Genomic DNA, 60969 nt, shown 5'->3' with positions numbered 1-60969 from the left:
TTGGGACCCAAATAGTCCTGTAGCATTCTCTGTATGCTTTATTTAAGTCTAATGAAACAGTGGAAGGAGTAAGAACATGACACTAATAGACCTGGCATTTTAACCACTGTGTGACTTAAGACTATGTCTACATTAGCAAGTAGTGGGATGCAACAGGAATAGCGCTGTAGAGGAATTGTTTGTGCTGAGGACCTAACCTTTACACCATGCGTATTCTGGGGGGTTTATTTTAGACTGACTTTAGTGTGGTCCACCAATGAATGTCCATTAGTCGCTGCAGGGCAGCTTTTGGTTTACTTTCAGGTGGAAGATTCCTGCCTGTGTGTTCTGGGGCTGCTACACAAAATGAACTAAGGAGCAGGAACCGAGGTCAACAAGATTTGCTTCAAAAGTACATTCCTGATCTGAACTAAAATGCTAACATAGATGCACCCTTAGAGTCTGTATTTTTGAGCAAACATGCTGCCATAGTTGTGGCAGATTTATTCTGAAATGACTTGAACTGGCCTCCTGATAGCAGAATAGTTATTTATTTCAGTGGAATTTTTTTCATGACAGTGATTCTGGAATAAAGTTCTTTTTTTTTTTTTTTTTTTGGCCTGAAACAGGGACAATACATGTGCTAGGACAAAAAATATTTTATTCTTCAATAATTACTCTGAGAAGAGCAATTACTTTATTACAGCAACGTGAGGCAAGTTCTAGGTATAGACAAAGAAACCCCCTCAGATCAGTGGGTTAGATAATGCCAGCAGCAGGCCTCCACATTCATACCACTGCTGCAGCTGCACCCCTGAGAAAATGTCACAAAAAGCTTAAGTGCTTTCTTGGACATCAGGTCAACACAGAATACCACTAGTGTGGAAGAAGTTGGACAAAAATAGCATCAACTTTACAGAAAATGTACAGGCAGTTCCTCCATGCGATTTCTACACCAGCAACTGAACTAGGCTAATTCATCACCTTCCCTTGTTTACAATAGTTAAATATACTTCCCCTTATCTCTCATTTCTATCCTTTTCCTTAGTATGTTAGTTCTCAGTTTTTCCAGTCCTTTGGTCTCATCCCCTCCCTATTTTCCTCTCCTACTTTCTCAACCCTTACTATTGTTTTCCCAGGTATACTGCTAGATTCTGTTCTAAAGTGGCTTTTTATTTAGCAGCTGCAATAATTCTGAATTTTGCTGTTGAGCTGATAGCCATTTCTCTTACAGCAGCTTAATGTTTGATGCTCTGAGCGACTCCTACAGTTCCCTCTGGATTAGCAGCACTAGACAGCATGATATAGCTCCAGGCAAACAAAGAGCCTGTTTTGCTGGCAAGAGCTTCCTCTTGGAAAAGGAAAGGAAATGAGTTAGAGCATACAGCCCCAGTCATCCACGAATAAATGGAGAGTAGAACATAAAATAGGAACCATCAAAGAAAAAGCTGAGGTTTTGGAAAATCCTGCCTATGCTGGTAAATACTGGGTGCATTCACCAAATCTGGCTATGGTAGAAGCTGTTCTGTTGCGTAAAAACCACTCTTTTCCCCTTCCGAGGAAATGTATCATGGAGGTATTGGACAAATCTTCCACTTCCAAACCATGAAAGGTACGTTTTGATGATAAGCATCCCAGGTCCTTTTATAGCAAGCTTTCCTATTGAACTTTTGTTCCTTCATACTCATATATGAACAAAAGTTCTATAGGAAAACTTGCATCATTCATATGTACATTCTGCTGCTCACTGCATGCAGTCGTCTTGAAAAGTTCTGATGTTTTCCAATCTCCATTCTTTCTGGAAAATATCTGCATGCCACATCCTTACGGAAAGAGGTACTTCAGTATGACACTGGAGTGGGACAGAACATAAAAGCCTGAAAGAGGAACTAAGGATTCAAATCCTATAAATAAGCAGTTTGGAAGTTTGGATAAAATTCTCCAAATGAAAAATGTGTTCCATACCACAATTTTCTTTCCTTTCTCATGAAGAACACTTGCTTGCACGCCTCTGCTAGATGTAACTACATCTAATTATGATTTTCTGCTGGCAAAAGTGTGTGGTTTAGAGTTAGCATTATTTCACATTCATGCAGAGAAAACTAAGAGAAATGTATAGATCTCATTGATAATCATTGTTTATTAAGCTAGAGTAAAAAACTGATCTCTGAAAACTAGTTTATGCTAGCCACACTGCAGATAGCTGTTTAACTGTTAGCCTCATTTTTCTTCTTTCACTCGTCTTTTCTATGCTAGCCTTTCTTTGCAAATTTTTTCTCACCACTGTTCAGAAAAGTGCCTGACAATAAACAACAGAAAAAAAGGTGATGACAAACCTTGGTGTTTTCACCATCCTACCGCATAAATTGGCTCTAAACTCTAAACTTTGCAGAACAGATGCCAGCAGCCACCAGCATCCCTCTCTGCACTTACACTAATTACCCACCGCCATCAGTATTGAACCATTATTACCAAAAGTGGAAAATGTTTTGGAAAAATAGACTGATGTAGACACCTTTATGTAACACTCCCTGCCTTCTCTGTACTTTCTTACTATGAATTCACTGTTGTTCATATTGATGCCTGTGTGTTTCTGTAGTGTTTTCTGCACAAGAGATCTTATCCAGTGAAAACTTAGGGGTACTCATCTGTAAGACAAATTAATAATTGTCACTTTTGTTTTGCTGTGTGAGGTCACACAGCATAATTTTTATCTCAGAACTTGCTCCAAATTTTAATATCTTATGGGCAAAATCAGCCCATAGTTTACATAAAAACAGTAGGAAAAGAAAGGCTTCTAGGCTTTCCAGTATTTAGAGATGAAGTAAATATATAAAAATATTCAAATTATTTCTCCTTTTTAAAATAGGAGAAGTTGTTCAGATTCTTTGGTGATACTTTATCAGTACATAGGTAAGAAAAGAGTATTTAAGCACTTTAGAAGCCAAAACCTTTACTACTTCTTGTTTTAACAGGAAATTAACACCTTTTCTCCCACAGTCAAATTAGTGTATATTTCTTAAGATGCTTTTATTTATTCCTCTGAAAACACTTTCAGCACATGCAAAAAGCCTTAGCTTTGTCCTCCTAGTCCACTCATCCAGAGAAATCCTGACCACCTTCTGCTGTTTTGAGTAATTCAGTTCACTTAAGAGCAGGATATAAATGACTGCCACATATATGCATACAGTCTGAACAAACGTCAGCAAAAAATTAAGAGAACACCTTTACCACAGATGTGTTTCAGTGCAATCACCTCAGAGTCAATATAGTTTGCTAAGTCCTCATACATGAAGCTAGACTGCAAGTCAGCTCTGCAGTAACACCGCCTCAAAGGCCGTCTTTGTACTTTCTTTGTCCTCTTCTCCATGGTTACTTCCTTAATAGCAAACTGTATGTGACCAGGACTGCTCTCTGGTACTGCGGTCAACTGCTCCTGCCCACGTTAGTAGTCTCGCTTCTCCTCTGAAACAGAGCAGCCCAAACAAACTATCTATTGGGATTGGTCCCTGATCCATGCTAAATCCCCAAACGTCCCTGGAAATTGTTGGGTAAGTGCTATTGGCACAGGTCAGAAGTGGGCAGAACTGTTCCAACGCCCAGGAACATTTTTTTAGGACTGTTAATGCACAAGTAAGATGTAGCCGATGGATCCATTTTCCCTGTTCTCGGCCCTGCTGATTCCCACAGTCACAACGGAGCACATCTCTGAAAACACATCGAGAACTCCAGTGGCCCTGAGGCGCTCTGGCTTTCCCTGTGTTAGCAGGTGAAGGAACAGGGGAAAAAAAATGCAACGTTTTGTTAGCAGCAAGAGACAAACATTCTCTTCAAACAGAACTGATTTCTCTGGGCTGATTAAGCTAATTTTATGCGCCAGATCCCAATACCAGCACTTGGATATTCCAGGGATGGGGCATAAAGCTGCTGTACTGTTTCCAGCTGTTGTGTGTTTGTGGCACACAGTATTAATCATGTATTTCAATAACTTCTTTAAAACTTTAATATCTAACGATCAAACATGTGATTTAGGTAAAATACACGAAGACAGTGAAGACCAAAATTCTTGATATTTTGATATCCTCAGGAAATAGACCTTCAAAAGAAATGTCTTTCTCCTCAAAGAATTATTTTAATTAAAAACTGAAATGGGTTTATCAGTCTTAATTTCTTTTTTTCCTTAACTGAAAAGCTCCTAAACCCACTTTTTTCTGGAGAAAAGTCACTGTTTCTACCTCTGGGTTTCTAGAGTACCCACTGAGAATACCAGGCTCCAGGAATCCAGCGTCTCCGTCCTCCATGCTTTCTCCGTCGCCTCAGCAGAAGAATACCATAACCTCAATTATACAACTCTTAAAACATTTGAATTACAGCCTCTGAAAAATAACCAGCTCCTGGGAAACATGCTCATCACGCCTGATCGCAACACTCAGCCCTGCGCCAGCTGCTGGGGCGCGTCCAGGCTGCACGGAGGCCCTGCTGCTTTGTGGCCTCCCTCCTCGTCCTCACTGGCTATACATCTCCTCGTACCGCTCACCTCCTCCTGCTGCTCCGGCAGAAGGGTGGGCAGCCCTGTCCACTTGGGCTTCTACATGTCACTGGCTATTCCCCAAATGTACGTCATTCTTAAAAAGCACATCAGGTGGTAATGAATTAATAACAATGCTTCCTTGCTGTCTCTGTAACTAAGAGGCGAAACTGCTCGGGCCAACTGTCCCTGGTGCGGCCCAAGCCAAGGCGCCTTTCGGCTTTGCCGCGCCAAGGCGCCTCTCAGGGACCTGCCCTCCAGCCTCCAGCAGCCTCCAGCAGCCTCCAGCAGCCTCGGCGGCACCCGCGCGGCGCCGAGGCAGAGCCCCCCCCACTTCCCCCACTCCCCGCCGCCCTCCCCGGCGCCTCAGGTGATGGCGGCGGGGCGGGCGGGGGAGGGGGGAGCACGGCCCCGCCCGCGGCCGGTCACGTGGGCGTTGCCTGTCGGCCTATGGGCAGCGGCGGCTCCTCTGTGGGGCAGTGCGCGCCGCGGCGGCCGGCGCTGCTGAGGAGCGGCGGCGACGGTGGTGAGTGTGGACCGGGCGGGCGCTGTGAGAGGGAGAGGGAGACAATCAGTCAGTTAGCCAGCCAGCCAGCCCGCCCGCCCGCCCTCCTGCGCGCGGCAGGGCACGGCGCGCGCTCGCAGCCGTTACCCCGCTCCCGCGGCAGCCATCTGGCGGCCGGGTGCGCCGCCGCGCCGCGCCTCGCGGGTGCCGCGGGGTAGGCGGCCGCTGTGGCGGTGGGGCGGGAGGGCGCCGGCTGCGCGATTACGCGGAGGCGCTCGGCCGGCCTGGCTGGCCTGAGTGTCGGCGTTGAGGAGCCTCCGCGCTCGGAGTAAAGGTCTCGCCGTGCTCGTCTTGGATGTATGTAGCGCTTCCCTTGGCAGAACGGGCCCGAACGCGCCTGTTTTCTCTCAGGTACCGCTCTGAGCTGCTGAAAGTCTCTATGTAGCGATACATTCAGGCCGCTTTAGCAGAATAGCCGTATGCTACATGGTAAAGTCATCATAGCACGGCTGCCGGCGCACCAGCAAAGCGGCAGGTTTTGCCGGTCTTGCAGCACGACCACAGTGGGGTTATGCTGGTTTGGTGGATGTATTTGCGCCTACGAGTGCTGGCACAGCTGTGTTGGTCACGAGCCGTCTCTCCTCGCAGCTCTGGATGACTGGTGTGTTGGCAGAGCTCGTTAAAATGATCGGTAGCTTAGGGGGTGTCCTGAAGAAGGTAATCCCAAATCACAAGTGCTGTAGAACTGCTAGCCTTAATAGGACTTGATTCCCTAGTGTATTTTAAATGCACTTTAACTATTCTAACTGTGTTTTAACAGGATAAATATTTATTTCCCAGATAACTGGTATAAAACTCCACAGTGTTTCAAAGCTGTTTAAATGATTAATCTTAATAATGATTAATATTAGGTAGTAAGGAACTTTTGTTTAACTATCTTGCCTTGAATCAGTGCTTTTTATTTTCCTGAAGCAAGTCTCTCATCTTTGGCAGCTGTGATCTTTATACTGTTGTACAAAAAACTCATATATAGTGTGTATACATAATACATGTTGTAGACTATATATATAATGTGTACAATATGTATTTTATTGTGTGTGTGTGTGTATATATAAAGACCATTATATCTGGTGCATCTTTCTATTAGCCAGGCATCTACCCTGTTGCTTTTCTTCCTAATTCTGGATTTGTGTGTTAGTTAAATAAAACAATTTGGACTTTGAATACATCTGAAGAAAGCTTATGAAAACAGAGATTGTATTTAAAACTAACTAATTTGTAAAACAAAGGAAACTTTAACGGTAGTAATTGAACTCCTGGATTTTGCCCTGGGTGAGATATTCAAATTAGCTACAGAAACACGTGGATAGCTGCCTCCTTTCTTCTCTTAAATGCCCAAGGTTTTTTAATATCCCCCACCCATTGAAATCACCCGGTAGAGAGACACAGTCATAATTGGATCAGTGCGGTGGTCTGTGTGTTCTCGTAATTCCTTAAACTGTGTGGCAATTTCAGGTAAATATTACCTAATTCTTCTAGCAGTGGTGAAAAAACAAGTGTAGATTGAAGCATAGAGTAAAACCGCTGAAGATTAGGGACCTAGCCTGTTCAGATGCATTTGAAACCTCCACTTGAAACATTATTTACTTAAATAGCTTGTTCCACATCCTTCAAGGTTTTAAAATTAGTATTATGTTCTTTGACTTGTTCAGTAGTTGCACGAGGAAAACAGAAGCTTGAGTGTTCATTTCCCAGTGTCTTTCTCAAATGAAATGAACGAGTCAAGTGAGGAGATCATTTGCTCTATACCTGTGCAGGCAGGTGAAACCGAAACTAAAAGTAAGGTAAGGGAAGGCTTTCCTGAGCAACCGAAAGTGCAAATACCTTCCTTTAGAAAAATGGGAATACCCACATTTTCTGTCCGGTAAAAGGTGAAAATAATGTTTATACCTGCTTCAGTCTGTGATATTATGGTATACTTACAATGCTTGACTTGATCTGGAGAAGTGAAGAAGTCTGTTTACCATGTATATTTTATGTTGGACCTAAGAAGTATTTCTCTGTAATGAATTTCAATTTGAAGAACACAGATTGGTGCACCATACTTGTATTCAGTAAGTACTTTTAAGGACTTGTAACAAATGAGCTTTATTACAGGTTATAATAATTTTAAACTTCACTTGCAAAATAAAAATTATATTCAAGTGAAAACACTTCAGACATCTAATTTTTTTTTTACTAAATATAAGCAACATAATCTCTCCAGTGTCGTACAGTAACTAGAAGACAATAGCTCCTGGAAGCCCCATTCAGTTACTTGTGCCCTGCAATATAACCTGCACAAATACAGTCAAAAAGGCAGTTGTTGTCCCCAAAGCATTTATGAAATAAAATAAGAGACAATTAATGGATACAGACAGAAATATTTATTAAATAAAACACACCCCAAATGTTCATATGAGTGGAAATTCCATTATAAATTATGTTGGTGTCTATATTTAAGTTGTGTGTTTATGTTCTGAAAACACCATTTTTCTTTATTTTTTGCTGTAATGTGATTGTTGTTAGCTGTTATCCGCTGAGCTACTGGAACTAGAGATTAATGCTTCTATATTATGGAAAAGCAGCAGTTGCCAGCTTGCAGATATTATTTCATAAATTTAGTTGTTTTTTGATGGTCTCCTGCAATAATTTTTATACATGAGTAAGATAGGAATTTTTTTGAATGATGGGTTTTTTAGATACATTTATGCTACAGTCAATCAGGGATAGCTCAGTAGAAAACTGTAGTAGTATCACCTTGCTGGGTTACTGTGTTTCACTAAATATTGCCTGTATCCTATCTCAACAGACCCTTCAATTTTCTGATTCTTCCTTGTTACCTGCCTTGTAGGCAGAGCTGGGTGAACGTTGCCTCTACTCTTCAAGGTCTCTATTTGATCTTTTATACACTTAGAAGTTGTTTTTGATTTTGTTTTTCTACATTAACTAATCAAGAACAGCTATTCTCAAGGCAGCCTCTATGAACAGCTCTGATCTAATCTACTTAAGCTACTTCTGTGATCATTGCATTCTCACAGCACTGTATTGCTCTTACGTCCGACCTGGACACTGCTCTTATGCTGATGATACAGTTCTGTGGTACAGCCTCCAAGTATTCTGGGGTTTTCTTCCTACGCACAATGAGATACAGAGCAAAAAACACTGGGAATTTGGATCAAACTGAGTAATTATCAGGCATGGAGGGAGATGGAGAATTAAATCGAGCCATCACTTGATAAGCATTTTGTGATGTGACTTCCCTTGGTGACCTGTCACCATCTAGCAGGGACCAATGATATGTAAGGAAACAGCACTGAATAGATGAGGAGCAGCAGCAGAATGTAATAAGGGCAAAGGCCATGAAAAGGCTAGAAATGTTTACAGAGCTCATACTGATGCTGCTGTACATAAATCTCTTATGAAATAGCTTTTATCACCCAGAGGAGAGAGTGGTCATTGTTATTTTGAAGCTTCCTGTTTCCTGCTCTTACCAATTCCCAGTCAAGCACCTCTCCTTGATGCTTGCCACCTTTCCATGGCTGTTTTCCCCCCCTGCTTTAGAGCAGTATTCCTTTCTGCCTGGGAGGCTCAGCCTGCGGGTATCAAATACATTTACTTTAATTGGATGTTCCCATTCTCTTGTCCACTCTGCTGTTCCACTGATCCTGTGTGTTAAAAGATCTCTGTCAAGAATGTTGATACAGAAGTCAGGCGCATCTGACTGTAAAGAGCTGAATCTGTCTTGCAGCCCCACTTTAGTGGAACTTTTGCTTGATCCTTTTCCTGATTACTGTTATTTGAGACAAGTGTAACCTTCTCTGTTTTTGTCATACAACTTTAATTTTTCCATATGGAGGAAGGAAACATTTCTCTGGCAGGTTGATTTAAAACAAAACAAAAAAACAAAGCAAAAAGGTTGCGAGCATTTGCTCAGCAGCATGGAATGCTAGAGCCATTTCTGGCTTCCTGGATGTAGGTAGGATAGAACAGGTGACAAATTCAATGTATCATGTCTCTGCAATGCATCACATGGACCTTATTTCCAAGCATGTGGTATGTAGTATGCATATGCTCTTGGTTTTGTAAACAGTGAAATATGAGGGATCTGGTTAATTTAGGATGTTACAGTTTTTTTCTCTTTTTAAAAGAAAAGATAAACACTTATCCTAAGAAAATAACTTGGCAGCTTGTTTTGTTTTTCTGGTATTAAAAATACTAAGACGAAAACACTGCTGTGTGTCCTGCAGGAATTTCCTGACTTCTTGCAGAATAACTCTTGGGATAGAAAACAAAATCACACTATATTTACTTTTTAGTTAATTTTTTTTTTTAACTAATACTGTCCACGTGCAGAAATGTAATGCATGGTGTTTGGCTCTAGATTTGTGTATTTATAACATTCCTTGCTAAACACAATATTTAAAAATATAATGTTTAATAAACATTCTTCTTCCTCAACTTAAAAAGGAAAAAAAAAAACCCTCAATTAATTTATATGCCTTTGAAACATTTGTTTTGCATCTGTACAGACACTGAAGAACAGAGAGGGCAAAAAATAAGCTTGTCATTTCACTCTGGTAGTGGCCGTATGAGTACTCATCATTCTCAGAGAGAAGTTTATCATCATGATTTCCTCTTTAGCAGAAGCTCTAGCTTATTCACACCCTTGATCAACAGTTCTTTGTTCTTTTGAAATCAAGTGTCTGTGGGAGGGAGAGAATGAGAAGAGAAACTGCAAAGGGATCTCGGAGCCTAAAACCCTTGCAACAGTCCAAGCACAGGGACTGACCCTGTTGGTGGGAGGCACTGCAGATGGAGCAGGGTCTCTGGAGCTCTCTTCACGCTGCACGTAGCACTGAGGTGCTGCCTGTGCAGCATCAGTCAGCTTGGGTGTGGGTCAGTTGCCTAGGCACAGGTGACTGGTGCCATTCGAGAGGGATATCCAAGGGTATCCAATATGTCCATATGAGGCTGGCATCATGACATATCACCCTACTGTGGTGCAGCAGCTGAAGTGTAGGTAAACTACATTGTGAGCATCCACAAAGACACTAAACATTGATGTTTAGGTAGCTGAATCCTACTTGTCCAGACTTCTGTAGGACTGGCAGATCACTGGGAGATGTAACACAACATAATACAAAAGAGTGATTCTGGACAGTCCTGTGTTTCCTGCTCTGTTACTCCAGTGATTCTCTTTCAGCTTAGAGAACTTCAAAACAATACATCTCTTCTTGAGGTCTAATTAGTGGTAAGTCTTTACAGAATCTTTAATCCTTAGCATTTCTGGCCCCAGTTCTCTTCCTTTCTGACTTTTGCAGTCAGACACATTCCCCATGGAGTGTGGACTACTGATTTCTTTAGCCTGTGCTCTGTCTGCCAGCCTCTCTGGCTCTGCACTCACTTCCTGCTACACTCACTTCCTCAGTACTTAGGAGGCAGCCACCTAAATAACATATACCCAATGTTTTTGCTTGTTTCCTTCTAATCTACTGAAAGCCTGTCCTTAAAGAGGTTATGTCTCTGGATTGGTGTTGTGCAGCTGTTTCTCAGGGTGTTTGTATCTCACTGGCATGTCAGCATAAATTATTTCAGAACATCTTGCAGTACTTCAAAGGAATCCATCAATAGAACTGAACCTTGCAAAAGCCTTTAGGACTCGACACAACCATGTGGATGTGGTCCAAAAAGAAGAACTTGATCAATTTGAAAGGAGTTTCTCTTTGCTCCAGCATTTAGTGGTATGTGTGACTGACATTATGGGTTGCCACAAAGTGGTTCAGCAGATGGATACCACTGAGTTTCATGTGTATAAGAGCAAATGAACCAACAATGAGTTTGTCGTGGATCTTCTTTGCGGGAACTCTGTGCATAAAAAGAAAATGCAGTTTACTTTCTGCGTTGGCTTTTTGTGCCAGGCGGTATGAAGAAATTCTTGTTTTCTAGTATTAGCGGATTTGTGGTTTAAGAAAATTGTCTTCTTCTCCTTTTCTTCTCTACCAAAGTTGTCTGGGAATGTAGAACACCCACGAGTGAATGTACACTTGAAAGCAAAAGAGATATTTTATAACAAAGCATCCATTTTACTACAGTATGGGCAGTGAGTAATACTGTGACCTGTGTGTGTATTTGTGTGTGCAGCCAACACGTTCTTCAAGTCCAGCATCATGTACCTCCTTTCCCTCAGAGCCTGAACTTTTAGCCTACTTTGCTGCATTTGTGCAATAACAATTGGTAGGTTTTAACTGCATGCCTTCTAATAATCTTGCTATTTCAATTGTGTAATGGGAATGTGTGGTTTTAGATTAGTCATAACTTTGGTACCTGTTTTAATGAGATCTTTGGCTGTCTCCCAGCAGGGAAGGCTTTGTTTTCCTAAGAGCGATGTGTCCCTTCCCAAAGAGATGAAATTCTACCAATGAGGCATTAGAAAGTAAGGTTACAAGTTGAATGTTGGAGCCTTTACAGGGAGTAAAGGAACAGCTAAGAAATACGGAGTCATGAGTCTTGTGCACTGTAGGGCATTTTGATGATACCAGTACCCATGACATACTAGGCATCCACACACAAAAATAGTTGCTACAGTGCTTGGCATCATTGTGATCATACTTGCTTTGAGAACAGCTAAATGTAATAGCCTTCTCTGTCATGGTGTGGAGAAGCACAACCCAAAAAGTAATTACTGCTCTTGCATGTTGTTAGTAGACATGTAAAATTATGAGACCAGACTTTAATGACTGTCACAAGAGTTGATCTGCTCCCAAAGAGTTTATGGCTATGATACATTCATTATGTTTGTCTGCTTATTGTGAAGGTTGGTAACTGTATAACTATTTAAAGCTGAATCAACAGGGTTGTTGGGGACACAGGAAGGTGAATTAGTCATTTAAGATAAGACAGAAGACCCTAGTCCGCCCCCCTCTTTGGACAAATAAAGGTGGGGCTGCTATAAAGACGATAGGAAAGCAGTCAAGTGGCTGGCTAAACAGTCCCTCTGCTTCCCAGAATATTGGAGTGGAAACTGGTTTTAGACATCAAGATCTGAGAATCAGAGATGATTTATAGCCGAAATAAAGTCTCTTCTGGGGATTTTATTGAGAACTGTTTGACACACATAGATACTTTTGCAGAAGCAAAGCCTTCCTAGGTTTCTGCTCATCTGTGAGGAAACTTTCTTGCCACCATTTCACCAGTAATCATAGGCAGATTTGGAAGGAAGATTGGGTGGGCCTGTTGGCCAGGAAGGAGATGTATACACTTAGTGTGTAGTCCAAGGTTAAATCTTAAAATAGGGATGCAAAATTCTGTCCCCGCTAGGGTTTTCTCGGTGAGCTTTTCACAGCTAGATCACAGGGATTTAGTGTGAACTCTGGTAAATAGAAGTTAATAGCTCTGGTCAGCTTTCAAAGAAAGAATATCTTGACTTTCTCACTAAAACTACCCTTGAACACATGCACAAAGACTTGTAAATAACGTGAGATAACTGTAAAGAGTATTTCAGATACTGTGGACTGTCCTTAAAAAAGCATAAAGGCAGTCCTCACACTTCAGACTGACTGACTGAAGTCAGTCTGACTTCAGTTCAGAATGACTTTTGCTTTTTTCCATCGCATATTTTAAATACAATATTTGTAGAATAACATTAATATCCTATACTATAGCATATGGGTATAAGCAGTCAATTTTGTTTCAAAAATGATTTTTCTGATATTTTCTGAGTTCTTCAGAGCTGGGGAAGTCCTTATCCAAGACAAGTTTTTCAGGTTAAATAATATGCTTAACGAGTCGCCCTCGCGATGGGCTGTGTGCTATACAGCCCCTGAGATTTAACTGAAGAAGGGCTTGTGAACCTGAGAGGTTTTTCTTTTTCTTTTTTTTTTTTTTTTTTCCCAAGTATACTTGTTGATTTCTCATAAGAGACACTATCTCTGCTTGTAGCATTGTTTTGCCTATGTTCTTAGACCATGACAGCTGTGACCACTGGCATTTTTCTGAATACTGTAGAATTATTTTGGCCAGCTGAGGATCACTAGAGCTTCCATCATTCTAGCCATGGGTGATTAATTGCCTGATCCTAAATATCTGAAATACAAGGCTGGGCAACATGGAAAAGTGATAGAGACATTGGGTTCAGTTTATATGAATATCCATTCTCTGGATTTCTAGCAAAGAGTAATTCTAAGGAGCACTGTCTTTTCCTCTGGAAGCTCAGCTAAGCTAGATAACTTTCAAACTAGTTATTGCCTCTTTGAGATGAAATTCTAATTTTCAGCAATCAGTTAATAGCTCTTAACAGTTATACAAGCTGTGTAGTTTTTGAGTTAGATGAAAACTGTTCCCCTTCCTGTTCTCCTGATATATCTGTAAAACAGACCATATTAAGCATAGCATTATCCTTATGGAGGGCCTTCAAAGTGTGTTATGTACTTGTCTGGGTATAAAGTGGCACAGGATTTGAAACTTGTCTATAAAGTGGAATACATAGTAATGGTTACTTCTATGTCCATTAGCCATAGTAACCCGATTGCATCAGTTCTTCATAAAAGTAATTGGGAGTGACTGCAGTGGAACTTTGCTGTACAGATTTACAGCTACAGAGGATGTGTTCCTGCCTGTTTTGGGCCTTTTGTTGAGCTGAGTTGCTTTGGTTGCTGTTTCATTCTGCGATGTGGAGTACTGAACTGAAAAGCCCAAGTACCTGCAGCATCATTCCATTTCTTTAGGGTGATAGAGCTAGAAAGGGCCTTTTTGGTGCTTGTTGGATCCCAGCAACCAGGTGATAGACACTTATTACAGATTTGCCTATAGAGCCGCAAACTCCAGTGTCAAATGTGTCCATACATAATGTGTGTTACAACTGGTGTAGATAAAGGTGTGGTGTATAAATTGGCACTGTCATTTCAGTTTGCTTAAGACTGGTTTGTGCTGATTTGGCTTGAAGTAAATATATTTAAGTGAACCTGGAATAAGCCTCCTTTAAACAAGAAGAAGCTGAACCAGTTTCATCCAGGCTAGTTGTTTCTTGCAGGCTTGCAATACAGTTTTAATGAAGCAGGTTTAAAAATGGACTTTAAATGCATACATTCTCCTCATTCAGACAAGCCATTAGCAGGAAATCTTTCTTCTGCTGAAGGCAGAAAGTCTTTCAGACCCCTTTGGTCTACATACTGAATTCACTGTCGAAGAAACATGTGGGTTTGGGCTCTGCAGCAGCAAGATAGGCCTGCAGGTAAGAAGTTCCTCACCTTTGCTTCTCTTGCACTAGACAATCAAGGGAAGCTGTGGCTCACTATAGGTATAAGCTGCACAAGTTTCCGAGAAGGCTGAGTCCCATCTCCTGTTTACGCTGAGGTTATTTCTGTGGCATGTAGTAGTTGCTGCAGAGACATGCAAAAGAACGATTCAGCCCCAGAAACCCTTGTCTAAATGATGGTGTGTGAGGGGAAGTAAAATGCAAAGTATCAGCAAAGGGGTGGCAATGTTTCGGGGAATTTCTCTCCCTCTTGCTTTCAATTCTGTGCTAATCCTGTTCTGGGACAGGTCATGCTGTAACAGATAACGTGGAAATACTTGAATTTGAAGGGGGTAGTGGTCTTGTCACTTGGGGCTGAGTTATGGGATGTGTTGAGACTGGAGCTGCGGGAACTGCTGCCTGGGTGAAGGCTGTGCTGGGGCCTCTCTCTTGCACCCCACTGTGCTCCCTCTTGACACAGCAGCGGGGCTGTTTGTCACAGCCTGTGGCGTAGCCTCCCCTCCGGCAGTCCAGTGGTACTAGGGAGCAAGAGTGCTGCCCGACACTGCCTTCAGTGCCTATACCAGCAGCAGGATGGGCAAGAGGCAGCAATGGGTGAGCAGCTTCCTTTCTAGTAGGCTGGGTGCAGGGCTTTCTGGGTACCTAAGCACCTACCTGCGCCTCTACCTGGGAGAAATGCCTATGCGGCTGAGTCTGCAGATGGTCATCTGGATCTGAGGGCCTCTTCCATCCGCAAAGAAAAACCTGGCCATGTGTTTGGACTGAGCTGGTCACACAGCTGACTAGTTATAACAACCTTGAGCTGGTGCTGGTTTCAGGCCAGCTAGCACCCCCTTTTACTTGACTGTGATGGCAGATTAATCAAACCCAAATGCCGCTTTTCTTTTCTTCCTCCCATTTTTGTGTTTCTCTTGTCTCTGCTCAGTGTTTTTACCAGTATTTGCTGGCTCCTGCTGTTCACTCACAGCTGCTGAAAGGAGTTTTCCATACCTGAAGTCTTCCTCCCATGCTGATAGCTGGCCACGGTCTGATGCCAGTCTTGTAAAATTGTGGTACAACACTGATAAGACCAGTAATTTGGGAGAATATACCCAAAAGACAGTCTAACATTTAGTGGGCGTGAAAGAAATCGGAAGCAGAAAATCCAGTGGGTATGGTTGAATCACTGATTTTTTTCAGACTGATTTTCTTACTGGGCATTCTCATGAAAAGTTCTTCCTGCCAAATCATGTTTGCTCCTCAGAATTGTCTGCTTTAATAATGAGTAACACCATTTAGAAGCTATTTACTTCCAAAATACTGTTTTCTTGCCACTGCCATGGGCTAACTCAGAAAGAGCAAACAGACTGTTGAACAAGCGAGTTGCCCAGTTAAATTCACTGTTAATAAGTTTTTAAATGGTTAACTAAACAGCTAACAAACCCAGCTCAAACTCATGCAGTATATGAACACAACTACACACATGCAACACCGGTAAGGTTTTGCACTAATGATTCCAGCTGATGAGTTCCTCAGTGTAAGAGATCCTGAGTGAATTGGCATTGCGGGTGGGACTGGATGCCTGTAGGACATCCCAATGGACTATTGTAATGTTCTCTTTAGGATTAAAAAAAAAAAAAAAATCTATGGATTGCTCTACCTAAAAGACCAAAGAAATAGAACAGTTTGAGCAGATTTGATCAAAATGCTTGGTGAGGTCACTGTGTTGGCTGAAGTATTTCATATCTTTCCATCTATTTTGAGCTGCGGTTATAGAGACTGCTTAGAACTGGTCCATCTCAGAGAATGTTATGACTTTTATTTTTGACTGTATTTGTGCTTGTTTACCAGATGTCTCCACAGACAGCCATTATTAAACTGATAGTTTTGATTCTGTGGTTATGACCAAGACTGTCGCTTTCACTTCCCTTTGATCTCTTTTTGAACAAGACCAAACGCTAACACTTCCTAGCGGTGACCAGGCTATGCTTCACAAAAATAGCCATTTTGATAGCATACAGAAATCTGCAACAGGAAGAAAGCCAAGATAAAAGACTGTGTAGTGCTATTTAAAAGCAATTCAAGCAGCAGAGCACTTGACTGAAAAAAAATCATAAGATAAATTAAAATGTTAAAAATGAGCAAAAATGAGAACCTTCAGGCACATGATATTCAGAACATTAAAGGGAGTGAGCCAGGAAAGAAAGGATCAGGTGTTGTCAGCATTTGCATTTATGAGACTAAAAACTGTTGCAATAAGCCTGCATTGCGTTTGCTGACTTGCTTTTCTTTCTCAGCTGTACAGATACAGCCTCCATCAACCTTCCCTTCCCATGATAATTAAAAATTGGTTATTCCAGACATGCCTTGGGGAAGAGAATATTTTTAGGATAATATAACTTGATTTGATGCAGTGAAATATTTAATTCCTGTAAGAAACATTAAGTTCTGGAAGAAAGAAGAACATATTCTGTGAACATAAACACTTTTTCAGAAGCTGCAGGTAAGATCTTACTCAGGATTTTAGTCAGTATTCCAGAATGCTAATACTTTAGTCTCTATTTATGAAACCTTGCTTTTTGTCTTCGCAGTCCAGCTTGCAAAAGGAGCTGTTGTTTAATGTGGTGTTTGAAACTAGCATCATATAAAAATATCAAGGGGTGGCTTATCCAGTGTTGCGTGATTTTATATTACCAGTTGTCATTAGTATATCTAATAAAATGTGCATACAATTTGTGTGCGCCACTGCATGTACATCTCTGCTCACCCTTTTTGAGCTGAACAGAACTTTAACTTGGAAAGTGCTCAGATACTACTTTGCTTCTTTACCTTGGTATTCAAAGATAGTTTTACTGGCAGTGATGTGCCTTGTTTAAATAGTGCTAAAAAAGTCCAGTGCCTACCCAATGCTTTCCATGTTGATTACACCTATAGCTAAAAGAAGACTGAACTCCCAACTTGCCAAGCTTGCTTCTCCTTCCAGAATTTTCTTTTAGCTTTAGGAAGAGGATCTCAAAAGTTCCCTTAAGCAAGAGCACTTGCTAATTTATCTTAGAGGTCACCAGTACTTCCATTCAAAGCCTCCCTGCTGATCTCATTGGCCTTCTTAGAATGCCCTAGAAAGAAAACTGGAATTATTTACACTACAAAATGACTTAGCATAGTTTAAGTTTCTTATTATGTGCTGCAGTATTTGGAAAGAGTAGCAAAAATAGCCTCATGTAGCAGGCCAGCTTGATATGAACTAATACATGCTGCCTGGAGATCAGGGGAGCCAGAGCTGTAGGAGAATTTGAGTAGTCCCAGAAACTATTACAAGCATTAGCCCTGAATAAGAACCAATTACTATGTTGAAGATTGGCACATGCTGTTCTGTCAGTGCCTTTACCCACAATTACCCTTCTTTAGCTGTGGCTAAAAGCCCAATGTGCTGGCATTAGCTTTATCAACAGTCTCTGACTGGGGGAAAACCAAAGTAACAGTTACTCTGGGATCAGCAACCCACCCAGACTGCAAATTTTATGTGAAGTCTTTTTGTTGAATGCTTTTGCCATTTGAGACTACAAAAGGGAGGAGAATGAAGAAAGATCTGATGTTCTTCTCTCCTACTGGGAACAGATTTTTTTAAAGATAATTAAGAAATTCATACTAAGTCTTTAGGAGCTTCTCAGAGGCTTGGAATATGAGTCATTCTGCTGTCCAGCAGTATGTTATATTAAGTTGATGTAATTAAAAGTGTATCATATTACCAGTTTAATTGGAAAGGTAGACCCATACCTGGCAATACAATCTATGTAGTGTATTTATTTTGGAGAGGAGAAGAAAGTTATGTTTGACTAACTTGTTGATTCTGGAGTTCCTCTGAAATGAATGAAAATTCTTTAGATTTTTTTTTAATTGACTGAATTAATTCTCTTGATTTAAAAAAAAAAAAAAAAAAGCTGTAATAGTTAGGATTGCAGCACAGTGGAATGGCTGACTCTGGGGGGGGAATATGCTAGCATAGTGTTTAAAGAGGATTCTTCCTATACCTGCTGGCTGTAAAGAAGCATTTTGCAACCAAATGGAATGAAACCCTGTATGAAAAGAATAGTTAACTAGGCATCTTGACTGCAGCAGCTGAAGGTCAGAACTTCAAGTGCAGCCACAAAAGCATGATTTCTGGAAGTGCATTCCTATGTAGTGTTGTGCTTGGAGGGACGTTTTATGAATTCTGTTGGCGATTTGGAAAGCTCTTGTTCTTTTAAAGCAGTTTAGAAAACATCCTTTTTTCCTGCTCCCCACTGAAGTGATTCTGCTACTGCTGTTGTACAACACTAATGAAATGGCAAGTTTTTTAGCCCAGAAAGTACTGGATTGTACTTTAGTCTGCTACTTCAGTAAGCAGTCTGCAGACATCAGAATGCTGTGCAGAAGTAAGATAAAAATTCTTATATGTTTCCTTTTTTTTGATTTGTTTCTAATGAGCAGACCATGACTGTGATTTGTTGAGGAAAGGATAAGTGGATAACCAGCAGGGTTAATGAAAGAAGGAAAGACCTGAGCACTCCAGAATTATAGTCCTCAGCATCCTGTTTATGTACTGCAGAGGGGCGAACTCCTGATTCCTCTTACGGGTGCAGGCAGGTTGACCCCAGCCAGGTATTATGCTTCTTCAGGTGAACTAGGAGGCATGCACTTACACCAAGGCTGAGTTTCTCTTGAATTGACTGGGGGGGGGGGGGGGGTCTACCTGGGGAGCAGCACTTGGATGAAATGTGAAGGACACAAAACTGAAACAGGCAAGCTGGCCAAAATGCTGGGTGCTGGTGATGGACACCAAAGTTACTGTATGTGAGTGTTGTGTACTTATTAAAAATGTCAACCTGACAGTGCTGAAAAGTGAAGGTGGCTCTTTCTTTGGGCCCTGATGTTTTTTCATCTGTCAGTTGCGCTGCATTACTGGGTGTGCCAAGATAGCTAACCCAGGCCTGTGACCAGACCTACTGCCCGTCTGCAGCTTATCTCTCTGGGTCTGGCCACAGCGCTGTTTTATAGCAGGCTGTGAACCCTCTGCTCTGGACAAAAATGCCTGCTCTACTGTAATGAGTGGTATAAGGCTGAGACTACATGATAATACGATTAGTTTGGCATCACAGAATGGTACACTTTACATATAGGTAGCTAGTATACTTTATATATATAATTGCAGAATATTTTCTTCAAAAACTGGTGAATAAGCACACAAAATTTTGTTTGTTTCTTAGAGAATAAGATACCACTGCAAGTTGCCAATTGCTAAGTCACTGCTGGACTGGATGGATGTTGCCACTGATCTCATATTTTATTTATATATATATATTTTTATATGTATGTGTGTACATGTGTGTATATATATAAATAGCATAACTGTTCTTACTGTTATTGTGGCTACAGGCAGTTTTTTCAATAAGTGTTAACACTGCTTTCTGTTGCTTCTTACCCCTTCATCTGAAATAGATATCTAACACTTGATCCATGTTTCTGACTGTGAATTTTCTAGGTGGGGCTTTTAACCCCTCCATTAGCTTCCACTTCCTACTTTCTTGTGGCAGCAGTGGCACAGTTTGTTCCTGCAGCCTCTCTTGGGCTCTTGGCTCCTTGCAGTAGCTGCAGGATGTGCTCATTTCCCAGCAGTGACCATCCCTGCTGGTGACTGACCTCTCAGACTTAGCCCGGCACCCAAGTCTTCAGCAAGGACCACAAATACTCCACAAATTAAATTCTTGTTGGCCTATCCTGAATCTTAAGCACTTATGTTTTAGCATAGAATTATTTCTGAGTTTATTTAATAGTTGTTTATGAACTCTCCAGAGCTAGCATCTTTTTTTTAAAAAACTGCAGCTCTCCTCTTTGTCTGTGTATTTTGCTCACAAATCAATGTGGATGACCTGATGCTTTTGAGTGCAGTGAGGTTGGGTATATGCGGGCATGCTGTGTCATAGTGAATGCCATGTACTGATGCAGCTGAACTTTCTACAGACTGTAGATTAAAACTCTTAGGATACTTTATATGAGCTTTAAGGTAAGCAAAGCCTAAAATGCAGTAAAGATCTTTATTTAGAGATTTAATTGTGATCTCTCTGTTGGTCACACTGTAGCCTTGAAAGAAAATTTCATTCAATCCTGATGACAGTAACAACCTTGAAAGGGCAGCGGAGGACTTTGGTTGTGATTGGATAGGACTGTCAATCATGACCAAGGTCTAAAAATAAATTACTCTTCCCCATTAAAGCTTGAAGGTGGTTATTTAGTTATATTTTCAGAAATAACCAAGGGTGGATGGATGGGTAATTCCTGAACTGCAGATCAACATTTATTGCTTGAGGTGAACACTAGCTGTGTGGCATTTTGTAAGCAATCCCAGAACAGACAAATGCAGTGCATATGGCGCTACCTAGCAAAGGTCTGGTCATAAAATTCCAATATAACTAAACACAGCTACTGTTGAGGCGGGCGAGAAGGCTGTGCTCAGGTACCTGTAAGAGATGCCCAGTCCCCAAGCTGAACAGACCGCTGAGGTTAGGAACAGCACGTAGCTCTTGCTTTTGTTTGCGCTGTGCTTAGAGCAGTCTGTCATGCCATTTTTTTGCCTTTATGAAACTGTTTTAGTTTTAATCATTCAGTTGGGGAATACAGGGGAGAAGCCACCTCCTCCTTTAAGATCAGTTCATTTTCAAGGTAAAAGGATATTCCTCAATAGTAGTTAAAATCAAAATTAAAATGAATTATTTACTTAGAAAATAAACTCTAAATTGGAAATAAAATATAATACCTAGCACTTCCCTATTATTCATAAGAAAAACACTGCAGTTCCTGGGTGTGTTTTCCCTAATTTTTAAGCTACAGGAAGAATGGCAAGTCACTCTCCATAATTTTTTTGCTTTTGGGTGGTTGTTGGCAGCTGTGGCACTGTGCACTGAAGCTTTTGTTTGTTATGCAACTAAACTGTCAAGAAGGATCTGCTGAAAGGAACAGGTGTTATATTAACTATATGAATCTAAATAATAAAAAAAATAGGCTTCAGTATGATAATAGATCAGAAGCAGAATGAAAACTTATTCAAATCAGTGGGGAGGTTTTTCCATTCACTGTAGGAAGTACTTTATCAAAACGACAGATCTCCCACCATTTTTTTTGTTTCATTTTCCCAGCACTGGTTTGTTTCTCTGTCAATGGAAATTTTTTATGAGTAAGAAGACAAGCAACCTTCTGTTTGGTTTCTGAAGGCAGTTTCTCTCCATCACCTGTGTTTTGGGGAGGGTTTTTCTGAAAATGTATTTTTCTTAATCCAGCAGTTGAACTGCTTTTCTGCTTCATTGACTTCTGCATGTGTTAGAAAAGTTCTAGCAGCTTTTATCTGCGTCTTGCTACTATACAGACTACTTCATTCAGTGTGTTTTCCAGTTGTCTGCAGTGTGATGGGTGGGATCCTGGCCTTGCTGAAGTCAGTGGAAAATAGATCTTTAATGAGCTTGGATTTCAGTTTGAGATTAATCACGTTGGAAGTTGCTGAGTTGCTAGCCTGCCTCTTGTAGTATTTGCTTGTAAAATGAAAAATGCATTTTGCTATTTGAATATAAGGATTTTTAAAAGTTGTGAATGAGATTTATTGTTTTAGTTTCCTAAAACAAGAAAACATTTACTATTAAGTGAACTAATGATAATATTTGCATTACAGCAGCTTAAAATGTTTCTTTCCTTTCTCAGCCATATCTTGTTTTGTAATAGATTTTGATCTGTTAAGAGAAAATATTTGCATGTACAATGAAGTATCAGAATATTCCTTTTATTTCTTATAATTCAATTTTTCAAATTATATGGTGGAAAATTTTTTTAGTATTTTAGAAAGCCTTTTGATGCTGAAATATTAATTTTAACACTTCAAGTTGCAATGGCTGCTTGAAGTTTAAACTGTTCTTTCTAACCTGCACCCACCCATAAGCTGTTTGTCAGAAAACAGAAGATAAAATGAATTGTGTTATTTCAGCCCTGTCACTTATTAGCAGTATCAGGAATAGGATATTTTGAGCTTGCCGGATTGGTGCTACTTACAGCAGTAAGAAATAGAAGAGAGAAATTGCAGAAGGTACATGACCAGACAAAAGAAAAGCCATAATAAAAAACACATTCAACAAAAACAGATATCATTTTTCTTCTACTGCAAAGGGGGGGGGGGAGGATTTTTGGATTTGGTCTAATTCTATACTTTCCCCAAATGGGTGTGGTGTTTTTTTTTTTTCTTTTTCTTTTTTTTTTTTTTTTTAAACCACTAATGCCATGAAATTTAGCCTGAGTTTTAGCTAGCATACAGAATCCAAACAAACAGTTTCTCTCTGCTTATCTCCATTTCAGGGAAACGGTTTAGAGAGGCTTTTGGGTTCTGCTGATTTCGACCATCTGTGAGCAGGATAATTTGGGTTGCATTGTGTTCTAGCGTCTCCTAGACCTCAGCAGCAGTACTAGCCACGCAGAACCGTGCCTGGGTGTCTGGGAATAAGGTAGGTACGGGAGGCGCTGCCTTGGCCTTGTTTCTGCAGAGAAACAGACAAGCAGAGCCTGCGCTGGCAGTGCTGAGGCAATGGGGCTGTTAGGAGATTGGTGCGGGGAGGGTGCATCGATGAGCACTGGGGCACAGGGCAACTGCTGGGTATAACAGGCCTCTGCAAACAGTGCAGGGATGTGCAAATCTGTGTGTGTGAGTTGGGGGGGGGCCCTTAGGGCAGCCAAGAAAGATGTACTGAGTTCCAGAGATGGCAGGCATCACTGGACTTCCAGGTACAGTATTACACATATATCCAGAAGGGAACTAACCCAGTGCTTCTAACACAGCTAAGCAGACAATCTGGCCCGTCATGAATCAAAAATACATAGAAATGAGCTTTTGTTTCTGACTATTAAATTCCTAGTTATGGTTTGTGGACAAAAACATTATCTGCTATATATTGGACTGACTGTAGCTCTTTCTACTGTTTACTAATATTTAGTAAAAAAGATAATGACATTTAAATTCCTGTTAAATGACAAGCTGATGTCTGTCTTATTTTTCAGGATTTTTTTTCTTTTAAATACAAAACTGTGAAGATGACCCCAAAACATGAAAAACAAGTGAGTGATGTTTAAGCTTTAATAAAGAAGGATTCTAGTTTGGTTGTGGAGTGAATTTCACTGAGATTTACAGATGGGGAGTTTGTCATCTTACATCTGTCAGATTAAGTAACCAGTCGCAGCAATTTCATAACATCTTCCATTAGCTGTATATAGAAAGCTTTCCCTGGGATTTTTCACTTTCTTCTCTATAGCAGCCTGCACCTGAAGTCAGAATTGCTGTGATCTTTGGAGCATCTCCCCTTAAAAATGCAATGAAGTCTCCAGAGCACTCAAATGTGGTCGATTAGGATGTGTAAATTAAAGAGGTGCTATAGTAGGAACAAAGCACAGTATGATGTTCTGCCTTGAAGTAAATACCAGGCATTTCATAGTTATGCCATGTTATGGTTCTGGCAGTATCCCAATCCCTAGAGTAGTCCGTGGTCATTGCAAGATAGAAATGAAAGAAGAAATTTCTGGGACTAAGAGACTGAAATTTGGTTTATGTGCTATATGCCACTTCCAAGCTGGCTTTTTTGAAGCAAGTTTTTAAAATGCCACTTTCGTATGCCCTTGATTCCATTGTATGATGCTTTGAGATTGTCCAGTTGTCTGTAGATACACAAATCCATGATAGCACTGGTTGCTGCCTCTATTTTTGGTTGGTTTGTTTGTTTTTAAGTGATTAGGCATTGTCAATTGCCTGAATGTCATAGTACAGTGATTTAGTAGCTAATATAAGCATCCCAAAGAAGATGCTGTAAAATCCTGTAATTCTTGCTTTTTAGCATTCCTACGTTGGGATGCTCCTTCCTATTTGGGAGGAAGACTTTTTGGCACAAGATGGGTGTCTTGAAAGCTACCATATTGTTTTCTCCATTAAAAAGACACAAGATATATTAGATTTTTCCTTTTTTAAAGAGCAAACGAAACAGTCATTTTAATAACTATTAGTAGTAACAGATTTTTTTATCAATATTTTGAGCTGTTTTCTGCAAAATTTGTAACCTCAACTTTACATCTTACTAGAAATGAGAGCTGAGGAGTGAAAATGATTTGTTGCCTAAGCTGAGAAATGTACCTTCCCTCCCCCAAAGTCTCTCAGCTTGTGTAGATTCAGATGATAATAACCAAAGGAAGACAATTGGGAAAATATATTTAAACCCCATCTGATGCTGCATTTACAGCATTGTTATTACCAGTGTGTCTGTCTCATTTTGGGGCCTGGATTAAATGAAACTAATATGGATTGCTGTTAGTATGACAAAAGGCGATGCCTGTTTTGCAGGCCCAGATTGGCCCATTTGAGCAGTGCCAGTAGGTTAAATAAATAAATGCAACTAGTCAGAGTCCATCAAACACTTGCCTATTTTATCACCACATCTTCTGGTATTTGTATGTATTAAATAATTTGTTGCTGCAGGAGTGTTTAAAAGCATGAGCTATGAATAAGATCCTGTGGACTTAGGTGTGCTGAACAAACATGGCGGGGGGGGGGGGGCCTTGCCTCAAAGACCACTCAGATCCAGTAGTGGTAAAAGTCTTTTGCTTGTGACAATTGCCATGTCTGCTGTCACTGGTAGAGCAGGACTAAAGTACAGCTGTAGGTAAAAATTCTCTGAAAGCAATCAGAGATCTAGGTGCATTGGTAATGATATTTTGCTGGTTGCAAACCATTTCATTGAAGCATTACATTAAAATAAGTTCACAGAAGCATTCAAGGACACACATTGATTTGAAATTAAAATACCTATGGATGAGTGTTTGAACCCACATTAATTTATTGACCCAAACTACATCAGTGCTAGTATTCTGTATCAGTATTTGGAGCCAGACCTTAAGCACAAACAGTATAGAAAACAGGTTAATACAACTGAAAAGCAAACCCTGCAGGCAGTTTTGAGGAGGAATTCCTCTGCCATGTGCAAGTGTTTCTTCTGTTGTTGTGGTTCATGTCCTCAAGAACCACAGTGACGTTTTGTCATTCCCCTTTTTTGTGTGTGTTGAGTGGATTGCCTGGTAAGTTTATTTTTAGCAAGGTATTAATAAAACATTTCTTCTTAAGCAATGGGCACTGAGAATTGTCTGCTCCAGATGTTTGCTAGTTTGTGTCCTAGACTGGAAGTCAACGTGAGGATGGAAAGAAGTGCAAAAAGGTGGACTCCCCAAGCACACATGAAGAAGCTGGTGTATATTCTGAGGGGAGGCTGTTCTCGCTTTAGGAGACAGCTAGAACCCTGGCTCTGCTTCCACTGCAGCTGACCCAGCAGGGAGGACTTGCCCTTTGCTGCTTAGCATAGCCCAAACCAAACTCAGTTATACTGGAGTTAGGGGATTACTGAGTTAGCAGCGAATTTCCGTATGATCTAATTATTGCAACATAGGAAACCCTCATGCTTTGCTTAAACCAGTTAAGAAAGCAGTGTTTAAAGTGACATGGTCCAAGCTTAGGACATTGCAGGAAGAGTTAAAACCTGCTGAGGACTGATGCCTTACAAGAGCAGCAGCTTCTGGAGAGTCAATTTTCTACCATTGCTACCATCAATGAAATCAGAACAGACACTTTTTGCTGTTGAAATTTTGGGTATCACATGGGCAGTGTGGGACATCTCCATTTTAAGTGGCAGCAATAAGGGCAGGGCTCACAGAAGGGCTGGGGTACTCATGTCTCCTTGGTTTAGCTTCAGGTGCAGTTATATCCAAAATTTAGATTTCAGAACCCCCAGCACTGCATTCATGTGACTGTGGCAATAGCTCCCTTCCAGAAATGCCGAAGCCCCCCTCAGGAAGGGGATTTAGTGAGCACTGGGCAATCTGCATTGGCAAATCTGGACACTGCTGAGTAATTCAGCACTTGACTTGTCAACTCATTCAGGGCTGGCGGAGATACTTTCCAGCTCTCACCTGCATAGCAATACCAGACAAGTAGATTCATAATAAACCTCCTGTTGGTACATGGCATAAAACTGGCAAAAAATGGGGGACGCTTTTTCTCACTTTGTCTTTATCCACGCAGAGAGCTGACTTAGAGCATTCACTTAGGCCAGGAAAGACTTGTCGTATTCTTCATGCTTTAATCACCAAGCTATAGAATATGCTGCAGTGATGCACTGCCAGTTCCTTCTGTTAAAGTTTCATGGAAGAAACAAATATTCATTGGGTCAGAGAGAAGGAGAGTAAATGGCTCTGTGGTAAATAGTCTGATGGGTTCAGACAGTCAGCTGGGGGAGAGGGTTTTCAATTTTGGTCTTCTCTCCATCAGAATTTTGTCAAATTTTCTCTCAGCTGTTAATCTCTTACCACCCTTACTATTCAGCATGCATGGAGTATAGATTTCCCCATACACCCTACATGAAGAGCCCTGTGTCATTTGTGATTGATCTTTTTACTAAGAGGCAACTTGATGGGAAATTCTGCTTTTTTAAGGACACTTGGTGGAAAATGACTATCTTGGGGTTATTGAGTAATCAAATGTGTAACAGTGGCACCATGGAACATGAGTTTATCACCTGATACTCTCCTGAGGATGGAGATCTGAATTAAAGCACAGCTGGAATGGATGAAGCAAACAGTCATCCAGTGCAACAATATTTTTTTCCTGCCTCTTGTGGTAGATTTTTCCCATATTAAAAATAGATGTTTCCATGTAAGATTTCCTATTTGCCTAGTAGAAGAATGTTAAAAATAAACTTCTCAGAAACAGTTTTTACAGTCATTCTGTATAACAGAACTTCTGGCCTGTCCTTAGCTCCAAGCAGTCCGTTGCATTGTCAAGAAATGATACCTGCGACAGGAAACAAAAAAGATTTCTTATGTTTGCTTCAGCTGCTTTTATGATACATTGTTCCTTTTGGGGTGAATCCAGATGGGAATATTCCAGCTTTCAGTGCCTGTATCTACAGTGACCTTAGTGCTGCCCCTTTTCCTCCATTGTCAGCAGTGATGTTCTTTGAGCAGGCCTATACCAGCGAGAGTGTAGATAGAAACTGGGTGTCAGGGTCACGCTGGCCATTTTGTCATTCATATGTGACCTAAACTATTTGGCATGCCCCTGTTCTTGAGGGTGGGCTAGCAAAATGTGGTTCCTGAAGCGGCTGGCACAGAAATCACAGCCATTTTAGCCATGAGTGAAATGGCACAGCTAGCTAGGGAACCTGCTCAGCTTATTCCTGCTCCTTAAATAGTTATGACTGCCTTTGTATTCTGAGCTACACATGCTAGCTTTGCTGGTGCATGCAGTAACTGCAAAGCTGTTTCACATAGGAGAGAGAAATGACTTTCTGTTTTTCCTCAGTTATTGATAGAATTTCTTGTTAAATTCCAGTTTGGGGGTAGATTTGAAATTGCTTATGAGGATATTTGGGCCAGTGTGACTGCTGGATTCCAGGTCAAAGCTATAGTAATAGCAGTTTGGGTTTTGCTTGTGAATTAACAATTTTGAGGGAGAAGGAATACTCTCTGCAGTAACTTTGTGTTGTGTCTGTATAGTTTGCAGTGCATAAACCTCCACTCCCAAGCTTGGACATTTTGCAGCAAGTTCAAGTTTTGGGAGAGTCACTGCACTTAGGTATTGCAGGGAAACATATTGTTCTTGAATGCGTGGTAGACATGTCCGTGTATTGTGCCCACAGGTTTTTTTTTTTTAAGTGTATAAATATGTGGTGTACTAGCTAAATCTGCAATTCTGGAAAAAAGAAAACTTGGAGCAGGGCTGGGGTGGGGGGGGAACCCTGACTTGAAAATGATTTCTTCTCACAAGTAAAACTTCCTGAAACTTTGGTTTTAGGCATTAGTAAGCCTGGGGACTTTTGCTTTCTTAGGATTCTGCTTCCTGGTTTGTGAAGTTAGACTGTAATGCAGCCTGGTGACAAAAGATGAAGTTAGTCTTCATGTGCTCTGTGGGAGGAAGAGGGCAGCCTCAGCTCTCACAGGTGAACACTGGATTACTTGAAGACAGACATGCCTATTGACTGTATTCCATTTTTTATAGCAAAAGTAGGAGGGAAAGAAGGATATGCAGAGGCAAAAAGCAGTTACTACGTGAGACTGTTATAATCTGCTCAGTGTTTATGACTAGTGAACACAGAGTGGACCTAAGCATACAACAGCAGTGTCTCAAATGAATATTCTGTCACTTAACTTTATTTGGATCCTGCTGTAGCCTGTGTGCAAATATTGCACTTGTATAAACCTAGTTTTATAGGGTGACATAAGCACATTTTATGGCAGTGTATCTGCATCTACACTAAGTGGTACTGCTTTGATTGAATCAGTGTTGTTATATTGATATATTTATTATATTGTTACATCCGAGTTTGGTCTTGTATCACAGAGAATGCATATGGGGCAAAAGAGAAGGGATAGTTGAAGTGTGTGATGCCCCTATTTCTGAGTAGCAGAAATTGTAAAGGGAGTTGTAATTAACACTTCCTGGATTCAAGATGTTTATAGGGGAAGTAACAGTAGATCTTGAGAAAGGCTGTACATTTTGGTTTGGTTTTCTAATTGCTTAATATTTATCTTGCTTCATACTTACATCAATCTTGGCATCTTTTGGTAAACTAAAAGAAAAAAATTCCCAACATTCTGATGAAATGATGGTGTTTCAAATTGGAGCTCATACTGACTATATTTGAATGCTGCAGCTTACTGAGGTACTCTACTGTAGCATAGAATATTTTTACACTTGGGTCTGTGATATGCTTTCCAGATACCTGACTGCCATATTAGATGTGATGGGTCTCATTTCTTGTATATGTAAAGCCTGAGAAGTCTGAAGTATTGAAGGCCTCAGTATTGAAACTTGATGGCCATTTAATTAGAATTTAAAAGTACAGAGGGTTTTGTATGGAAATTGTGGTCTAGAATCATTTACAAGGTAACTCATAGCTAATACAGCATATCCAACAGTAACTTTTTGTCATAATGTGCTGGTGTAATAGAGTTTAAAAGAAGTATTTTACTTAGAAGGCTATTTTGATTCCTTGTGAAGAGGAGGGTAGTAGAAGGTCACTTGGAAATAAAGTAATTTGAGGAACCTAGGCATAAGGAAGCATAATGGGAAGATGATAGCGCAGTTGATGTCAGGAAAGGAACCAAATTTATGTTTTAAGTGGGCTGTTTACAGCCTTGACTTTTGGGCTGCAGTATTTGAATGGAAGAGGAGAGCAACATTGCATCTGAAACTTTTTGGCATAATTGCTCTTCTTCCAGCTTACAGGACTGATGTATTTGTGCCTCACGAAAGAGAAGACAGAATGATTAGCAGAAGTGTTTGCAGGCCTGGGGAAGAGTGAGGAACAGGGAAATAGAAGGCTGGGAGCAGAGGGAAAGATTGAATGAGGGAAGACTGAAACTTAGGAGAAGATAAGAATATAGATATGAAAAGATATTAGAGCAGGTCTGAAAATATGCCATTATAGCCAGCAGGAAAAAAAAGACCTGAAAAATGGTTTTCTGTCCTTTGTTTCGCACATTGAGTTGATCTGCATGGGAGGCAGAATAACTTTCTCGTATCTCTCACTGATGTTTCTCTACTAATGAAGGTATGACCCCCCAGCTGGTAGAAATTATTACAACTTTGTTGATTTGTTTGTTTTGTGCCCTGTTGGTGTGGGGTTAGAAAGCTGCAGAGGATACAAAGCGGAGTGCAGTCAGGCCTCCAGTGTTCTTCAATGAGGAAAGAAGCAGCAGAAATGTCAGGAACCTTTCAAATGGGCTTTCTTTTGCAAGGTACTCATTGACACACACCACAGTGTTATCCAGTAATAATGCAGAAGAAACCGTGTGACTAGAAGCTGCACTAAATGAGATGAAACGGTGGGCTGTATCTGGCCTTCAGACCAGAGGTTCTCCATCACTGAAATAGTATCACCAGGAAATCAGCTGCTCTGGTATGATAAATGATTTTATCAAGACCACAAATACCTCCCTGCCACATACAGGGTACAAATGACTGTTCAGACAAAATAGATCTTTTCCTGTCAAGGATGTCTTTTTTCTCCTGTTTGTCTGTTAAAGTTTGCTGCTGGTGGTACTGCTGGTGTGCTGCGTGGTTGGGAGAGAGGGTAGAGGGGACTTTGCTGAAGAATAAAGGTTTCCTTTCTGTCATCTGTGGTATGGGGATGGAGAGACACATTTTGAGAACTTTCTAGTTTAAGACTCCCTGATTTATGAACAGAGAGGTACTAAAAAAGCATCCTACTTACCAAAGACTTTGTCCTTCCTCCCAACTTTGATCCCTATATCTGGAGATCTGGTGCAGTGCCTTCCTCTCAGGAAATACATATCTACAGCTTAAAGTGATTTACTTTTCTTTAAGTAAGTTGTTGTTTAGTGGTTGGCTTAGTTCTTTGGGTAATTGTTTACATAAGCAACTGAAGTTGGACAGGCTATTCGTTTGTTCTGGTAAGAGCTGGTAGTTGGGCGCACTTCCAACCTTTGTCTTTTAAAGAACCTTTTCCATTTTAATATGAAAATATGGATTTACTAGGTTGGTTTTCTTAATGTGATACAAAATTTCATGTGGTTATTAGCTGAGGATACCCAGAAGCATGTAATCTTCAGCCTCATCCAATTATTATTAGTGATGCCTGGTTACATTACATTAATGCCCACAGGCCTTCATCACTCCTTTGGGATCACTCTAAGTTATTATATAAATGTAGAGATTATAAGGGAATAGACTAGGTGTGACAACTTCTAAGGCACGTGCTCTGTATCATTGTCCCCTGAAAATGCTGCGAAGTATGCTCTGCAGTGTTCCCTTTTCATGCAGGTCAGTGGGCAGACTGGGATGGAAGTGCCCTGGACCTGCTGTCCTCAGCTGTACTCAGTGACTTTAAGTTTGTGGTATATCAGGAAGCATCTGTGGCACAGCAGAAGGGGAGTATTCATCTCCTTCCACAAAGCATCAGGGACACTAGGCTTGAGAGCATGAATCCCCATGTCAAATCTGTGCCCGGGGCAATTAGTAGTGGTACATCCTCTTCTACTGGGCTGGAGCCAGTAATTTTGTGCATAGAGAGAATACAATTCTTCATCTCCTCATGGAGGTACTGAGACTTATCTCAGATCCCAAATAACAGTGGGTATAAATACTTGCTCTTAAAAAATGATAGATAAAGTGACAAGAAATTTAGGTGCAAATAAAATTCTGTATGTAAGCATTGGGTACCTGGAACAGTTTTGTAACACATTCTTTGCGAATATTGAACACAAGCTTGGGAAAAGCCTAAAATACCTGCTTAGTTCTATCTTAAACCTGTGATTTTGTATGTTGGATACTTAATTTGTAGCGACTGAAATCACCAGATCTCCCATGAATGAAGCATGCATGATAATTCATGGTATTATTTAATCTGAAATAGTCCCTTTTGCTAGCAGTTTGGCAAGGAATTTCCTGGACATGTGGTGTGGCTCACATGATTCATTGCGTTTTGCTTCTCCTTTTATAGGATTGCAACATTGAATAAAACAGCAGTTTGGCTTTTAATCTGAGCACAGTAGTTTGTGGAACAGCAGAATAATCAAAAGAATCTTTCACGCTCCCTTCATCTTTTGAAATTAATTGCTTGATTTATTATGCGCTTGCAGGAATTTGTAACTGTCTTGGTGCGAGACCCTAGGACACAGAAAGAAGACTCTTGGCATTCATACATAGACTATGAAATATTCATTCATGTGAGTACAAAAATCAGTACAGATTCTTTGCAGTCTTATTGCTGTTTCTGTCCAAGCCCAGGCTCACTTCAGGTATTAAGGGAATTTCTTTACAGCACTCCTGGAAGGCTGGGGGATATTATTCTCCTTTTGACGATGGAGATGCAGTGGAACAGGTGACATAGCTTGGCCAAAACTATGCAGTAGGTCTGTGGCGGAGCTGGGACTAGAACCTGATACTTGAACACTCACATGAGTGTTCCAGAACATATTGTCTTAAAACAGATACTGTTCTCAGTTTTAATTATCAGCTAGAAAAACAGTACAACAGACTTGCATAGTCAGTGATCTTACAATTATAAAAGAAGTTTGATGTTCAGGTATTCATGTGAAAACAACTTTCTTTTCAATAAGTGTCTGGTAATTTGTACCTTAAACTCTTCCCAGTTCTTATATTTGCCAAGGTATTTGGTTTCTGTGATGTGGTTGTTTTCAGTGTACCTTGACATTCATATTATGCCAGCTCAGTGGTACTTGGATATGTCAAGTAAGTACATTCCTGCTTATAATTGTAGTCTACCATATGCTTGTGGGAGTGCACTTAGAATTATGGTTCTCTCATGTCTTAAATCTGTCCTGTACATAAGTTTATTTTGTTGATTATTCTTTGGTGGATGATATTTGGAAATTACCCTTATTTCCTAAATCTAGATCCAGGGATTTTAACTGCAATGTGAATAAAGTTTTGTGAAGTTTATCAGCTATCAGGTGAAGAATTTGAGAGCACCAAGTTATGTGACTAACGTTTGGCACAAGATTGAAAGCATTTCCTTCCTCTGTGGGAGAGTTAAGCATTCAGCATAATGAGAGCAAACAGTCAAATGATTGCTTATTAAATGCCTGTGCTGACAAGCTCTTGTCCTGTGTGGCAGTCAGAGCTGTGGAACTTTTACATTTTGCAATGTGGTTTAAGTACTGTTTCAAAAGCAATTATATTTTTTGACTTCTGATAATAGAAATTCTATAGATTTTGGGGGGATATGTTACAGTTTCATAGGCATTGGTGCTTCTGAAAGGGAAGTATATTACCGGTTTCCTCAACAACTGCCAAGCTGGGGTGATGTCATTTAGACACAGTGGCGTGATTCAGCAGTGGGCATCTCTGGGCATCTCTGAAGCTGATAAACATCAGCTCCGCTCCCTACCAGGAATCTGCCAAGGCTTTCAGAGACCATGTCTGTAGGTACATACTGGACTGTACTAGGTGGATTCAAAATCTTGAATCTGCCAGGTTCTTGGGCCAGCTGGATTCCTCTTCTGCCCAGCTCTTAGCATTTGGTTTCTTAAGCTATGAGGCAGCCTGGATGCCAATCTCTTCCAGAAAGTTGATGTCTTTGGGCCCTGTGCTATCTGCATGGGGGGAATTGTGTCAGAGCTACAAATGCTGGCAGGCTATTGAGGGCACTGTGAACTGCAGACAAAGTTCCAGTGGAGTCCTGTCTGGCAGGCAGAGTTTCACTTAAATGTATGCTCCACTAGAAAATTTGGCAAAATCATTTAATTTCCGTGAATTGTTTCTCTTTTGATGAATTGGCATTTTCTTGTGGAGTAATACTGTTCTTTGAGAAAATGTCCAAATACTGCTAATTGCAGGGAGCATTCACATTAGTTTATTTGATTTAACTAGGACTGCAGACTGGAAGAACTCTGTGCAGAGTAAGTGTTTGGAGGACTGTAACTAGAATAGTTAGGGTTTTTTTCCTGCACAGGTTGGTGTTTTATACTCAAACTTTTTTTTTCCTGAGATGTTTTTCCCCCAGTTACTGAAGCTTTATCCTGATCTCTTGCTTGAACAAAATAAAAAAAAGAAAAACAAATTCCCTGAGAACCAGTAGAAACTGATGCCAGTTTTGTCTGAGAGAAAGCACAGTCCTTCAACTAAACTGCATCCATGTCAAGCTTTCTGTTGGTGTCTCAGGCATTGGCATCTTGGTTTTTTTTATATTATGCCTGCACTTTAGTATAAACTGGTTTACAAGGTAAAATGTTTTTTATTTCCCAACAGACAAACAGTATGTGCTTTACAAGGAAAACATCCTGTGTTAGGCGACGCTTTCGAGAATTTGTTTGGCTCCGGCAGAGGCTTCAGAGCAATGCTGTGCTAATGTGAGCAACTTTTAAGTTTTGTTTATTCCGTTAAATATGTGCTTTTAATAATCTTTAAATAACACATCATGGGAGAGGGTTGTTTCATCTTAATTTTGGGAATTATAGAAATCAGAGCTGGAAAGTGTCCTGTATTTTCTACCAGTACAATTTTATTCTGTATAACACATTTCCTGCTGCTTTACTTGGTCTAAACCCAGAAGGATGTAGTTTATGCTCACAGCCCTTGTTTGATGACCTCCAGTCTAATAACCTGTAATATGCTTGATCTGTATTTCCTTTTATTGGATACAGGTAGCAGGAATAGCAGTCTGGCCAAGATAAATTATTAGGCCATATTGAGCAGAGGCTGTCTTGCTCAAGCTGGCTAGTAACAGCAGTGTAGATGTTCCTGCTCTCTGTAATTTTAGGATGTGCTTAGGTTTTGCAGACATAAGGACAGCAAGAGAGACATAGACATGCGTGCAGGCTTAACAGCTGGGCCAGAAAATTCTAATTTTTTTTTTCCTTCAAGGTTTGTCAGAAGCACACCAGTTGCTCAACCTTGTTCTCTCAAATTTGATTTAATTAGCTTTTGGAACATAACTTGTGAATCCCAAATGCTTGAGGTTGGCTTTAGCTTACAATATTTTTCTCCATTGTTTCAGATTTGGTTTTAACTATGTATCTGCTTGTTTGTTTGTAAAGACAGTTACCAGAACTGCCATCTAAAACTCCCTTTTTTAATGTGAACAATCCCCATCACGTGGACCATCGTCGGCAGGGTCTTCAAGAATTTCTTGAAAAGTAAGTGCCCCTTATCTTGAGATGCTGGCATTTTTTATGATGTCATCAGTTTTCTAGTTTAACATAGTTCATCCCTGGTATGAGAGCGCCATCTTGTGGTCATACTCACATGTTACACATTTGGTTTTATTTTTGTTTTATTTGCAGAGTCATTTCATATGTGTGACTTCAGCTTCATTGGTGTAAGGAAACTTCAGCTTTTCCATTGCATTTCATTGCATTGATTAAAAAGAATAGTTTTGGGTTTACATTGCTTGATGCTTGTTTTGAGGTTGACAGTTCTTTCGTGGTGATGTCTACTTACAACTTTCAGTTACGCTTACACAAATAAATGGGACTTCTCTCCTTCTTCATAGTAATGGGAATTCAGTGTCCAGGTCTCTCTAGTAAACTCTGTTGGCTAAAACATTGGGAGCTTGGGAAAATTCTGCAGGGAGATCTAACACAAATATTTCCTATGATGCCAGTTACTCTGTTTACCATACCCATTAACATAAACAAGTGCTAGCAGCTGCAATCACTTTTACTACAGCCGCAACTTGCATAAAATCATTCCTCTATGCTGTTATGTAAATGGTTAGTGTAAACTGTAATAAATGAACAGTGAAATCTTAGCTAGACTGACTTGAGTTACAAGAGAGTACTGTATTAGTTTTAGTACTGCATAGTTCAGTCACACTGCTGTAACTATTTTACTGTCTGCAGTGGTAGAGATTCTGTTGGTGTAATTTTGTGCTTTCCCTGCCATTTTCTTACTATCCCGCAACTGCTGTTACAAGTGCAGCTCCGTTCACAGTTGCTATGGTAGGAATTATGCGTAAGTTTGCAAGCTGTCTTTAGGCACTGTTTGGGTTAAAGGCATGATAAGGCACTGAGAGTAAAGACACTCATCTTTCAAAATCAACGTTTTCATGAATCAGAGTTGCATAGACAAAGGAAGAAAGCAAATCATTTAAGTAGGCTTTACGGCTCATGGTGAGTGGGCAGAGGAGTACTGGACCCACTGTTTTTCTAGTCAGTATGTTATGATAATAGACTTCCCTAACAGACAAGAACAAATTGGTCCTGGGGATATATTTGTTAGCAGTAGACTTAACAACTGAAGGCAGGGAGAGTTAACCATTGCAGGAGTTTCAGGAATAGTATTTCTGCGTACACTTATTCTTAGGATCTGTGGGCAGAAGTATAGTCAGTGAATACTGTCTGAGGACATGGCAAACAGAGAAAGGAAAGTAGAAGAGGATTAGAGGGTTTTTTCTTTACCTCGTGGGGGAGAGAGAGAGAGAGACTGCATTTCTAGAGGTGATAGTAATGATCAGACAAAGGGTGTGGTAGTTCAGGTCCCAGTGTCTGAGCAGTTCTAGCTCAGCCGTGCTGTCACGTGGAGTAGTGCATTTTAAAATGAGAGTGATTTTGAAAATGGTGAAGGGGCTAATCTGGTAACAGTATATAATGTTTCAAGATCAAAAATACTTAAAACCACTAATTATGCCTCAAGAGGCAAAACACAGCAACATATTCTGTTAAAACAGATCTTCACTCTCTCATTTTGTGGATGCATGTAATTTTACCCTGCTGCTGTTCATCCAGGGGTGGGTGAAGAGGCATTTGTGTTGTAAAGTACTGATTTAAATATTTGAACTTAGATGCCGTTTAGAAAGGTGGCAGCCTTCTCTCAGCCCTGGGGAATAGCTGGAAGGAATTTTTAGAGATATAGTTGTGATGAATTGGCTTGGCAATTATGTGCTGTACCATTGCCCTCTACTGGCTGGCATGTCAGATGTGCTGCTATTTATAGAAGGGATCTTTTTATTGGCTGAACTAGACTGCCATGGTGTCTCCCTCCCTCCTTTTTCTTTTTCTTTTTTTTTTAAATCTGAACCAAAGGTTATGATTCCTTTCACTGAAGTTGCATTTGTGTGATAGATTGGCAAGTGCAGTGTCTTTAACTCCAGCATGTGATCAGTGCTGATTTTGCACATGCTCCAGCTGATACAGCTGATGCACAGTTAATGTGAGAGTATTCAAATTCTTCTGCCTTATGTCTTATAGACTTGATTACTAAACTACTGCGTCTAGATGCTACAGTTCCCTAGGTGTGGCAGTGCTAGGGGAAGCAGAAGCTCCCTAGTATGCTAGAAAGGGGGTGAGAAAGGAATTGGAAAGTAGTTGCATGGGGTATTCTAGCCCAGAACTACAAAACTGAGCACTCTGGTAGCCCAGCAATGACAGTGGTTATCATGAAGAGGCCCACAGTCCCTGCTGGTGTTCCCTTATGACAGCAAGAAGAAATGCGATTTGAACCTGTACATACACCTGTCAAGGGGAGGTTCACAGGTAAGCTTTTCAGATGCTTACAGGTGATACAGGAACCTATGCTCCAGTCTGCATTCGGTACCTTATGAGATTGTCAGGATCCAAACCATATCTGAAAATGAAATGTAGGTCTTTAACCATTTCTGTTTCTGCCCTGCATCCATTGCTCTGTGCAGCCTCTCCTGGGACAGTAGCCACAAGATAGAGGAGTAAGGATTGAGCTGCAGGAGGCTAAGTGGAGAGGGCTCACAGGTATCCAGTTGCTGTCACTGACCCTGAGAGTACCTCTGTATCACCTGTATGTGGATGGCTGTGGAGTTCTTTTGTTCTCTTTTACATATTACTCCAGAATTAGCATGAGGTCTGTGTAGCCTCTTTATGTTGAACATGGTAAGGCAAGAATTAGGTCCACAGCAGGAACCTAAAGCAAAGCATTAGAGTTTGTTGGGATCTGGAAATGAGTCTTCCATTCTGTTTGTCTTTACCATACAAATGCAGGGTGAGAACTGCTCGTCTTATAGGTTGTTATCACTCTGAATGATGAAGAGCTGTAAAGCTCACTTCTTGTCTGGGCATAATTTAATATTTCAAAAGCCCATTTGCATTAACGGAAGTCAGCTAGCCCATTTTCAATTAGGAATTACTTTGTAAGAATAAGGAAAACGATGCATTTTTCTTGGTAAGTATCCTGATACTTTTGAGGATATGTTTAAATTCACAGGAAAAGCTTATTCTCAAATTGAAGGTCAAAATCAAAACACAAACTTTTAATATTAGGTTCTGTAAGAGCCTCTTTGCTTTCACCATTTTTTTTCTGCACAGATTTAACTGGGATGTAGACTGCTTTTATATAAGATCATTCATACTTGCTTATTAGAACACTAACAAAACTGATTTAAATGCTAGTAGTATTCACTGCTGCTGCTATTTTGCTTTCATTGAATACAGTTGGATTCTAACAAATTGCATGGCTCAGGAAGAAAGATCTGGGGAATTACACTGCAGTTTATGATGTGGTGGAAGAAATAGTAGGAGTTTGGAAAAATGCACTGCTAAAATCCACAAAGTACTTCAGTCTTCCTGCTCTGGATGTTGTGCTTTGTGCTCACTCGGTGCTGGTGCAGACTGACCATTCAAAAATTAGTTGATCACTGCCTAAGGCAGAACTGTTCTTTAAAGGTAGCTTTGGTTTTGCCCTCCTTCTCAGACTTACTTACCTTCCAAATTACAATCCCACAAGCACAAGCTGGGATAGAGTTAGAGGGTTCCCCTGGAGATACAATGTTCTCCCATATGGATGAGAGACGTGGGAGAGTGGCTGCTCGCGGGAGCTGCTGGGGTGCCTTCGGCAGCACAGAACAGACAAGGGCACTGGTGGCCATAGGCCAGGTGGGATTTCCTCAGTGAAATGTGGCGCTCTCTTTCCGCTAGAGCTGTTCTGAGTAAAACCTGGAAAGTATTTCAGATCTGGTGAGTTCCACTGAAGTGCATAATACTTAGCAGGTATGTTAATACTTAGCAGGTGGTTTAGGTACTAATTCTTTTTTTTAAATGTATTTGTTATCAGATTCTAAACAGTTGCTTAACAGTTGCTTGCTATCAGTAACATTTCCTCTGTTTAAAAAATGGATGAGGAAACACAGTAGGCTTTTTAAAAGGAGGAAATGGAGCTTTGTTTACTGTGGGCTGTGTAAGTCCCCGTTCACTGAGAGAGGCTGAGCGGATGTTCAATAGAGGGCACCACAGTACAGGCTGTGATCTGTTGTCTCTCAAGTTTTATTTTTTTCTCTCTCATGATATGATGTAAATGGGCAGAGTAAATTTGTTGAAAACAAAATCGGAGTGTTAACCTTCCACACACATACAAGTGTGCATCTGTCATTGTATTAGGTTACAGTAGATACAGGAAATCTTTAGTTAGGATTAAGTTGTACTGTTCAGCCATATGTTGTCCTCCTCCAGCAGAACAGTGTATAATATACCTAATAAAATCATGTTGAAGAAAGCCAGATTTTGGACCTTGTCCAAATAAGACAAAACACACATGTTTTGTCTTTTGTAAGTGCTCTTGCTGTAACATGGGGAAGGAGAAATACTCTCCAACTAGTATTCAGCATTTTCTCAAAAATGACGTTATTTCTTTGGATGTCAACTGACATTTTCTGTCCTCCTTCTTTAAAGGTCTAAAGATCATGAGCATTTACTGAAAGCTTACAAACAAAGATTCACATGGCCACGAATAAAAAATGATTTTATTATCTCTAATTCATATGTAGAGCCTTATCCTGCAGCCCCCTTAATCACATAAGTAGTCATTATGCATGTGAGCAATCTGGCTGAGAGGAGTGAGATCTCTGACAAGTAATGACTACTGATGTGATAAAGACTTGCAGGATTTAGCCTTTCATTCTTATTCTGGGCATGCATAGAAAGTCTGTTCTCTTAAATATGTCCAGTCAGTTTATAGGAATTAGCACTGTGAGCCATGACTCTTACATTAGCACAATTGCAGTGACAACTGATTTACATCACTGTAACTGCAGCTTTGTATTGACACTTGCTGTAATAAAACAGTTTGTGAAACATTGTGAATACTACTGGTTGAATTCATACTGCACATACGGCTAGACTGTGCTAAGACATCTGAGTATTAATATTATTACATACCACTTTCCCTCCTACCTTTTTTCATTTGTATGTTGTGTTTTATAATTTTGATTTTTAAGGTCCTTGGAGCCAAAACAATTATTTTCTAGCTATACGACACCTCACACAATGAATCCCCAGAACAGTGAAGGCCCTTGAGGGCAACTACTGTATTAGTAACATCTGGTGACAAATCATAGATATATGGTTATTTCCTTGAAACAGGAATATTCTGAACAGCAAAACATAAGGCTTATGGATAGCACAAATTTATTTTTCATTTTGATTGCTTGCAGGATGCAATTAAAAAGCAATCTGACCTGTTGGTTCAGATGGGGGGAAAAGGCAAAAGTTGTCTTTTAATTAAAAGGAAAAAGAGATGTTTCAAGGGCATGAGTGAGTGAAAGGTGTTCATCTTTGCTTTCAAGATCACTTTAAACAGTTTGTAAAATGCTTTGTGTGTTTGTTTTTTTCCCCTTATGGATGTACATATGCAATTAAGGTAATGAATATCTTTCTATTTCTTCCCCTTGGTTTCTCTTCATTCATTTCACCTCCAGATGGCACTATTAAGCAGAAAAGAAAATTACTGTGAAATAATGAGTCCAATGTAAAGTAGAATTGGAAACTGAATTATAGCTGCAGAAAAAGGACAGTAGTAGCCTTGAGGTCCTGATCAGCCTGTACTCTTATCACTTTTGTTTGCTGTTCCATGTGTTAGGTTACTGGCGAGTTAATAACAGTGCTTCAGCAGTTCAAGGTTTAGTAGAATTGTACTGGACATGAAATAAAGCTAAAATGAATTTGTGTCCAATATCATTGACATTAATGCTCATTACTTCTCTGGTGTAATGCCTCAAACCATCTAAAATCAATTTTAAAGATTACCCATTATTTTATAAAGAAAATAAAATACATTTCAAACAGCAACAAAGCTGTAAGTATAGTGTAATCTTATGAACAGTTAGCTACTTGTGTTTTTGCTGGCTGGCAGGAAACTTTTGAAGGTATAGTACAAGAAAATCTGCTGTGAAACTAAATGCCATATGCAGAATCTAATGCCTTAGCTTTTGCTGTGTTACTTTGTATTAGACATGCAAAGGTTAGAATTGCAGAAATGTGCATCCCTTCATTATGGCATTAAAAAGCCTGGGAAAACTAATAACTCCAGTTGCTCTAGAGTAAACTCTAGTATGTTTGTTTTGTTGTTTTTTTCCCCTTTAAGAGGAAGAAGAGAGGGAGGGGAAAATTTATTCCCGTAAGTACTTACAACTATAAACATGGATTTACTGTGTGGAATGGTATTTTTTTCTTTTACTTCTTGTCACGATGTTTGTCTTGTTTGGGAGTTTATATTTATCAAAAGTCAAGGCTGAAATCTTCTTTCAGTGGCCAGTGAATGATGGCTTTTCAGACTGTATTCATGAAGCTATTGCTGTTGAGGTGTGTGGACTTGTAAATTCTGTGTTTTGAATCTTTTATACACAACATTTGCTGGTTTCCCTTAGTTTACTAAGATATTTTTCAGTGTGCTGTGTATTAATACACTGTATCCATTGACTTTACCAATGTATACTGTATTTGCTATGTTTATTTTTAAGTAAAATTGTGAGAATTTATTTAGGAGTATAAAGACTTTATCTAGGCATGAAAGAATGTTTATCTTGAATCGTAGTAAAATCTGGTCCTTTTTAGACTGAATTTCATATGCACCTGGTAGATCATTAGGGCTACTGCAGGTATTTCCTCACTGCAAGATGTCAACATGTAAATTATTTGGTTGTGAATGTGTATTTACCTATGCAAATGAAATGTGCATATATACACAAGTATCTTACATTTTCAATTAGATATATCTCTTATTTATTTTGATTTGACAGAATTTTACAGGCTTAGATAAAGCCAGAAATCTTTCAGTATACTGTTATTGTAATGTTGGCCACTTTAGAGGATGGTTTTCAGAGCATATTTATATTTTTAAAATGTTACAGTCCAAGCACATCATTAATCTTGTTTGATACAAGGAACTAATCCATTATACATTTCAGTTTAATCAGAGTACCTATATAATGCACTATTTCTTTCTGCTTTTACCAGTTCTTACGTTAATGTTCTTTTGTATCCTGCTGCATAGCAATGACTTTTTTGGCAACTACAGTGATTAGAAATAGGTATATGTTGACTCTTGCTAGTTTTGGTTTTGCCTTAGGGTTTTTTTTTTTTTTTTTGTAATTTTCTATGGAGCACTATTTGGCATGGCTATAGGCTCTTATCTTGCAAAGGCTGACAGTAGATTACTTCGCTCATGTGAATAAAATTACATGTATGCATAAACAGAGTCTCCTGTTAGTCACACTAGGATACATGTATTAAAGTATTCCTTCTTTAGATGATTCTTGCAGTAGAGTTGTACTTTTTTCAAAATAGTGCTGATGATCCTCAGTTCTCAGGCCATGTAATAAATAGTATCTCTACAACTTTTTGTATTTCTGGAATGTGTTGTACTTTGTACTCCCACTCTATGTAAGCAAATACTCTGTGCTAAATTTGAAGGCTTAGAGAGATGAAAATGGAGTTTTAAAAAGAATATCTAGAATGAAAAGTATTATTTGAGATTCCCTGAAAACAGTTTAAAGTATACATTTAGATCAATGTTCAGTATTGGCATTGTCACTCTACCTTAAAGGTATGCATATTTGTTAAAGTGTAAATTTTGGCTTATGTGTACAGATACTCTGTTTACGAGTATTTCACAGTCCGGACATTTCATGTTTCTGAAGTCCTCTATCTCTGTACGCACTTCTTTCCTCCAACAAAGAGATTGGTGATGTCTAATTTTTAGAAAAGCTTAGTTATTTAAAAAAATATATAGACAGTTCTCAAATGGAGACCAAATTTCTGTAAAAGTATATGCTACCAACAGCCTAAAAATCATTAATTAATCCATGTGGTAATAACAGATGGTTAAATGGAAGAAATGTCCTTGAAGTTATTGTTATAACAGATGTGCTTAACTATTAGCTTCATGTTTTTACTCACCTAAAATTCCAAATAATGTAATAAGAAAGTAACACACACCTAATCATTTTAATAAGTTCATTACCTTCTGTAACTGATTTAGGATTCTTATAAATACTTAAAAGCAGGACACCATTTAGAATTTGTTCTGGTAAAACACTTTAGAATATATGTGTATCTATATAAATACATGTGACTTTTCTTTTTCTTTTTAAAGGATCCTGCAAAATGCATTATTGCTTTCAGACAGTAGGCTTCACCTCTTCTTACAGACTCAGCTAAGTCCTGAAGATATGGAGGCTTGTGTATCTGGACAGACCAAGTATTCTGTTGCTGATGCGATTCATAAGTTTGCCTCTTTGAACAGACGTTTTCCTATAGAAGATGAAGAGAGAAAAAAAGAAAAGAACGATGCAGACTCTGATTCAGAGAGGTGATTTCTGTATTTCCTTACTTTCTGAGATTATATATACATACATATACATGCGCATGCTTCACTTTTTTTGTTGATGTAATACTAAGATAATGAAAAAATTAATTGACTGAGATTTTATTGAGCTGTGACAGCTCATCATAGAAGTCTTCACACACACCTCCACACTGAATTAATGAATGCAGTAGAAATTCAATTATCTGCATTCTGATTATGTGAATTTCATTTAGTCAGACTTGAATTATTCGCGTTTAAATTATCTTGCTAAAAAAATATCCAACTGCACTCCAAATGGCTAATTAAAAGTCCAAATTTCCTGTCTCTCTTTGTGACTGGAGATAATTAAAGTTCTCCTCTGTTACTCAGGCTTTGAGTGTGTTGTGAAAACCAATTTCCTCCTTTTATTTTTTTTTTCCTCTCCCCTTCTCTGCAGTTCATCCTCCGGGCTTGGACATAGTGATGACAGCATTTCACGTGGATGTAAAGCAAGCTCAGCTTCTGAAGAATCGTGAAAAATCAGTTCTGTATTGCTCTCCGAAGGACAGTGCAAAGTGGTTTCCGCTATGTTTACTAGTTACATGCACCACGTAAACATGATTTGCTAATAACATGTACCTAAAAGACTCGTGGTCAATACAACTATATGTCCCTGAAGAGTTTTTGAAACAGACCTTGATATTATTTCTTTGTTGATTTATTATGTACATTGATTGAGGTTTACATGTTACCTATCACATTTAGGTTTTTGCAACTGTTAAAATCTCAGTATTGGGCTAGTCATGCTCTATTGATACATACGGCAGTTAAAATATTTTCCTTAGTGACTGCATGTCTTAGATCTGGAAAATCAAGATAACTTAATTCCTCAGCTTAAAAGTTCTTATATCAAATATATTCAAAGCATCTTTTTGTAATTTTCATCATAGAAGTTTCATCTTTAGAAGTCTTTTGACATTGGTGATGAAATTAAACACCCCACAAGATATTAACTTTTTAAAGTAGCTCAGCAACATCAGCAAAACAACCTTTGTACAAACTGTATGCTGCTGACAATTTGAGATATAAATATATCTTCCTCTGGTCTTTCTCTGATGTTTATGGAAAGCTTGTTTTTATCATGCATAAGAACTGAAGGCCAAAATTCTCAAGTATGACTGCTTAGAAGTTAGGAATAACAAAAATGACATAATTTTGAGGGTTTCTAAAGGGGCTTAGTTCCCAGGGAATTATGTATACTCATTCCCAGTGAAAATCCTGGATGAAGTCCATTGAAACCAATGGCTAAATTTTCCATCAACTTCACTAGGGCCAAGATTTCACCCTACAGGTCTAACTTTAGGTAGCTACATTTGAAGATGTCAGGACAGAGGTTTTAGTTTAACAGCTTAAATGGAATCTATTTCTCTCTCCAGGATGATGATAATCACATAGCTATAACATACTGTACAAATGTGCACCTCTCAAATCTTTGGAAATAACTGCAGCTGCTGATTTCATTGTTACTGTAGTTAACACATAAGAATATTGACTTTTTCACAAACAAAAGGCAGGTTTGAACACAACTTTGTAACCACCAACACTTACTTTGATTAAATGTCAATTTTGTTCTTTATTGTTAACAGCAGCTGCATAGTGTCTTGCCCCAGATTCTGTCAATGGAATATGTTTCACTGTGGTGTTGTGTTTATATTTGACATTTAACTGCTATTAAAAAGAGCTAGGGGGTCTGATCACCCTAGCAAAACTCCCATTAACTTCAGAGTTGTAGTTACAGGCCTAAAAACGGATTTTTTTTTAAGAATTCTGTGTCTAGTTTCAAAGGAGGAACATTTTAAATCTGTGAATTACAGAAACAATAGATTATTAAATGGCCAGGTAATAAAGGTTAGCATGTGTGGGCATGTTTTTTCAAGCATCCAGCTGGGAATCTGTAATTTTAGAAACATGTTTTAATAGCCTGAGGATAACATCTCTTAGGTAACTACTTTGAGCCACTATTTTCTGTTGATGGTAGCACTTCTGTAAGATAAATAATTGTGTTTCCTTTTGTTCAGTTTTATTGAATTGCACAAATATATCTCTCTACCATCTCAGCTTGTATACAAGGCAGCAGCAAAGCTATTTTATTGTAAAAGTTATAACATTTATTTAAAGCAGCAAGTTATCTCTAGAAGTAGCTAAAAGATGGCCGTTTTTGCCAGGCAGTGATGTTTGCTTTTTAAGTTATAACATTACTGGAAAAATTATTGTTTAGCAAATTTATGTAAAAGATGGGGGAAAATGTCAAAACAAACGAAAACTGGGATAATGTCTGTCAAAAAAGAATGTTTTTACTTGATACAGCGTTAGGATAGTGGTTTTTTTTGTTTTGTTTTAAAATGGTGAGATAGACAGTTGAAGCACTTTACAATTCTTGGCCTACTTGCACAGGTCTTCAATATTTGACTAAAAATACATAAATAAAAGGATTGGAGAATCTTTGTAGCTGCTTTTTTTTTTAAATTCTAGGAGCATATCTTTTGTGTGTCAGAAGATGTTTTCCAAAAAAAGATATTTCTGAACTCTATACTTGTTTCTATTGGTTCTATTGTTACTCTGTTATTTTCTTTATCACACTGTTCAGAAATATCAGTACTATTAACAATACTTTCTTTGCATCTTTGATGGAAATTTGTTTAAAATATTTATCTGTTGAATGTTATTTGTTTAGCAAGTACTACTGGATTTTTCTTATTAAAGAAGAATGAAAAGTATTCTCTGTTTTAGCACTTTTATTTTGTTATCAACTATTAAAGTGCATATAAATACTTTATAGCACTTTAATTGGGGACATTTAAATATAATTTTACATTTATATGTAACCCCCCCTCCCCATTTTCTAACGTCTTATGTGACTTCAATGATTGCATGTTTTTAACACTGGCATTTATTTTGACTCTATAAAAACATCATTGGTATTTTGATTCTCAGTTCTTAATTTTGACTAATGCTGATATTGCTTGCTATTTTTTCAGACAGGCTAATACCTAAATTATAATTTCATCTAATTACTATTACTAATTTATATCTAATTACAATGATTCCAATTTGCACTCAAATAACCAAAAGCCCTGCCCTTTTTTTCTTTTTCTTTTTTTTTTTGCTTAGAGCTTTATATTCTGATTTAGTATGATGGTTTCTTAACAACTTTTATGTAACTAGATATAACATTATCATTTTTATCTTGTCTTTAAAGCAGATAGTAAGATTTACTTTAGTTTCAATATCCTAATCACCTTAGGACTTTCCATGTGTAGTTACTTTTCTTCAAATATTTTTGATATGTATTTTTTGTTTTCTCTTTTTTTTAAGAAAATGTAAACAAGTGAAAATATCTCCAGCCATATATCCTGTCAAATTGTACACCGTGTTTAACTTCAGGGTATTGTAAACTAGTATTAAGAAACCTGTTACTTAAAATGTCACTGAAATATACTTGTAAGAAAGATGAGAAAAATTTTCTTTTGGAAAGAAAGTTGTTCATTTATACAGCAGTGCTGTTTTATAAGCACTAAGAAAGTTTATACTCTTAAATGTACCACCATATAACACTGCAAAATTCTGTGTCCTAGATTTTTTTGAAATATGTAGTATGTTGACATTTTTTCAGAACAGTATTTAAATTACATAGCTACACAAAATTTGTCACTTACTCTGTTGTAAAATACAAGATGCACATAAAGTGAGTAAAAGAGAACTTTTATGTTTCTTTGTAGTTCTTAGAGGAATGGGATCAGTGAAAATGACCCACGTTTACACCACAGAGGCTTTTTCTCCCTAGCTTTTACAATGTTGTACTTTTACATTTTTGTTCGTGCATTAATAAAGAAATCAGTATTTCCAATATTTCCTAGATACTTTATGAAAAAGTTATTCTCTTCCTTAATATTAAAATGTTCTGTAGCATATTAAATTGGTTCCTTGCCTCCTGGAATAAAACATTGCTAGAAGTAATTCAGGTGATCTTTTGAAACAAAAATCAAACTTGCTCCTTTTGGTTTGTAGCACTGAGCTTTTGATGTGTGAGGTGCCTACAGCACACGCATTTGTGTCTGTGCGCACCTCCGCTGAACCTCCCGGTCGTGCGCAGGCGAACGGTTCGCAACGGTGCCCGTTTACTCCACTGGCGGGTTGGCGGCGTGCTCAACAGCAGCCCCGGGCGCGGGCTCTGCCAGCGGGGATAGCTGCCGTCAGGCATCCGCTGCAAGAATACGAGGAAACCGCAGCAAGTACGACGGGGCACTATTTTAGAAACCTGCCACTGCTTTAAAAAAAAAAAAAAAAAAGAAAAAAGGCAGGTAGCGGCTCTAGCGCTGCCTCCCCCGGCTGCGGCACCCGCCGCCCGCTCCGCCCCGCCCGTCTCGCCGCCGAGCAGCGGCACCGTCCCGCCCGGTCCCGTCGCGCCCGGCCCCGCCGCAGCGGGCGGCAGTGCCGCTGCCCGGGCGGGGGGCAGCGCCGCCGCCGCCTTACCTGGGGCCGCCGTCCTCGCCGCCCCCGCCCACCTGCCGCCGGGCTCCCGCGGCGGGGCCGGGCGCTCCCGCCAGCGCGCGGGGGCGCGTGTGCAGCGCGCGTGCATCGGCGCTCGTGTGCAAGCGTGCGCATGCATCTGCATGTGTGTGCACGCGTGTGCATGCATGTGCGCGCGCTGCCGGAGCCGCCGCTCGGCCGCGTGGGGGCGGGGGTGTCCGTCAGGTAGCGGAGCCGCCCGCGCCCCGGTAACTCGTGGCAACCGCAGCCCGTAGCAACCACGGGGCGAGGGACGCGGGGGAGGGGAGGGGCGCGGGCGGCCGCGGGCCACTCCCTGCCGCGGAGCCGCCACCCGGAACCTCCCGCGGGAAACGCGGGTGCGGGAGGCGGGGAGCCCCGCGTCTCCCGGGCAGGGGCAGTGAACGCGCAACATCCATCCGCCGACAGCGGGGGGGGACACAGCGGGGCGGGGGCGCTGCGCGGCCGCGGACGGCGGCCCTTTGTCAGGGCTTTGCGGGGCGAAGCGGCTGCGACGGCCAAAGCTAGGGGACACTCCGGGGCTATTTTTTGGGGGTGGGGGGCGAGCAGCACCCCCCGCTCAGCCCCGCGGACACTTTGAGTGACCCGGCAGCCGTTAAACCGCCGCCGTGCCGCCGTGCGGCGTTGGGGGGGGGGGGGCGGCGCCCCGCGGCCGCTGTGTATTTATCGCGTATTTACCTTTTTTTTTGCCCCCCCCCCCCCCCCCGAGCCTCTTTCGCGGTCGCTGGAGCCCGGGGGACAGGAGCTGTGCGAGCCTCCCGCCGGGAAAGCCCCTACCATTCCCCCCCACACACACCACCACAGCGCAGAGCTCTTCAATTTTTTATTTTTAATTTTTTTTAACAAAAGCAATTACGAAAAGTGCAAATCTAACGTGTGACATTTAACACCTCTCCGTGGCAGGCAGGCTGCACTTAAATGGAGGCCTTTCTGCGAAACAACACGAGCCAAAAGGCCTTGTGTCACAGTTATGTAAGACACAATCTCGCCTGAAAATGCACAATGAATCGGGAAGGATTTATGTAATTAATTGACCAGTCTTAACCTGTTATCGTGATGTAAGGAATTTGGAACTCATTAATTTGGGCCCTGACAGATTTCATATTAGAGCTGGCAAATATGGATTGAGCCTCTTATTCTTGTAGCAGCTGGAATTTCCCTGACAGTGAGGATTAGTGAAGAAGACCTATTGCTTGAGTCAAACTGCCTCTTTTGTAATCAGCAGCCCTGCTCTGCATTAAAGGGGTAATGGGAAAGAGAAAAACATAAATACCAAGCCAAAAAAAAAACCAGGAAAAAATGTATTCATGTATGGAGCAGAGCAGGGGGAGCGAGAGGGAGGGTTATATCCTGGCGCGTAAAACCACCATGCCGGTGCTTTTACTGCTCCGCTGAAATAAAACCGCTGCGGGGACGAGGGCGCTCTGGTGCGAGAGGGGCAGGATGGGCCTCCCCGTGGCTGTGGACGATGGGAGGAGGAATACTTGCGTTGCTGCTCCATTGGGTTTTTACGGTGCCTAGCCAGTGAGGGCCCCAGTGTCCGCTGTCACTTCTGACAGTGAAAACATCCAGTACAGACTGTAAGGAAATAGTCCAAGAGCTTGTATTTTCTCTTTTGGCGACTGTTGGTGACCGCACCAGTAATGAATAAAGTTTTCAGAAATTACATTAAAAGATTTCTGTGAGGCATCATCAGCCTAAAAATCGTATTTCTTCCTGCAAAGTGTTTACCTACTCTTGTGACAAATGCCGTTTGAAGGTGAAGGTGTATTTTTCCTTTTCTCGTCATTTCTTTGCTGTGAGCCCTTGGTAGTTGAACGTTTCCCCTCCCCAGTCACTCAGTTCCACCTTTTGTTCTTGTGGGTCATTTCTCCGAGAGGAGGGAAAAAATGAAGAACAAGACTATGTGATAATTTGCGAAGACTGTAATGGCAAACACAGATTAAAAATAAAATGCAGCAAATGGGTCTATGTGCCTTGAATCCCCTGGACGACCTTGTCCAGGCTCATTGGCCTTGCTTCCCATCCTTGTGCCAGGGTGATTATGTTGATCCTCCTACCGAAACAAGAACATTCGGTGCTCAGTTTGGGAAGCTCTGCGTGGTTGAGTGCTTGGTGCTGGAGACCTGTCCTTGACAAATGGCAAACTCTTTGGAGAAGGGCTGCGACTCCTTCCTTGACTGCATATAGCTAAGCTCTGTGGTAGCCTTTATGTTGCTCTTGTGATTGTCAGCTAATAATCCTGATCATAGCTTTAACCTACTTGATTATTAAAACAAAAAAACTGAGACCAACAGATTGCAATTTGATTGCGCTCCTGCAAAGAATATCTTTTGTCTTACTGTCTCCTGATAAATTAAAAACTCTTCATATATGTCAAGGACATCATATTTTCCCCTAAGGTAGGGAATAATTGATCATTTACAGTTGTGCATACACCTGACTCAACCGTTCCCTCACTGATTCTGTCTTTGCTTTTCTCAGTGATCAAGAGCGGCAAACTGCTCAGGTTCTACTGGTAACTATACATTTTGCTCAAAAGTTCCTCTTGTTAAAATGTTGATCAAGCATAACTAATTTCCATGTTAAATTAAATGTGCCAGCATATGCCCAAGCTTAGCATTATTTAAAACAGCAAAACAAAGCATTTTAAGGTTTTACCTCCTACAGGATGTTTCATTTATAAGTATCTTCACTTTTTTGGATTCTTTCCCAGGGACATATTTAAAATATGATTGAGTGGTATAATTTTTCAGTGTTGCCCATGGTTTTGGGTGGCAAAAATTAAAGTTAGTTTTTTTTTTTTTTAATGGTAGTTCCCCTTCCCTATTTTTCACTTGTAGGTAAATAAATAGTCGTTGGCTGAGATAGGCGTTTTGTCAGATTCTTATACTATTTTTATTCTTTGATGGTTAAGCAGAAAGCAAATCAAAAACTATATAGAAATTTGAGTACCGAAGAACTGAATACACTGAAGCCTTCTGAAGAGAAGTATCTTTGCTTCAGATATTTTGTAGCTTATGCAAATACAGAAGGCCGGTTTTAGTTTATGTGCAAATACGAAATGCAAATTTCAGAGTAGAAGTGGTTAAAAAATATCAAGCCCTGGTTCAGCTGCAATCAATGGAATAAACTTCATGTTGCTTATGCTGAAGTTGAAAAAATTCTGTTTTCTCAGTGTCACTCAGATTAAAAATGACATTCTTGTTTGAACCAATAGGTGGCCTTTTTGAATGTGCTATAGTTATTTTTTTTCCTAAAAATAGAAAAAAAGTCTGCTTTGAAGTGGAGAATATTTTCAAACAATAATTCTCAAATACAGTGAAAATGTAGTTTTGTTGCTGAAAGACCATAATAGGTGACATTCTTAATAATTTATTTCCTAATATTCTAAAAGTGGACATTTTTGTTATATTTACTTTTTTTTACATCCTGAATCTTCAGTGCATGATAAAGATTAATAATGATGATAAGGTAGGCTACAGAATCTTCTCTTTCTTTTTCATATGTTTGTGCAAATGCCATATATCTCCAGTTTTTAAGATCTCCCGTTGGTTCTTATTTAATGTTATTTACACAGGTAATTAAAGCATGTACAGTTTTAAAAGCACATTATCTCCTTGTCCTTTAGAAAAGGAACACAGATGATTTTCAGAAGTCGCACCCCTGAGCAGAGTGTCAGGAATTTTGATTCCATTTTATTTCCTGTATAAGCAATTCACTCTTAAAAGAGCTTGGCACACAATGTGAAAAGTTGATAGCAAAACATAACCAGCAGCCATTGGTGGCTAAGCTCTCTAAAAAGCCTGGGTCAGATGGGGGCGTTAAACACTTGAAAACGAGGCCCAAGTTATGTCGACTATCCCTTACTTGGACCTAGACCCTTGAGGTATTTCAGCGCCTCACCCCATGAGTAGTGTTTGTATGGATACAAGACTATTTCTTGTCTTTGCAATATTTTGGGCTTGTGTTCTTGTCCCTGTGAAGCAAATCTGAACTGTGAGGGTAAGAGCCAGGAAGGTGTCCCAAGCTGGCATCAGTGCAAGTATCTGCTGGTCCCTGTCAGAGCAAGGACACAGAGCTACATGGACTGATGGTCCGACTCTGTTCTTATCTTCCTCGAAGCCTAAGGCAGTTGGGGAGTAACATACAGCTTAGACTTTATCTCTCCACCATGAAATCAGGCTATAATTGAGTGGGTGGGAGCTCAGCACGGGACAGGATTTCACCCACAAAATCCAGGGTGCCTGTGTTCCCATTTGTATCTACACCCACATTTTTTACTTCCTGTGTTCATTCGAAGACTCTGTGTTTTGAATAATAAGGTTGAGGTACCTGAGGTATGGGGAGAGATACTCTCAAAGGCTAACTTTAGCCTAGGGGACTAGTTTCTAACTAAATTTAGATGCTCTGACTCATCCTCCAAAGGAGTCCATCACTCCCCTGACTCTATAGAGCCTTGGGAGACCTGGCCTTCCAACAGTAAAGTAACCTTATGAATATCCACCTTGGGACAATAGTACTTAGCCCCAAGAAATAACTTTGTTGATAATGTGCCCTGTATATAGCAACAGGACGGCTTCCTGTTATATGGCAAAAATGCATTATATGTGCTGCTTATATAAATCTTCTCATTTATTACTGTTTTGCACTTTATAAAAGACCCACAGCTATTGCTGTTTCTTATGGTCTAAGACACTGGGGAAGGAAGAGGGATATGACTGTCTATCCATCAAAATATTGCAAACTTGGTCACACAAAAAAGGAGCTCTTAAAGCAAGTTTGGCTCCTGGATGTCATGAGGGCTTGAATTTTATTGGGAAGTCTAAGCCACCCTTTGGCCTGAGAATCAGCACATCATCAGCTGGATATAGGAAGTTAATGACTCTTTTGCATTAATGATGAAGCTTTTCTGTGTAGAGTTCTTGAAGCCCTTTGCAAAGGTGGATGAATTCAGCCTCACATGCAGTAAACAGGAATTACCATTCTACAGCTAGGGAAACAGAGGTGACAGTGGAGGTACAAGGGCGCTTTCGCAAATAAGGGAGGGACGAATATTGTCTGCCTTCCACTTCTAGGCTCCACAGAGCTGAGATGGGCAGAGTGCCAAGCTCCTCCCAAAAACCTCTTCCCAACTATCGTTGCCAAGTGTTTGTAACAGATAACGGAGGGGTCCCAGGTTTTGATGATTGACTTGAGACACCTGGAAGGCATTTGCTATTCAGAGCCCCCTGAGCCCCCTGAACTGAAGCTCATGGAAACATTGGTCTAAACGTTGGCCTAATTATCCTTCAGGTTGCAACATTCAGAACAGAGATTTATGTCTATGTTGGAAAAAGGTGGTTATTCACTCCTTTTGCTAACTGATAAAACAGAGACAAGAAGAGAGAGGCAATGAGGAGACCTTGTATATATTGGTTAGAAAAGCAGCACTGACAGAATTTTCTCTTTGGGACACTTGTAGAAGTGCTGCAGTCTTGTTTATATCAATTGGTGTTATCATTGGAACTGGACTGAAAAAAGCAAGACTGGTTTTGATTAAAAGCTATATGAAAGATTGATTTGGGCCTGATTTTTCAGTCTTTACTCATCTTTCCATTAAAACACGTAATAACATGATTTGGAACTGCAAGCATGAGTAAAGACTATCTGTATGAATAAACATTGCAAAACTGGGCTTTAAAATTACCATATAAAAGTTGTGTCGCATATTCTGCTGATTCAAGCAGATCTCCTCACAACATGTAAATTTATTTTCCGGATAGAAGACATGGCCTTCTATACTACTGTAAAAGCAAGTCTCAAAAATTGACTTCAAATAGGATCATTTAGATAAATACAATTCTCTAGATTACAATAACCTATTTAAATAAATCCATGCAGATTTTTTTAAGGTTCGTACTTTGTTTTCCTAACAGATCCTTTTCTTTGGGCGGTGACTGAGATACTTCACCGAAAGAGTCTGCAAGCTTATCCTTGATCCTGCTTTGTTAGGACAAGGCAATGATGACTTCTGAACAGGAGATGAAGTCTGTGCCGAGGAAGGAACACTGTGTTGTGCTGACAGCTTTCCTGGCTATTCCCTCCCTCCCTGTTTCTTACTCATCACAATAGCTTCCTACAGTGTATTTATCAGTGTAGGCCAGTGCCTATAAATAAGACAATTCTTATTCTCTCTCTCCTTTCCAAAAGCCAATAGTACAATGTTATCTTTCCTCTTTCCCACAGAAGAGATCCATTAGGAAATTCCTTGCTTTAGTTTGTCCCTCTTTGTTCCTTGATAATGTCAGAGTCCTTATAAAAGGCACTGGGCTTACATTTCCTTCTAAAAATGGCAAATTCATTGATGATCTGACTTTTGGGCGCAGGCTCTTTTGTTAACTGTAAGCAGACATTGAGAAATCTTTACCCTGTTCTTGGAGTGGCCAGGCTAATTTCTGGCAATTCCAGTATTCTTTATAGTTACAGTTATTCCAGGCAGGGCACTGTGACAGGGACAGGAACAGTGTCTGTTAAAGCTGTTGGAGCGGGACCCTGCATGGAGCTGAATATTCTGAGCTATTTCAGGGCATATGAGTCCACCAGGTATTTTGCCAGTCTGGGAGCTCGGTACTCATGATTTTTCTGTGTGAAACCTGTGAAAATAAAGAGCTAAATGTTAAATTTAATGAAAAATGATTTGGGGAGTCCATTCAGGGAGTCAGGGTGATGTGTTTGCACTGACCTGTGACTGTCACACTCAGCACTAGCTGAAATTTCTTTGAAGGAACTGCCCTAATTCCTACTTATAGTGTGTGGCAATAATGCAGGACAGAGACCTCAAAGATATGGCTTTATAAAGTGACATGTAGCTACTAGAGAAGGATCTTCTGGCAGTTCTGTATTTCTTTGTCTGTCGTAGCAGGGAGGACACAGAGGGGCCCAGAGATCATCTCTTGTGAAGACCGAAGTGGGGACAGCTGTGGCTGTGGGTAGTGCCCAGGACGTGACCAGCTCTCTTGCCTGCTTCTGCCATTTCCCTGTGCAACATCACTCGTGAGTGTTTGGATGTGACTTTGCTCTGACTGGCTTTTCCTCCAGGGAGTGCTGTTGTGGGGCCAGCTGAGAGACAGTGCTATCCTCGGAACTGGCTGCCCATTTCTGCCCCTTTCCCTGGTGGATCAGAGGAGTTAAAGCTCCTCTCTCTGTTAGGTAGGTAGTAATACACTTGCACTTGCAGAAACTCTACAGACAGATAAAGGATTTTACTTTTCTTGTCTCATTGGTTAACAACCAACCCATCCTCACTTACAGTAGTTGTCCCCAGAATTGAGAAGAACCATTTGTGCTAGAAAGATAGCCAGGACCTCTTGAGATGCACCAAAATGATCCTGAGATGAAATTGCTCAGATCTTCCCTGGAGGGTCCGCAACATTTCTCAGGGTCAGCTGCATAAATTGTTATGTTCTTCAGGGCAAGGACCTTGCCCTTGGATGTGTTTGGGAAGCACACACATTGGGTGCTGTGTACTGCTAATAATAAATAACAATTTCAGCTGCTAGCTGGACTCAGGATTATGCGTCAGTTCTCCCTCCTGATTCATTTCTTGTTCCAAGATGCCACCTATGCAGTTTTACCAGAATATGTCAGTAGCTGGTGTGAGACCCTCTGCTACTTCCCTTTAGTCTGCACAGCATTAACTGTTAGGCAACTGTCATCTACTGTCTACGGCATACTTTATAGCACAGAGGAAGAATATTAATAAGACTTCCAAAGGGCTTGCTGCCACTTTTAGTGGAAAGGTTTCCTACAAAGGGAGCGCAGCAAAACTCCCAGGAGACAGAAGGAGAAAACGCTCCCACCGAGAAGAGCTGGTGTCATCCCATTTTATTGTCTATATGTCACTACAACACCCATGTGATTCTGACAAGCTGTTCTTTTCTCCCGCAGCTGCTTGATGTAGTTTCCTTGGTTCAACATCTTTATTTCAGATTTGTAACAAGGTATGAACTAGTTTCTGGGTGTCTATGTGTTCGCTGTTTGCAGTTTAAGTAATATTCTCCTTCCTGTTAAGGTCAGCAACACATTTACTTTTCCATATTTGTTTTTGCATCACATCACACAAAAAGCCTTCTGTGTCATATCTGCATCCGGGTTAAGGGCTTAGGATCACAGCAATGAATGTGAGAAGAAAACCAGAAATGCACCATGTCAGTGAGTAACAAACACATTTAGCCCCGCAGCCGAGTAAAGAAAATGGTACATGTGGAGAATCCACACACTGCACAATGAGGCCCTCAGTTTACTAAACGCATTTCTCATCGGTGAGCTGGCAGACAGTCAGTTTGTTACTGCAAAATTACTGAGAGTGCACTTCAAAAAGCAGAGGGCAGTTCAATCATGTTTCCTTAGCTGTGTCTTACTTCTCATACTGTTATTACGCTTAAGCTCTCTCTGGATCACTCTGAGGAGCTGTCAACCCTGCCCTACTCCTGCGATGCATCGGTCCGGCAAGCACCCATGTGCGGAGACCCTGTTTCCACACCCTCACTTTTCAGCAGAGCATGGCCCTCCTCGGGAACGGCTCCCGGCGAGGTGCTGCTTTCCTGTGGGCAGCTTGTCAGGGTGGACTTGCTGCTGGCTGTGTTGCTGGGCATCACACTGAGCTTGTGACTGTGTTTGGGTGTGTAACGGCCCGTGCAATTTACAGACAGACTGCATTTTCCAGGTCTGGTCCTGGGGATGCCCCTTAAATGCAATCTGGGCTTCTTCAGTGAGTCTGCGGATGTGAGTATGGGTATGCAGGGCTGCCTTCTAAATGAAGAAGGGAGGTCAAGTGCGGCTTTTAAAACAAAAAGAGCATAATGCTAACTGTTGAGGAGCTTCTGTGAGTTGTTAGGCATCCTCAATCCAAATCTGTCCAACCCTGCCTGTGCAAAGTTTGACCTTTGTCATTTTTATCTTCTTTGAGTTCAGGGAGACAACTCATATATGGAATTAAGAGTTTGTGAGCTAAGCTTGTATTCCTAAGCAGATGCTCTTAAAGCACCTGCAGGGTTGACCAACAGACTGTCATGTCTTTTATTGCTCATTTATGCGTCATATATATTAATATGGTTGAATGAGCTGAACACTTTAGAAAGTCAGACTACTATATCAACTACATCATCCAGACATAACTTTTAATAGGTCAGAGAGATATTGCTTTGTGTATTCAAATAATAAATCCCTGACTACTACGTAAGGCATATTAAGTTTTTGTTTCATTTTGTTTTCTGATTGAAACTAAGAAGCTGATGTACGTGAGTTGGCCTGTTCTGAATCTTAGACAGCCCTGCTTATTGCCAGCTCATTTCACAGAGATCTATTTCAAATCAACTCATAAATTATTAATAGTACATGTGTAGGTCAGAGAGACACTAACCCTGACAATCACACCCTAATATTCTCTCTTTAGCATCAGAAATAAGAAAGGAGATGTGAATAATCAATATTCAACAACTGAGGTACATCTCATACAGATATGGTATATGCACTTAGAAAAAAACCCCAGATCTTTACAAAACCTGTCAGGCTGACATTAATCTTGCATGATGAATAATGTGGCAATCTATGAATTTTTAACACCTTTAAAATGATGAAATTGTGAGATGTGATATCCAAAAGTAAATTTGTTCAAATTGGAGAATATTTTGGATCAAATGGAGATATTGAATAATGTGTATAAAAATATTTAAATGTCAATTCAAATTGCACAGCAAGCAAGACAGTTCACATGGGTTTGTGACTGGGAACAGCTTTCCATCACAAATAATTCGCCTGAAGATTTAATTATAACTCAAAGCTTACACAATACCTCTTCTGCGAAGAGACCTAATTCTGGAGGGTGCTGAGTGCCTCCCGGGACTGGCTGGTTGCTCTTGCCTCCCTGCCACTGGGGGTACTCAGGAGGGGACTGGCTGCTCCGGCAGGCTGTTGGGCCAGAGTTTTATTATCTTGCTGTGTAACTTCATCTACAGAAAACCACGCTGAACTCAGTAGGATTTTGCAGAGGAAGGTGCCACACAACAGCAGTAAAGGGCAGGAGCAGAATTTAGCCTTTAATTCACAGTTGAGCTGAACCCCAGGGGTGCTATGTGTGCAGGGCTCTTCACAACCTCTCCAGGGAGCCGATGCTCAGCGGTAGGCAGGATCAGGCCCTTGCTCAGCTGATACCAGAGAGAGAGAGAGAGAGAGAGAGGGAGAGAGAGAGAGAGAGAGAGAGAGAGAGAGAGAGAGAGAGAGAGAGAGAGAGAGGCTTAGTTTGGGTTTTTAGGCTGAAGAAATAAACCCTTGCTGATGCATATAAAATAATGGGATGGATCCTGTCCTAGCTGCAATCAGTATAAATTTGCTATTGACTTTCATGGGGACAGGATCAGACTTCACACTGGAAGTCACCTCTGTGTGAGATTGCCTGACAAACACTAAACCAAAATGTTTCATTTAGAAACTGTCAAAAAGGAATTACTAACCTTTATGCTTATTAAAATAGCTATATGCTTTCCTGTAAAGGGACTAGAGAGCAGCTGGACATTTTAATTTTCACTCTATGCAAAATAAAAATGACAGTCAAGAACTTTGCCTATTTTTTAAACCCTTCTAATGAAAGGCATTTTATTCCATTTTTATTGAACAGAAAATAAAAGGTGTTTGTTTCCGCTGATTTGAGGAGAATTAACATGTATCTGATTGTTAATATTTGATCCTTCTTTAATTATTTATGGTATCAAGGCATGAATCTGTCAAGTAAATAATGAAATGCGTACATGCAGCATATGTAATTAGGTTAGGTGCATAAATCCAAAGTGTTCACTTTATAGTTGTCAGTGCAAAATTTATTAATAATGAGAAATGCTAAGTGAAGAAAATCCCTAACAGTCTACTCATTAGTGTAGGTTAGAGCAGTTGCTGAAAAAGAAAGTTATCATTCCTCACTTACTGTATTTCATCATTTAAAAATGTTAGTAAATTGCTATACATTTTCCTCCTCTCTGCTCTAAATCTGTAACAAGAGCAGTCTTTAAGTTGCATTTTGAAGGTACATTTCATCATCATACTGCAAATAAATAGACAGCTATCAAAGTAGAGATTTTCTCCAGCTTTATGTAGTTTAAAGGCAATACCACATATCTTGCTACTTAGGACACAGAATTTCCTTTACATATTAAAAAGAAAGAACTGTACCATATTTCTCTCTTGGTATTTTGGGACTAAAGATCATGTATGAATGCTTATACACAAGAGAAAATGTAACCATACGTCTATCAGTGGAGTAACACATGGACAGTACAAAATTGTGGGTGAGACAGCATGTATTAGTGTTGTGTACCTTATCCTGCATCAGAGTAGGTCACATATCCAGTCTTCACAAAATATCTATCTTCATAGAACGTGTAAGTAGAATAAAAGCTCCTCACTTGGAGGTCTGAGTTTGTAGCCAGGGGTAGCACTCCATCTGCAATCTATTTTGAGCTGAGTGACACACCTGACTATGTCTTGGGTCATGGGTAATTTGGTCTGCACAATCACAGACCTTAATGCATTGCCGTGGGCAGATGACCTGAGAGGGGAGCTGTGTGGCTGTGCCTGTTCCACATGACCCCGGAGAATATACGCCACGCCAACTGGCTTTAACAGTAGGGCTATGGCCCATCTTACTCTCCCCACACCTTTCCCTTAGCTTGCCATCAAGTTGTTTCTGCTTTTTGCAGATTAACAAAAAAATGGCTCTGGTTAATAAAAAACAAAACAAAATTAATCTGTGAGTTTCTGCCTCTTGGGCTGTGAGAAAAATATGTGAGATGATAGATGAAACACCTGTTTGAGACAGAGAACTGTCATTGTGGGACCATGAGAACATTTTCTCAATCCCAAAAGGTATTTTTCAGAGCTCCTGCTCTGAAAGAACATTTGATTGCTAAACGTATATTTAAAAGAGTATTTCAATATCATTTTGAAGCTAATCATTAGCACAAGCACTTTGTGGGCTAATTCTCTCTATCCAAGGATTGAGATTCACCCTAGCTCACTTTAACTATCGAAAATTAGATACCTAGTATGAATTAGTCATCTGGGCTCCCTCTAGTCATTGAGATTCATCCCATCCTAAAACCTGTGCTTTAGGCTAGGCCTAAGATATGAGAGGTAAATCACCCTCTGGAGACACCCATTCTCCTCTTTGGCTGTAGAAAGATGACTAGCTCTGGCTAGAAGCCTGGACTTTTAGGCTGCTAAATGAGATGAGCTATATCTGACTTTATGCTTTTGTGCTGGACTTATTCCACTTGGGAATTTAGAGGGAAGATCATCACATGATGACCTTAACTAAAGCTCTTGGAGACTGACCACAACAAAGTGCTTATGCTTGTTGTGTCCTATTTTTTCAAAGCATTAAAATATGGAGGACTTTGTTTCCTGATCAGCAGAAGCTGACCTAAGTCTGGGCTGCCGCCGAAAGCCTCAATAGCAGCATATCTGTATCCCTCGCTTATGCTGGCCTCAGCATCCATGCAGCTCGGCGGGCAGCTGCTCTGAGAGCTGATTTGGCTGAGCACTCTCCCTTAGGTGGGCGTTGCTGGGCAAGTTTTCATTTAGATCTTTTTAAGGATCTAGCTGACGGAGCAGCCCCACAGTCGCTAGGGCTGCCTCAAGGGAGAAGGTGGGAAGGGACAAGCTATAGGCATTGTGGGGTGGGAGGGTTACTGCTGTTGGTAGTAGTGCAAAATTAAGCTGATTGTGAAATCAAACCATGAGCAAAAGGAGGCTCACAGCATTTCTTTCAATTTTGCATCACACTCTTAGATTTTAATCACAATGTTTTGGATCAGAATCACAAATCCTCTTATCTGCCATAAGAGCTTCTTTCAAGCTTAACGTTTTTCTGCCCCATATAAGATGCAACAATATTCATCTCTGCTAGTCAAGCCTAGAAATGCATTAAACTGCCCAACCAGAAAATCAGTAACAGGCATTTAGTGATGCAA

General features: G+C 40.3%; 1 protein-coding gene and 1 long non-coding RNA gene across 4 annotated transcripts; one reads left to right on the top strand and one right to left on the bottom strand.

Annotated features, from left to right (window-relative positions):
- The first annotated feature begins 4940 nt into the window (after window positions 1-4940).
- Window positions 4941-47305, top strand: SNX10 (sorting nexin 10). 3 transcript variants are annotated; one of them, XM_026103776.2, is made up of 8 exons: window positions 4941-5033; window positions 22660-22805; window positions 23356-23412; window positions 31990-32076; window positions 34121-34221; window positions 34909-35007; window positions 43205-43420; window positions 43854-47305. In XM_026103776.2, exons 3-8 carry the CDS (start codon window positions 23389-23391, stop codon window positions 43930-43932), a joined length of 606 nt encoding a protein of 201 aa, XP_025959561.1. In that variant the 5' UTR covers window positions 4941-5033; window positions 22660-22805; window positions 23356-23388; the 3' UTR covers window positions 43933-47305. The 3 variants fall into 3 exon arrangements, with proteins under 3 accessions (XP_025959561.1, XP_025959563.1, XP_025959562.1); XM_026103777.2 differs by lacking the exon at window positions 4941-5033 and adding an exon at window positions 5280-5423; XM_026103778.2 differs by lacking the exons at window positions 22660-22805; window positions 23356-23412.
- On the bottom strand, window positions 41804-48150 carry LOC135327468 (uncharacterized). The gene is made up of 2 exons (XR_010387628.1): window positions 47930-48150; window positions 41804-43362 (listed from the first exon to the last, which is right to left on the bottom strand). It is a non-coding gene; the product is annotated as an uncharacterized LOC135327468 (long non-coding RNA).
- Between the last annotated feature and the right edge of the window lie 12819 nt (window positions 48151-60969).

This window comes from Dromaius novaehollandiae, chromosome 2 (assembly GCF_036370855.1).
Source record: "Dromaius novaehollandiae isolate bDroNov1 chromosome 2, bDroNov1.hap1, whole genome shotgun sequence".
Taxonomy (NCBI): Eukaryota; Metazoa; Chordata; class Aves; order Casuariiformes; family Dromaiidae; genus Dromaius; species Dromaius novaehollandiae.
Note: the sequence above shows the minus strand (reverse complement) of the source record. Positions and strands in the feature narration are given on the sequence as shown.

Excerpts from the sequence above, each read along its gene's own strand:
- SNX10 (XM_026103776.2), top strand. The coding sequence starts at position 23,389 with ATGACCCCAAAACATGAAAAACAA. Across the intron at positions 34,222-34,908 it reads CAGAGCAATGCTGTGCTAAT|ACAGTTACCAGAACTGCCAT; the intron begins GTGAGCAACTTT and ends TTGTTTGTAAAG. Across the intron at positions 35,008-43,204 it reads CTTCAAGAATTTCTTGAAAA|GATCCTGCAAAATGCATTAT; the intron begins GTAAGTGCCCCT and ends TTCTTTTTAAAG.